Source organism: Mchenga conophoros, linkage group LG3 (assembly GCF_057382185.1).
Source record: "Mchenga conophoros isolate Kocher_MC1m ecotype Shallow Benthic linkage group LG3, M_conophoros_male_GT1.1, whole genome shotgun sequence".
In the NCBI taxonomy this organism is placed as follows: domain Eukaryota; kingdom Metazoa; phylum Chordata; class Actinopteri; order Cichliformes; family Cichlidae; genus Mchenga; species Mchenga conophoros.
This window is the reverse complement of record NC_140528.1, coordinates 83,441,336-83,512,363: the sequence shown is the minus strand read 5'-3', so window position 1 is coordinate 83,512,363 and position 71,028 is coordinate 83,441,336. Positions and strand designations below refer to the sequence as shown.

At 41.7% G+C, this 71,028-nt stretch overlaps 4 protein-coding genes, 1 long non-coding RNA gene and 1 pseudogene across 7 annotated transcripts; 2 read left to right on the top strand and 4 right to left on the bottom strand.

The window, feature by feature from the left end:
- Positions 1-2,696: 2,696 nt before the first annotated feature.
- alox12 (arachidonate 12-lipoxygenase) lies at positions 2,697-17,968 on the top strand. 2 transcript variants are annotated; one of them, XM_085267549.1, is made up of 15 exons: positions 2,697-2,835; positions 7,147-7,293; positions 7,444-7,645; positions 8,843-8,924; positions 9,043-9,165; positions 9,253-9,359; positions 10,260-10,432; positions 10,585-10,728; positions 11,574-11,777; positions 11,952-12,038; positions 12,117-12,286; positions 13,678-13,799; positions 15,643-15,743; positions 15,896-16,066; positions 16,656-17,968. In XM_085267549.1, exons 2-15 carry the CDS (start codon positions 7,147-7,149, stop codon positions 16,833-16,835), a joined length of 2,013 nt encoding a protein of 670 aa, XP_085123675.1. In that variant the 5' UTR covers positions 2,697-2,835; the 3' UTR covers positions 16,836-17,968. The 2 variants fall into 2 exon arrangements, with proteins under 2 accessions (XP_085123675.1, XP_085123673.1); XM_085267547.1 differs by lacking the exon at positions 2,697-2,835 and adding an exon at positions 3,291-3,432.
- A 201-nt stretch (positions 17,969-18,169) lies between these two features.
- On the bottom strand, positions 18,170-23,391 carry LOC146581156 (ribonuclease kappa-A-like). The gene is made up of 4 exons (XM_085267550.1): positions 23,063-23,391; positions 22,399-22,481; positions 19,743-19,869; positions 18,170-18,534 (listed from the first exon to the last, which is right to left on the bottom strand). The coding sequence occupies exons 1-4, from the start codon at positions 23,135-23,137 to the stop codon at positions 18,517-18,519; spliced, it is 303 nt and encodes a 100-aa protein (XP_085123676.1). The 5' UTR covers positions 23,138-23,391; the 3' UTR covers positions 18,170-18,516.
- A 1,804-nt stretch (positions 23,392-25,195) lies between these two features.
- Positions 25,196-31,021, top strand: LOC146581155 (BPTF-associated chromatin complex component 1-like). Of its 2 annotated transcripts, none has more exons than XM_085267545.1 (5): positions 25,196-25,586; positions 26,260-26,354; positions 28,673-28,899; positions 29,062-29,169; positions 29,871-31,021. In XM_085267545.1, exons 1-5 carry the CDS (start codon positions 25,566-25,568, stop codon positions 29,933-29,935), a joined length of 516 nt encoding a protein of 171 aa, XP_085123671.1. In that variant the 5' UTR covers positions 25,196-25,565; the 3' UTR covers positions 29,936-31,021. The 2 variants fall into 2 exon arrangements, with proteins under 2 accessions (XP_085123671.1, XP_085123672.1); XM_085267546.1 differs by having other exon boundaries at positions 25,197-25,586; positions 28,676-28,899.
- Positions 31,022-33,707: 2,686 nt separating this feature from the next.
- On the bottom strand, positions 33,708-38,752 carry LOC146581154 (uncharacterized). Its single transcript, XR_014891701.1, has 3 exons — positions 38,625-38,752; positions 34,069-34,100; positions 33,708-33,822 (listed from the first exon to the last, which is right to left on the bottom strand). It is a non-coding gene; the product is annotated as an uncharacterized LOC146581154 (long non-coding RNA).
- A 10,774-nt stretch (positions 38,753-49,526) lies between these two features.
- Positions 49,527-54,135, bottom strand: LOC146581153 (uncharacterized; annotated as a pseudogene).
- Positions 54,136-61,291: 7,156 nt separating this feature from the next.
- LOC146581152 (proline-, glutamic acid- and leucine-rich protein 1-like) lies at positions 61,292-69,445 on the bottom strand. The gene is made up of 6 exons (XM_085269668.1): positions 69,174-69,445; positions 69,025-69,080; positions 67,899-68,032; positions 67,535-67,627; positions 62,069-62,136; positions 61,292-61,618 (listed from the first exon to the last, which is right to left on the bottom strand). The coding sequence occupies exons 1-5, from the start codon at positions 69,412-69,414 to the stop codon at positions 62,082-62,084; spliced, it is 579 nt and encodes a 192-aa protein (XP_085125794.1). The 5' UTR covers positions 69,415-69,445; the 3' UTR covers positions 61,292-61,618; positions 62,069-62,081.
- Between the last annotated feature and the right edge of the window lie 1,583 nt (positions 69,446-71,028).

The following is a 71,028-nucleotide window of genomic DNA, read 5'->3' as shown; positions in this document are numbered from 1 at the left end:
ACTAAAACTGGAAGATTTAATGGAAAGTTACCATATTGTGTTCATTTCAGTAACTGTGTACAAGTGGTGAAAAAAATAGTTATCAGTTACTTTGATTGCTTCATTGCACATTTTGCTGTCAGTGTTTGTGTCCAGTTGTTCCCTGAAGGGTCAGTGCACATCAGGATCTTTTTGATCGGAGATTATGTATCGGAATTTCAGGAGCAGGATCACGCCTCCAAACATGCTCCTTCCGGCTGTCATCTATATTGGTTCCCCCCAGTTCTGCAAACTGCTCGTTGTTGTTTACGTGCCCCACCCTCCCTCCTTGTTCTCAGTTCTTTAACTTCTTCACTCCTATTTAGTACACGGGGATCTGCCAGGCCCAGGAGCCAGTCCCCTTCGAGGCCTTCCCCAAACCACAGCTCAATTCATGTCCAAGCATCACCTTTACCCACAAAAACGCTGTCAAACCTAAAATGAGGACGTGGGCCCATGTGATGGACCAAGCAGTGAAAGAAACTTAGGCACAGGTTAAAGTCCAAAAAAAATTATTATTTTTTTTTTATTTAACCCAAAAAACATAATTGGTTAAATCATGCAAAAAGAATCAAAATCTTGGGCCCATGAAAGAGGTCAAAATAACAGAACTCTACTCAAAGTTGACAACTCAAACAAACTGACCTAACTTAACGAGACAAAGGGGAAACTTAAATAGTGGCTGATCAGCCCACAAAAACAGGAGAAGGGGTAAAACACACAAAACCTAACTAAGCCAACCAAACATAATGAACTCCAATCCCCCCCACCCCACCCCCGGTCCCAAGTTATGGCATGAACCAATTTGTAGTCGTCCTTTAAAGCTCGCTCCGCCCTTTTCCACCTCTTGGCTCCTTAAACAAGGGACTGGAACAGCTGCAACTAAGGTAACTCAGAAAACAGAAAATTAATCATACATAACAGTGTAAACTAAAATGTGCGCACTTATTTTAGAATGCAGTGTTATGTGGATATGTGAATTAACTCTAAACCAAAACCAGTTATTTATTGTCCTGTCAATAAATTCCTATATTTAAAGAAAGACAAATGTGAATGCAATGTTACTTATAAGCCTCTACACTAACATGTTGGGTATTACCACTGTGTGGCTGTAAGTGCAGCCATCACAGCCCAGCTAGTGAAATTACTGAAAGAGAACGCTGATGATGGACTACTACACAGGAAACCGCTAAGATCTCACAAAAAGAAAAAGAAGTACAACTCATCTTCTGTTTGCAACAATAACCACAGAGGTTCCTCAACACTTCTTAGTCAATGTTCTGTGCATATGTAACACAAACGTAAGTCTTAACTGCACATCACTGTGTCAAAGTCAGCGTTATTTTCAAAACCCATATGTACAGATCACATTTAACATTGCAGGAATCCCCCGGCAGCCTACGTCTATTGCAGCATAACTAAGGGAGGATTCAGGGTCACCTGGTCCAGCCCTAACTATATGCTTTAGCAAAAAGGAAAGTTTGAAGCCTAATCTTGAAAGTAGAGATAGTGTCTGTCTCCTGAATCCAAACTGGAAGCTGGTTCCACAGAAGAGGGGCCTGAAAACTGAAGGCTCTGCCTCCCATTCTACTTTTAAATACTCTAGGAACAACAAGTAGGCCTGCAGAGCGAGAGCGAAGTGCTCTAATAGGGTGATATGGTACTACAAGGTCATTAAGATAAGATGGGGCCTGATTATTTAAGACCTTGTATGTGAGGAGCAGGATTTTGAATTCTGGATTTAACAGGAAGCCAATGAAGGGAAGCCAAAACAGGAGAAATATGCTCTCTCTTTCTAGTCCCTGTCAGGACTCTTGCTGCAGCATTTTGGATTAGCTGAAGGCTTTTCAGGGAGTTTTTTGGACATCCTGATAATAATGAATTACAGTCGTCCAGCCTGGAAGTAATAAATGCATGAACTAGAATATTTCTGATTTTAGAGATGTTGCACAAATGGAAGAAAGCAGTCCTAATATTAGTTTAATATGTGCGTTGAAGGACATATCTTGCAAAAATGACTCCTCACAGCTTTACTGGAGGCCAAGGTAATGCCAGCCAGAGTAAGAATCTGCTTAAATACCATATTTCTATGATTTTTGCTGCTCTGTGTTGGTACAGGGCATTGAAGATGATAACAGTGGGTGGATTATATACTTAAACTTAGTTACAGCGCTTTCAGAAAGACATCTACTTTGATAAAGTCTACTCTCCACTGCTGTGTAATCAATTATTGTAAATGTAAATGTTATCAGGAAATGATCAGACAGGAGGGTTTTCAGGAAACACTGTTAAATGTTCAGTTTCTATGCATATGTTAAAACAAGATCTAGAGTGTGACTAAAGTGGTGGGTGGGTTCTTTTACATTTTGAGAGAAGCCAATTGAGTCTAATAACAGATTAAATGCCATGTTGAGGCTGTCATTTTTAGCATCTACATGGATGTTAAAATCACCCACAATAATTATTTTATCTGAGCTCAGAACTAAATTAGATATAAAGTCTGAGAAATCAGAAACTGTGTGTAAGGCCCAGGTGGACGATAGATGATAACAAGTAAGACTGGTTTCTGAGTTTCACAGCTGGGGTGGACGAGGCTTAGTGTTTCTGAGTCTTTGGTTGATTGATAATTAAATATACTGACCACAGGAGTAGAGAAGTGCTCGTCTCATACAGAAAGGCTGAGAGAGAAAAACGAGTGTAGCGAGAGAGAGAGAGAGAGAGAGAGAGAGTAAAAGGACGTGTCAGAACAGCCGACAGCCACCGGACACTCCACTCCACCAAAGCGACAGTCCACTGTGAACACGGCGCGCGACTAAGGTGGGTCTTTTTCTGTTGTCTTCTCCAAACTCCAGATTATCACAGCTGACTGTCAGAGCCTCCGCTGCCCAGCCTGTGATAGCGGTGTCGTGCAGACACGCTGCCACTGACAAAAGCAACATTAGAAAACAGCAGAAGCTGTTTTGGGGAACAAATTAGTTTTTCAGCTTTCATATAAACCGCCGCAGTAAATGCTCAACATCACACGCGCCTGTTGTCTCGTTAAATATGTGAAAAATAATATTATTGCTGAAGTACCGGAATGTCGTGACTGAGTCAGTACAGCTGAAATTGTTTCGGTCAAGACAACTTACGCAAGTGTTTTACGCAAGAGTGTGTGCGAGATTGTATTATTTTAACACGCAGCAGCAACGGTAGTTCATTCTGAATCACGCCATACATCGTCTGCATGGGTTATGTAATAGGAAAAGTTACAGAATACAAAGTGCGGCATTCAATACAGAGGACAAAGAAAGCGTTGATTTTTCTGCTTGCACTCTTAGAGAATCTATGAATGCTATCGCCTCACCTCAGCCTGGTCAGGTGGGAGGCTGTCCTCGTTTTAAAATCAGACACTCGATCTGTGTGTCAAAACATGTAAGTTGTGTTTTTCATCCAAAACCAAGAGAGTTGTGTTTGTGTTTTTCAAATACAAGATAGTTCAATGCAAGATAAACAGGTCAGGAGTGGTGAAGTATGGCTGTGGTGCTCATGGTCAGAGTCGGGTTTGTATTCAAGTTAATGATGCTAAGATTAATTTACAGAATTTAACCTTTATAGTGACTGTATACTGTTCAGTGTATGAACAGTATTCTGTCTGTACAGGGAATCAACCAAGATTTAATTGTGTATATGCACAGGAAGCAGTAAACCTACACTAATCATACTCTGTTTTCTGTGCAGATGTGGAGGCAAAGTACAAAAGAAACAAAAAGGTTCTCATTTAAAAAACGTTTATGTTGACACAGCAAAGGTTTGGTTAGTTTGCACAAAGATAGCTGATACAAACACTTTGTAGACTTTTACTACTGATTTATCACAGTATACTGCTGTCAGTGTCAGGAGTTGATTATAATGTTAGCAAATATTTCAAAAGCAGAGACGAGCGCAGCGCCTCAGTGTCAGAGATTTGAGGAGCTGGAGCTGGGAGGCGGTGTTACCTGACAGTGACACAGAAAAGCTGCGGTGAGGAAACGCTTGTGTCTGGATTCTAAATGAAGCTGCAGCGTGTTGTTGATTGCATTATCTGTAGATGCATATTGATAGTCAGAGGTGTAACACACACAGTTTGCTTGAAGTTGAGATGTTCAAACTTTTCCTTAAGGAAAAATAAATCACTCATCTCACAAGAGGCTCTTTACCAGTAACGTCTTTTTATTATTGTAGGGTTTGTATGCAGCAACAGACTGAAGTGACTGTTGTTGGGATTTGATAAGATACAAAAAAAAAAGTAACTGTGTTGAAATATATACCACCAAAGGAAATGGTTACTTAATGCCTGTGTCTGTGTGCGGGCGTTCAGCTATCTTAATGAGGATCTTAGTGAGGGAATTTGTGAGGACCAGTTTGTGTGTCACAAAGATAGCTGGACAGGAACACACGCGTGCATGTGTGTGTGAAGATGAAATGTGCTACATTTGCACCATTGCGGTTTGAACATTTGGTTAGGGTTAATATTTAAATAATTAGAAAACATGTTCACTCAGTTTGAGCTGTAGAGTGCGTGATCTTTTTAAGAGTTTGGTTCCTCTTATATATTAATGCATCATATATCATTGCATGCAAAATCGCCAAAAATACCTGATTTCCTGGAGAAACTTGTGGACTTTGTATAAGATGCAAATGTGATCATATATAACATCCGAGAACACTGCTTATTAAAAAAACCCACACAAATCTACTCCAGGGGCCCGTTCTTCGTACCTCGCTAAGTAAGTTAGCTGGATTAGATTGTTGACGATTTCGCGTGATCTTGGATCGTTCGGTTCCCCGAAGCCCATCCGGGACTTGCTGTCATAGCAACAGAGCCGTAAGCGTAAACCTGCTGGGGAGCAGGTTTACTTTATGTAAACAGGATTAGATCGCGGCCACGCAGGTATGCCCGCGTCATTCATACGAAAGCAACAGCGATATTCCACCACTGTTTCACCATAAATAAATAACATCAATGTAACTAAAGACAATGCAGCACCTGATCCATTTATTGATGTCACACAGATACATACAGGTCATTTCCTAAAAAAGGGAAATGTACTATTAACATTCTATTACATGTATGTGATTATTACAGATGTAATTCATATTTCAGAGTAGTAATTGTAAATTACTTCGTGTAATCAAGATGAGAGACCACGGCTATAAAAGCGAAGGTGGATTTGGGAAGCCTGTCGCAGCCATGTCCTGTCTGTATACGCGAGCAACCCATTGCGGAAGGTGCAAGATTGATAAGGAGAGTCCTCAGAATTCAGCGTATATTGCGGGATAGACAGGATCCTTTAGCTCAGCGCGACAGTGTGCTCATAGAGAGATATCGATTTTCCCGTGAGGGTATTATTCACTTAACCAACTTGTTGACGAGGGGGTGCAGGACCACCACCTGTCTTTTTTTTTTGCTCTGCCCTTTTCTTGGTTGCTGTTATAAACAAACAGAGTATTTCAGGGTCTCTTTCCAAGAGACTAAAAGCAATATAAGTGATAAATATTACCATTCTGTAGAATATTCTTATATTTCACTTTTACTTGTTCCCATGTTCTAGTGGGTCCTGTTGTGGCTCTAATGTGACAGAGGATATAATATAACATATTATAATATAATATAATGTAATATAATATTGGATAATATAGTGTAATATAATAAATCTACCCTACCGCCTACTGGTGTTGGCCAGAGGGGCCGATGGCGCGATATGGCAGCCTCGCTTCTGTCAGTCTGCCCCAGGGCAGCTGTGGCTACAACTGTAGCTGCCTCCACCAGTGTGTGAATGTGAGAGTGACTGAATAGTGGCATTGTAAAGCGCTTTGGGTGCCTTGAAAAGCGCTATATCAATCCACTCCATTATTATTGTTATTATTAGATTACTTACGAGTTTAATTTGTCAGCAACTTTCTGCCAGCCCTCTCTCCTTGCTTTTGCAGCCTTTGCAGTGTTCCCTTGCGTTCTGATTAAACTCTGAAACTCCTGAAATCCCTCACTCAAGAGTTCTTGCTCTGCTGCCGAAAAATACCGAGCCGAGCGCGCTCCGTCGACATTTTCGCCGACCAATCAGAGGGTTGCCGATCACTGTTTCTACTATCGATGCGTAGCCCCTTTTACGACACCCAGTGATGTCACATTACTGCGTCCAGCTGTACTAATCGTCAACAGCAGGTGTGTTCGGGGAACCGGATTAGCGCGCTCACGGTTAGCGCGATGGTTTGGTCTTGGATGTTTCATTTGATCTTGGATGTAGTAAGCGACGTACGAAGCACAGGGCCCAGCTCTACGATTATATCCACAGCTTGGATAAAAACATAGTCAGTCACCATGGTGACTCAATGCTTAGTACTGTTGCCTCTCAGCAAGTGTGAACCCAGGACACTCTTGCAAAAGAGTTTTGGTTTGGGTAATGCTACTTATTGCAAATGGACTGATTCTTGTATAGCGCTTTTCTACTCTCCCAGAGTACTCAAAGCACTCTATACAACACGCCACATTCACCCAGTCCACAAGCACTACCTCTATACTGAGTGCTTTCTAACTACACTCACACACATTCATACTCCAGTGGATGCATCAGAGAGCAACTTGGGGTTAGTATCTTGCCCAAGGATACTTGGCATGCAGACTGGAAGAGCCTGGGATCGAACCTCCAACCTTCCAGCTCTACCTCCTGAGCTACAGCCACCCCACAAATGACACATGCTAATGTTGGGTGATGAGGTCCCAACAGGAGCTGTCACAGAAATGGCAGCTGGGCTAAAGGATAAATACAAATAGCTGAAACATGCATGAAGCTTCTGTTTGTCTGCAGGCAGATTTAAAGCAAAGAATCAGAGACTCAGCTCTGCAGCTCCGACTTTCCAATTATGACAAGAAAGCCTAAAACTTGAAGAGTCGAAAAAAGGGCTAAAAAACAAAAGCCTTGTGACTTTGAACTTAGACCTTCCTATTGCTACACCCTTCATTTTCCCTCTGAAGCACGGTGCTGTGACATCTTCCACTAACCATGGTGACGTCACTGAGCCAAGACAGCTGCAAGTTTGTTTTTCCTGTGTATTCAGGTGCACGCATGTTGCTAGCTGAACACTTATGTATGACTCATGTCTTCTTAGATGGAAGTCTACACTGTTACAGTAGCAACTGGTACTTCAGAGTATTCAGGCACCAACAACTACATTTATCTGACGCTTGTGGGGGAGAACGGGGAGAGCGAGCGCACTCAACTCGACAACCCTGGACTGGATTTCTGTCGAGGAGCAGTAAGTGTAGTTTGGGTTAGATCAGCTCAGGACATTTTAAGTAGTTTTTAGGACAACTTGACAGAATAACATGAACTAGCTTTTCAGCGTCAGTCTGAGATAGAAAGTACCTCATTTTTTTGTATTTCTCTTCCTCTATTCTTCCATCAGGTTGACCAGTACAAGGTGACGAGTCCTTCACCTTTAGGCTCGGTGCTACTGGTCCGACTAGAGAAACAAAGATACTGGGTGGAAGACAACTGGTTTTGTCAATATGTCACTGTAGAGCCTCCAGATGGAGGTAAAGTGCTGACTTTCCCTTGTTACCGATGGTTTGTAGGCGATGTCAAGATGGAGATACGAGAAGGAACAGGTAGGAAAGAGTCTCATTCCTTCATTGCCTTCAATGCCTACATGTGTAAAAGGCCTGAGGTCATTTGAGCAAAGATGCAAATTTCCCTTTAAAGCCATGCAGGTTCTATTTTAGTACAAGACTGATTCCTGTGTGGCATTTTATAAACCATGCATCAATCGCCCATTGACACACATGCATACTCCGATGGATGCATCTGAGAGTAACTTGGTTCAGTATGTTGTCCAAGGATAGTTTGGGCTGGAGCAGACAGGAGGAGCTGCAGAACAAACCAGCAGCAGATTAGTAGATGATACCGAACCCTAAGTTGCACCTGATAAATCCATCAGTGTGTGAATGTTAGGTTAAAAGTCCCAGTCAGTTTACCACATTAAGCAGTTGGTGGTGAGATTAAAAGGCTATCTAAGGCTACTCGTCCACCCATGCATGAGCACACTGGGGATGTGTAGCTGTTGCTGTACTACCTTCGAGTCCAGGGGTGTCCAACTCCAGGCCTCGAGGGCCGGTGTCCTGCAGGTTTTAGATCTCACCCTGGGTCAACACACCTGAATCAAATGATTACTTCATTATCAGGCCTCTGGAGAACTTCAAGACATGTTGAGGAGGTCATTTAGCCTTTAAATCAGCTGTGTTGGATCAAGGACACATCTACAACCTGCAGGACACCGGCCCTCGAGGCCTGGAGTCCGACACCTGTGCTCTAAACCCAAGCTAGAACCTGCCCCTATGCTCAGCAAAAACTACAGAGCAGCAGCTGCTGTAATAATGATGACCAGTGATTCAGGTTTTTAGCTGGAGCACATCATCTTTGTTGACAAGTTGCCATCACCGCCTAAGAAATGTACAGCTGAGACATAAATATAGACACAGTATCAGATAATATAATCAAGATAAGACCACAAGGTGTAAATGAGGCCTGTGTCTTTCATGCAAAAACGGTGAAACACTGGGCTGCTGTGCCTGCTTTCCATTTGCATCATATTTGTTTACAGGTTCCGCTTAGACTTTCGTTATGTAAGTGTCAGACCATACAAGAAGATATATTTCCGGTGTTACATATAAGCAGAACTCCTTCAGTTATCTCATGTGTGACCCTTTTTCTTAGTGCTTGATTTCATCGGTATCGCTGCCCTACTCTATAATGTGATGGTATAACTTCCAAGTGTCTGCTGTTGTACTTCCCTGTCTCTCCTGTAGCAAAGACGCTGACAGGTGACTCTGCACTGCAGCTGCTGGAACACAGGAGAACAGAGCTGCAGGAGCGACAGAAGACTTACAGGTAGGGACTCACATTTATGGTGTATGAAACCCTTTAAACTGTACAAACTACAAGCCACATTTGACCAAATACATTCTGTAACAACACAGATTTGAAGCATTGAATATTTTTGTGTTAGATGGGTAACGTGGGCTCCAGGGATTCCCAGATGTGTTGATGCTGAAACAGAAGCAGACTTACCCCAAGACGCCCGCTTTGACAACGAGAAGCGGAGTGACTTTGAACATTCATTACATTACGCGTAGGTGGTACACACACACTCTATGATTCAACACATTTGTAACAAATTTGATTTTAAAACAACAAACGCCTCATTTCCTCTCCTCAGTTTGCTGGAGTTATCTCTGAAGAAACTGACCATCTGGTTTGGGAAATCCTGGGATGACCTTGAAGATTTCAAACGTATCTTCTGGAAGTTGAAAAGTCCCATAGCGGGTGAGTAAAAAAGCATAGCATAAAACAGCTTTAATAGTAGTTTCATGCAAATTCAAAATGCTACCTAAAAAATGATCTTTTAAAAGTGGTAATCACCACGGTGGCATCAGTAGGCAGCTGGATCAGATCTCCTGAGGGATCACGCTGATGTTCCTTGGCAGCAGATCCAAAAGAGTCTCTCTTGTGTTTAAACAAAAAACAGGAAAGAGAAAAAAATCCAAGTGGACCAATCACACCTTCACAGATAAACCAGCTGACCAATTTGCTTTAACGAGGTGGTTTGTCTGATTGGTTAACAGTTAAGCCACATCTTCTGACCTTTTAATCTGTAGTGGTTCAGTCCAGAATCTATTTGGACCAATTAGCCATTACCGCCTTGTTAAATGTGAAATGGTCAGCTGGTTTATCTGTGAAGGTGTGACTGGTTTCCTGTTGCCCACTTTTATTTAAACACAAACTGTTTGACGTTCCCTTACCTGATGAAGGCCACAAGCCGTCACTTGATAAAGTTGTTCCCTGATACTTAGTGTTGCTGGAGTCTCCACGTCATCAGATCTTTGTCTTCTCCATGCACCTTGGGAGTGGGTGAAGTTGTGCCAGAGAAGTTTGTTGCTATCAACTTTCCCATCGTTACCAGTTCTGCCACTTTCACCTCCCTCTTTAGATTATTGCAGACAGTGAGGGCAGCCTATTTAAAAGCCTTTTCTCCTTGTTCTATTCTGACTTTCTAATTGTTGTAAAATTTGAAGATGGTCCATAAAAGCATGTGGGTAATATTCACTTCAGATCAAGCACATTATCTCTCTCTGAACTTGATCTCTGCGGCGGTACGTTCTGTTCCAAAGGCCTTTGAACAGCGACAGACACCTGATGCTCTGTGTGTCTGTGTGTATACAACAGAGTATTGTATGAAGCACTGGAAGGAGGACTGGTTCTTTGGCTACCAGTGTCTAAATGGTTCCAACCCCAGGATGATCCAGAGGTGCAAAAAGCTGCCGGAGAACCTCCCTGTTACCGCAGATATGGTGCAGCGCTCTATGGCTGGCAGGACCAACTTGAACAAAGAACTGAAGGTTGAGAAAAAGCACTACTTTGGTTTTTACAATAAAATAAAAGGAACGGCACAAATGTAGACGCTGTTATTGTCTCACTGCTGGTGTTTATTTCATGGTCTCTGTTGCATGCTTGCCATCATATCTTAAATTTCCTTTACACTCTTGTCCAGGCAGGAAACATATACTTGTTAGACTATGCCATCATGGATGGGATTCCCAGTAACACAATCAAGGGACACCCTCAGTACATCGCTGCTCCTATCTGTCTCCTGTATCAACACCCAGATGAAGGACTTATACCTATTGCTATACAGGTATGTTGTTTACATGCTTACACAGAAGCACAGGGACAAATTTCATTAACTGGTACTTTATCAGCAGCACAGTGGGGTGATTAGCACTGCTGACCCACCACAAAAAGGTCCTGAGCTTGACTTTGTACTTGACTTCCTGTTATAACTCTCAAGCACCTTACAGCAGATAATGAGTAAGCTCACTAAATTAGCCTATCCCAGCTGTCTTAGGGCGAGAGGCGGGGTACACCCTGACAGGTCTGTGTGATATCAGGCTGTTGTGGTGCTTTGAACATGTATTTTTGGGGGTAAAAAAATAATGTTGGGTCTATTTGTTCTCCCCATGCTTGTGGCCTTGTGATAAAAATAATAAAACACACTATATATAATAATATACAGCAGAGTCTTATTATAAGCTGGGAGCATGCTTGTGCTGTAAGGTGTCTGGTTGTGTAGTAACCAGTGGATATGTACTTTTATATATAATATACTACAACATATATATTTATAACGGCATGTCTAGTCTATTTCTTATGTGCGTTTGAGACCTGGGGGTAGAACTGGTTATGACCTGTGTATATTTGGGAGCAGGTAGAAAGTCCTCTCTTCCTCGCCGGCTCCATGTCTGTCATTACGTCACACACCGGTTTGCTCTGTCGCACAAAATCACCGCCAATGATTCAGTTCTTTCTAAACGACAGAATCAGGTATTGAAGCAGCGACGGTGAAGCTTCGGTCATGTGACTCTGTTCAGACAAACCAAGCCTTGATACGGTGCTCTGAAGCCATGTGTTGGCTATACAAGCTAAGCGACAGCCCGTTCTACCTCTTGGGCCACAGCTCAATAGTCTCTTTCACCTTCTCAGCTTGAACAGACTCCAGGCCGGGACACGCCCATATTCCTGCCCAGCGATCCCCCTCTGGCCTGGCTGCTGGCTAAGATGTGGGTGCGTCACTCTGAGTTCCAGGTATTCCAGCTCCTGTCTCACCTACTTAGGACTCACCTGGTGGTAGAAGTGTTTTGTGTGGCCACTTTGAGACAGCTGCCTGCTGTACACCCCATTTACAAGGTAAATATTAATATAAGTCGTATTATTCAGCACTTTCACTGTTGGTCATAGTTGTTATCTGATATGAATTGGTTTAAAAGCAAAGAGATGAAGCCTTCATTTGTAATTTCCTTTCTGCAACATAAATCCAGTAGAATCTAAATTTCCAAAATGTTCTCTTTTTTGCTGATGCAGCTTCTGGCCCCTCATCTACGCTACACTCTAGAGATCAACTGTAGGGGGCGCACTCAGCTCATCTCTGCAAATGGCATCTTCAAACGAGTATGCCACAGCACGCTTGGCTTTAGTATTACTGAGCTCTTCAATATTCAGATCTAATATTCCTGAAATGTTGTGTAGGTTGTGTCTACAGGTGGTGATGGCCTGTTAATTTTGGCCCAGAGGGAGTACAAGGTGTTGACCTACCGCTCCATTCAGCCGCTGTATGATTTCTGTGACAGAGGAGTGTCTCAGCTCCCCAACTATTTCTACAAAGACCACAGTCTGATGCTGTGGGAGGCCATACACAGGTACAATAGCAAGCTTGTGGTGTGCTAGCTTGCTGCAACCACTGGGTGTGATTTATTCGGCGGTGCAGTGGGTAGAACTGGTGGCTTAGAGAGTACGCATGTTGTCCTTGTTCCTGCGTAGTTCTACAAGGTACCGATGATCTGTGGAACCAGCACCTGAGTGCAGGAAGTGTGGATCAACTCTGTGTTTAAAAAGTCCACTCTCTGATCCTATGAGGATTACCCAGGAGGCGGTGCAGAGCTCGGATAGAGCTGATGGCCAGTTCTAACTGCCTCTATTCTCCAGATGTCTGCACTGCTTACTCTGATTCAAAACTGGCCCAGCCTTGCAGGCCTGCGGTGGCAGCTCTAGATCAGTGCTCTTGGATTACGACTGGGTTTAATTCAGTGGTTTGGAAAACTAAGCCCCCAGTCTGTTACTTTAAAAGGCTGGCGTAACCTGTACGAGCTGTTTCTAATCTATTAGTACTCAGCTTTTTACCTTTACTGCTTCACTGGAAAACAGTGGAATTCCTTGGAAGTCCGAATTCTCTTAAATTTATAATCTAACACGGCAAAAATGAGCAGAGAAAAAACCAAATTGTAAGTCCATAGTTCAGGCAGCAGTTGATCCCTCTGGCACCTTTGCTGGAATATCCAACTGGGAATTCTTAGATCCAATCTTCTGAACTGCTTATCTCACAGAAGACAAAGGGAAGAGCCTATCATCTCTTCTGCATAAAACTTACATGACACCAGGTCCTCATCTCTCCCCAACATCACAACAACAGTTTTAACAATGGCTTTATATTGTAAGTATAAGAAAACAGAGAAAACCAAACAATCATATGACCTATGAGGACACAGTTTGGTGACAGTGGGGAAAACTCCCTTTCAACAGGAAGAAACATCCAGCAGAAGCAAATCAATAATTAAATACAAAGAGGTGTATAAACACGTAACATATACACCTGAGATGAGCTCTGACGTCACAGTGACATCCAATCATAACTGATGACATTTAATCACCTGATGCCTAGCCATGCCTTCTCATCCTGTAAACTTCAACACGATTTAAAACATAGTTTAAACCCTAAAATCACTTCATCACAATGTTGTACTTTAACATGATTTATGAATAATTTCATCACAATGAGTAAACTTTCCTTCATGTTTCATTGATCTAATGCTGTGTGTGTGTGTGTGTGTGTGTGTGTGTGTGTGTGTGTGTGTGTGTGTGTGTGTGTGTGTGTGTGTGTCCCAGTGATCAGGGGAAATCAAAGATAATACCAGCAAAAACTACTAAAGCCTGATATTTTTACATGTTTTGAGTATCATTCTGAATGTCCATACTATTTATTTTAAACAGTGTATTCTTATAAATAACTAGAAAGTTTTTACCTTTGCTCCAGTTTTGTCTCCAGTATGGTAAACCTGTACTACCAGTCAGACCATGATGTGCAAGAAGACCTGGAGCTTCAGGCCTGGATCAGAGACATCACGGAGGAAGGCTTCACAGAGATCCCCAACTTTGGTCAGTTATTAATGTAATCACCTGGACATGTATAGTAAGTTATTCATTTATTGATTGCTTAAAATGTCATTAGGTGTGAAGGTAAGTTTTTCTCGAGATACTACGCTCTCACTGCTGGTCTAAAAGATTTATTACATTTTTCATAAAGTGTTAAAATGTTTAAAGACAAAAGTAGATTTAAAAAATAAAAAGTTCATCTTAAGTTCTCCAAGGAGCATATGGGAGCAGGATGCAACCCATAACAGCAAAGCTCGGTGGTTAGAGGATCTGAGGGCAGACCACAGCAACCTCTCTGAACAGGATCCAGTAACCACCAGTGGAAGACATCCAAGAAAGTCTCCAGTATGAAGAGCTGGACTGCACCCGCCTACTGGCTGAAGAAGCTGACTGCACTCCATGAGGGCCTGGCAGCACAAATGAACCAGCTGTTGATGAGAGACATCTGGAGTGTCTAACCGAAGGCCTGACAGCCCAGATATATCTACATAGATCTATCTAATCTCGATATCTAATATACATCTATATCATATAGAAATATATTATATATAGATATTATCTTTATTTATATAATATATATAGAGAGATAAAGATAGTATCCATATATGTTATATATAGATAATATGACGATGTGACACAAGACCTGAGAGATGCATCTGGCCCTTCAGTTGATCCATCTACTGCTCTAAACTGGTCTCAGTGGAAGGGACGCCATGCAATACATGTTTGCACATGACAGTAAACCATTGGACCTGTTAGGTGCACAGCTCTGCTAAACCAGACAGACTATCATGAGAAAATGTTGTTACTACTCAGCGACGAAAATACTTATGAGCTCCTGAAACGAGACCCAGGAAGAGGCTACAGGAAGAAGCTGATAGACTGTCTGAAGCAGTTAGAACAGGACAAAGCTATTGAGCGGACCTCATACCACAGGATGTACCCAGGGGAGTCTACACCAAGGCTGTATGGTTTACTGACGATACATAAACAGGGTGCACCTTTATGACCGATTGTCTGCACGATCAACTCAGTCAGCTCGAGTTTCTGGCTTCGATCCTCAACCCGCTGGTGGGCAGCTCTGAACACCACATCCAGAACACCCTGGATTGTGTTGAGAAGGTGAGAGATTGCAGCCATTCCCCAACTCTCTGTGAATGGTATTCATGGCATTGATCAGTGATCTTTGATCAATGGTCATGAGAATCTGCATAATTATGATAAAGGAACTGACCTCCCAGCCCATTGTTCCTTCAGTGGGCTGGTTTCAGTCATTATGCAAATGTGCTGTTTATAAGGTTGAAACCTGCAGTCAGCTGAGACTGAAGGAGTCACCTGGTGATGACGAAACGTTTCTCCCACTGAAGACGTCCAGATGAACAGAATCAACTTTTGGACATTGGACCTGTTCCCCATTCTCCTACCAAAATATAAGTAAATGAGGGGCGTTCAAGACTTCGCACAGCACCATTTGTGTTAACTGTTGTTGACGAGTGTTGATGGCTAACAATCAGTCTGGATCTGGTCTCAAACTCTCTTTCACTTGATCATTTATCTGTAACTATATGCAGTTAAGTTCAAAACATGAATGTACTGCAATGTAGAATTCACAAGTTGGTTTGTTAATTGAATTTAAAAACAAATGACCAGGTGAAATTTAACTCACATATATTTGCACAAGATTATAAAAACAAAGCGATTGCCAGAACGAGGCAGCAATTGTGTCACATCCTTCCTTTCATAGTTTCAGACTACAGACACATCTCCTCCAGTTAGCAGAAGTTCTCGGCAGGATATCCTGTAAGTGTGTATCCTGTGTATCCACTTAATGGTTCATGTGTTCCAGGTTTGCCCAGTAAACTCAGCAGCAGAGAGGAACTCTGCACACTGCTGGCAGTGGCTATCTTCACAAGCACAGCCCAGCATGCTGCAACTAACAACGGACAGGTGCTGAACACACACACAAGACAGTCGACACTGTTACACAAGATGCACTGAGGTGCAGAAACTGACACTGTTGGTTTGTTGGGGCGACTTATTTAAGAAAAGATGATACCACAGGGGTACAGCAAACGTTTCTCTACTCTGATTCCTTTTAGTTTGACTGGTGTGCCTGGGTTCCCAACACCCCCTGCACCATGAGACAACCGCCACCAACAGACAAAGATGCTGTTACCATGGATATGATTATGGCCACGCTTCCCGATGTCAGCCAGTCCTGTGTACAGATGGCCATCACATGGCATCTGGGACGAGCACAGCCAGATGCAGTGAGTCCAAGTTGCTCACCATACTGTGTCCCATACAGTTTATAAGTGATATATACACGTAATATACAGCGATAACAGCGATAGATCGGTTAAAAATATGAATATTCAAAAGTTTTACACAGAAATAAAAATGTCAGCAATATTTGTTAAATAACTAATATAAATAGATGAAATAACACTAATGTCACTGTATCTACTGATACGTGTATATCATGGTTACTCAAGCCATCTGTTCTTTGCTAATGGTTTATGTTTATAAACATAATGCAAATATTTGACACTCATATACGTTTTCGTTAACTGCAGGAATTTCAAAGACAACATGTCACCTCAGTTCGTCTTAAATAAAGAAAATGGCATTTCTATTGCATGGGTTGATTTTTTTTACCTTGCAGCACCACAGAATATTTATTTTTACTTATTCTTTGGGGATTTTCTTGCCTTTCATTAAGATGGAGGAGACAGCGAGACATGCAGGGAAGCATTAAGTCTTGCAACACGTATAAATGATATTTTGTAATGAAAAATGGAATTGATCCTTTTTCCTCAGCTACTTGCAGTTCACATTGTTTCTGTCTTTTCTGCTCAGATTCCTTTGGGCCGATACACAGAGGACCACTTCACCGAGGCCAAAGCCCTGGAGGTGATCGACAGGTTCAGGATGGAGTTGAAGGAGATCGAGAAACACATTCTGACTGAGAATGAAGGACTGGAGCTGCAGTACCTTTTTCTCCTGCCCAGTCGCATAGAAAACAGCATCACCATATAGAAATACTCCCAGACTGCTGAGTGAATCTTTGCAGTGCAGGGACTCCAGCGACACTCAAAGAAGGGAACAACTTTATTGACTGACCGGCGTGTTTCGGCGTGTGGCCTTCATCAGGGTCATAGTAACACATAGAAGTGTGCTTAAAGAAAAGGCAGGAAATTAACCAATCACATCTTCATAGATAAACCAGCTGACATATAACAGGTTGGTATTGGTTAACTGGTTAGGTCACGCACAAGTAAATACTGGACTAGATCATTATCTTAAATCTTAAACTTTGGAAATTTGTCCTTGTGTTATATGAGGTTGTTTTCTGTTCTTTAAATATGAACCAAAAATGAATCAAAACAATAGACGATGCAGGAGATGATCAGGAGGGAAAAACGTTTCTTTACACAGACTATAAAAATATTTTGTAAATGGAGCGGTTCTATTGTAGCACTTTTCTACTCTCCCACAGCAGCCAGTGCTTTATACAGCACACACGTTCAAATGAGCACTTTTTTATGCTTAAGTGTTTTCTATCTAATATTAACTCACTCGTACTCTGATGGATGCATCTTGGGTTCGTATCTTGCCCAAGCATATTTCAAACCACCAACCCTCCGATCAGCCGATGCCTCGCTCCACCTCCAGCCGCAGGATTTCCTGGAAGCTCTTTATTTGCATCTCAACCACTAACAGTTGGAACTGATGTGTCATGTGCAGAGTGGGCGAGCAAGTGAAATGAAGTGTCTGACATGTCAGTTCCCAGCTGCTTGAGATCTGGTGACTGGTCAGATTAGAGATAAACCTGCATGAGTCATGTTTGGAGAGATGAGTCATTGTTTGTGTTCACATTAATTATATGAGTTTATTACTGTGGCACAGATATTTCCTTCTGTAAGATAAGATAAGATAGAACTTTATTAATCCCTCGGGTGGGTTCCTCTGGGAAATTCTGTAGTAGGGTAAGTTAAGTTTACCTCCATTTAATCAATCCTGGGTAATCAGTAAGTAGTACTTTTGACAGAATAACTTCAATGTTTTAACTTTTTTACTTAAAACATATAAATGTATTATGAAGCTTAAAGCAAGACATCCTGATATATCCATGTGCTTACAATGTTGGGAAATAAACAAATGAAGCTACAGCCTTTGTGTGTACTTTGTGGCTTCAGTACAACTGTAAGATTACTGCATGACTCATCAGGTAACAGTAAAGAGTGGGTCACTGTGACGCTCACCACAGGAAGAACACAGTGGATACAGTAAGTCTGCTTACAGCAGACAGCTGGACGTCCTCCGGGGAACCAAAGGTAAACGTAGGCTTTAAAAGGCGCTTTCAGACAAACTACGCTGAGAGAAATGATTTAATTTCATTATCAACATTCCCAACACAGTCACATGGTCACTGATAAGGATTACAAACATACTCTCTGATTTAAGAAGTACACCAAAGTGTTTTACAGCTTTTATTTCAATCTGACTAGTGTAACCAAACAGTTATAACACAGTAATCAGAGGTAGAACTAGTTTAATCTTAGAATTAACACGTCAAATTACTTTTTGTTCTCAAAGTGTCCGACCTCGTCCCCTTTGACAAGGTCCCTGAAATCCTGAGACAGAAGAAAAAACAGGTGAGAATCAACACAGCTGCTGTCAGTGGGCTGCGGGGAGGTTATCCTTCCACCAGGTGGCGCTACTGCACGAGATACTCCTGAAGAACAACACCGAGGAGCAGAAATGAGAAACTGTAGCAAATACAATAAACCATCAGGTTATAAATTAAACAAGAAAGCAAACTATAGTTAATCCTCCTCTTTGACCTTAAATAAACCTCCTATTTGTTTAATTGACATAATACATTCAATAACGTTTAAAACCAGAGAAAGACCATAAACTCATCATGACTCATATCTCTGTGATCAAGGTTGTTTTACTTCTTCAAATGAATTTTGAACTAGTTGTCTTCCATCATCTCCATAAAATCAGAGGACGTACAGCTGGTTACAGATGGTTGAGCTGTTTGGACACAGTAGAAAAGAAAGGTGCAGAAGAAGAATAACTGATAAAGTGAACCTCATGACTGTTGCAAAGAGGACATGCAGGGCTGCAGGAGAAGAACAGACAAACTATGCCTCCATACTCGTCTGCTTATCCAGAGCCAGGTCACGAATGTAGCATCCTAAGCAGAGAAGCTTTGACCTCCCTCTCCCCAGCCACCTCCTCCAGCTTACCCAGGGGAATAAGGATGACTGTGATCCCCAACACACACCCTCTGGACCCCCTTCTTAAAGATGGGAACCAACACCTCGGTCTCTTAATCGATAAGTACCACCCCTGATCTCCATGCAGCATTGCAAAGGTGCGCCAACCAAGACAGGCCTCCAGCATTCAGAGGCTTCATGAACTCGGCCGACCTCATCCTTTGAAGTTTAACTTGCCTGAGTGATGTCACCCCCCCAGTGATGTCACACTCGTCCAAAGACTCTGCATCCTCTATGGAAGGCGTGTCAGCGGGATAAAGAGGTTCTTTCAGTATTTCTCAACTGAAGTCAGCAATTCCCCCTCTGCAGTGTATACTGTGTGGGTAGATCAATGCTTCCCCGTCCTGAGTCATCCGGCAGTTTACCAGAATCACGTCAAGGATGCCCAAAAGTCTTTTTCCATGGGATTGTTTTTTAAAGCTGATGTCTGGGACAGTTACATGGGAAGCATTTATGGATTTTTCATGGACTGACCCATCTCAATCTCCAGTACTACCTCAAAAGAAACTAACTGGATCAAATTGTTCAACTGAACAATGTTGTTTGGCTAAGAGCAAACAGCTTAACAAGATGGAGTCTCTTGTAATCGAGATCCTGTGATTCTCCCAAAATAAATTCAAGTGCATTGCAAGGTAAAAAGTCAGAAGCATTAACTCACCTTCTTCTTATTGAGCTTCATCTGGCAGCAGGAGAACAGTCCACACACTACATACATAGCAGCTGCGATGAAGCAGTTGTAGCCCACCTTCTGGTACACGTCATAGGCCCTGTGAGGTGGATCTAAACTGAGAAAATAGAAACATTGCAAAAGAAAAGTTACACATCTCATGAATGATTCAGTCACTGCAGATACACAGCAGAATGAACAAGTACTGAACACATCACGCATGTTCTATGTAAATATATTTCTAAAGGTGCTATTGAACTACAACACATCCCATTCATACATGCAAAGAAATCAAACCACAGATGTCTTTAAATTATGTGTTATAATGAGAAATGACAAAGGGAAAAGCATATTTAATACTTCGTACAAGGACAGTTTCTAGATGCCTCTTGTATGCAGAAACTAGTCACGTGCATTACTCAGGTGGGATTTTGGTCCATTTTTTCACACAAACAGTCTTGAAATCCTGAAGGTTCCCCTTCTATGAACTCTGACCTTTAGTTATTTCCATATGTTTTCAGTAGGATTCAGGTCAGGTGACTGACTGAGCTAATCTAGCAGCTTCTTCTTTCTCTGAAATCAAATGAGACTTTCCTTGGCTGTGTTTGGGATCCATTGTCTGGTAGATGGCAACAAAGTTTGTGAGTCTAAGGAGCTTGGAAAGAAAAGCGTCTGGACTTCTTTAAGTTGCTTGAAGACGTTTCACCTCTCATCCGAGAAGCTTCTTCAGTTCGAAGGTCACATGGTGGAGAGTCTCAGATTTAAGCTCTGTGGGTGTATCCCCCACAAAGAGGGACAAAAGGACCACCTGATGATCCTCTACCTAATCACATGAGCCAGGGTTTCGGGTGAGCTCACTGTGAAACCTGGCCCCACCCTATCATGTGATTTCCTGAGGTCAGATGGCCCAGGGTGTGAGTGGGCATTTGGCGTCTGGGAAGTATCTCAAAACTGGACTATAGATGGCAGACAGTTGGTGTCGTAAGCCCCGCCTCTGTTCAAAGATGGCCGCTCACAGTGGACATAGATGGCTTCTTTTACTCCTCTTTCAAACCATCTGTCCTCTCTGTCCAAAATGTGAACACTGGCATCCTCAATGCCATTGTTCCCACTTTGGAAGCAACTTGAAGAAGTCCAGACGCTTTTCTTTTCAAGCTCCTTAGACTACGATGACCTGGATGACCGAGAACCTTCACAGACAAAGTTTCTGAGTATTTCTTCTTCAATATTTTGTCTCTGTACATTGTTCGTTCCCTCAGTTTATGAAGTATGTGGAAATGTGTATGTGGGAGCACCTCGTGGCCGGTTTATGGTGGAATGATTTTCTTTCCACATTATTTACTCCAGTGCTCACTGGAATTTACAGTAGTTTAGAAATTCTGTAACCAAGGGCATCAACTGGAAGAAGCAACTAGAGACTGAAGAGGTACAACACAAACACTATGGCAAAGGGGAGCCAGGACATCAAGTTGGGGATACCGTTGTCATTCCCACCCACCAAGCCCCAAGAACAACTTGCGTATTAAAGGCGTTGAGGGCAAGTACAGCTGAAAGAGAGGCTCAGTGGGGAACCCGGACTCTCCAAGACTCTGTGAAGGTTCTCAGTCATCCAGTCCACTACAGGAAGACAACACCTGCCTGTGAGGGTGACGCCTCCGTACCAGATGTGCTGAACAACTTCTACGCACGGTTTGACTCTCAGGACGTGATGATGAGGAAGACTACTCCCCTCACAACGACCAGGCTCTGTGTCTGATGTGAAGTACTGATGTGCACCGTTGTGTCTGCATCATTCTGTTCTGTCTGGTGTTGCACAATTTGGTGGGTTTTTTTGCCAGTTTTGCACACTTGCACTTTATGTAGTTCTGTGTTGATTGTTTGTCAAAGTGAGTTGAGGCAACTGTTTTTGTGATTTGGCGCTATCGAATAAAAACTGAGCTCAACTGAGCTGTGCCTGTAAGGGCTTATTAAACACAGGACAAAAACACAGGACGGTCGTTTAGCCCAAGATTTGCTACCCCTCCCCCAAAAGGTTGATTCTGTTCATCTGGATGTTTTCTCTTAAAACGAGCGTTTATACGGTTGGAAACCTGCAGTCAGCTGATAATGAGGAAGTCACTCTGCTACTCTTTGAGTCCAAACTTCCTGTTTTTCATTCTGGACCAGATTGAACCATTTTACTATTTATATTCCTTTTAAAATGTCCATGTTTAGCTCATTAGCAGCTAAGTGGAGGCCAAACGCTGCATCGTGTTCAAAAACAGGATCTCTTTCCCGTCTACTGGACAGATTTGGTGACCTGTGGTTTATTGCTGAGGCAGATTTCAACTTTCAAGGAAGAATCGTGTTTCTACAAAAGACACAGCAATATCAAATAACATCATTAACCTTTTCTTCATTTACATTTTACGAGGGAAAGAGCGTTTTTCTGCTGTCTGTTTTCATTCCTTCTATTTAAGGCAGAAAATTGAAGCATAATTGGTGACTGTCTCTGCAGGAGCAGGATACCTGCAGCTGACAGGATACTAACCCTAAACAGAATGACCAACATGCAGTGCATCAGTCCAGCTCAAACAGACCAGTATTGAGCCAGAGTGCAGCTGCATAGGCAGAGATCTGGAGTGATGTGTTATAGCACAAGACTTACTCTTTAAATGTGTCTTCATCTGTCAAAGGCACATCTTCAATCAGTACTGCTGAATTTGTTGTAAAGAAGATGCCCAGCAAGGCCTGAGACAGAGAGGGGTATATTAGTCAAGCAGTGGCTCAGAGTAACTTGTAATGTGGTCCCAAATGGAATGAACATAACAGCAGGGTACAGCTCTTTATGATCCAGATATGTTTTTGACACAAATGCAATGCTTCCTAAACATTCACACAAAACAGGACTATTTAATACGCTATTGGATTAAACAGAGTCTTTCTTTACTCTTTAACTGGAGCTTCCTAAGCTGCCCTCTACTAACACTGGGAGGGAGATTCAGAAAAGTCAAACCATAGATCTGCTGTTATAGTTGCTGGTACAACAGGGTGTTTGCCTGACACTGTCTCTGCACCTTCACAGAAACAGCATACATGTCATGCACATCACGTTTTACGTTTAAAAGGGTCAGTCTGGACTCAAAATCTAACTTTATTTCAACCCACGTGGCTCATACACAAGTGTATGTAAGAGTTAAGGCTCCGTTTTCAGACACATTTAAATATATAATGTTAAGAAACTGGAATCACGTGACTGAGTGAACAGTAACTTCGTAACAAGAATTTAAGTGGCGCATAACGACGCAGCAAAGCAAAATCTCCACACTTACCAACATGACAACTCCCCACATGCTCAACACGATCCCACATGCGGCGAGTTTAGGTCCACAGATGAGGCCACGCATGATTCCACTCTGGTGCTCTTACTAGTCCACACAGAGAGCGTCAAACTAATCTCAGACTACGGTAGTTTCTTCGGTCACGTGACTATGACCGAACAGGTTCCGGGATGTTGAAAGTTAGAAATAGAAACAAACCGATCGAGTGAAGTGTTTTATATTAGTGTGCGGTGCGATACATTTGCTCCTAACTTACTGTAATAAAAGCCTGACACGTCCGTCACGTACAAACCAACACAAACCTCTAGTTACAAGTTTTCTGTAACAAGCCGGTAAACGAAATCACGTGACCGCAATGTTCTCAGTCATGTGACCTTCCCTCTCCGCGCGCAGATACCTTTGGAAATACAGTAATTTCCTGATTTCACAACAACATGAACGCACGCCTGTCTACTTTATTCTCTGCGCTTATTTTGTGTGATAGACTTTGAAACGCTCTGCTTTGCAGTAAACGCGTAGTGTATCACTAGAAAGTAAGCACTCATTTAACGCGGTGTCTTCTTGTGCACATGGCAGGCAAGTGATTTGAATGATAATATATATTTAGAAAAAACCACTGTAATGTATCTATGTGTGCCTTTGTAGTGGTACAGTATGGTTATGTATAGGTTTCCACCAGCCTGCACTGTGCAGTGTGTGTGAGATAGATACACCATAACAGTACCTGATGATAAGCTGGATTTAGACCAAATTTATTACAGCTTAAGTACAATTAAACAACAAACTGATGATTAATACAACCTACAGCATATAAATGGAGATGGAGTGTTTAAGGAAAAAGATTCGCAGCATGAAACATTAATCTGGATCAGAACTAAGTAAACTATGCAGCAACCCTACATTTCTTTACTCGTGTGGCTCTTTTTTAAAGAGTTGTGCATAAATAAGCACGTTTCTGTTTTTCAATCTTCCCTTCATTGTGTGAACATATATTTTTGGTAAACAGACTTATGTACTGCTTTTCTAACTCTATCTGATTTTTTCTATTTCTGTTTTACCAGGTTCATTCACCCATTCACAGACAAGCACTTTCTTCTATACACTGGCACACACACTCTCACGGATGTATCGTGACAACCCGACAGACACTTGGACATGCAGACCGAAGCAGCCAGAGATCAAATGATCAACCTTCCACCTGGTAGATCACCCACTCTACCTTCTGAGCCACAGCCATCCGTCATGCTGTACCTCATACTATCCCCTCTGGACTTGTGTGTTGTTGTTTCTACAGTAGCGTCACCAGTGTGTAGTCAGATCTCATTTCTGTAAACAATTAAGGTGTTTTATGGTAAAATATAACAATATAAAAGATAAATACAATATAAATTGTCAATAGACTGCCTAAATGTTAACAATGTAAACCACCATGTGTCACTCAAAGAAGCCCCAAAAAGACCAGATCCCCTGCTCTTTAACTACAGTAACTGATCATGATAAGCACGAATGCGATTATCGGTGTGCTTAGCTTTAGTCTGCACCCATCAAGAAGTTATTGTGAAAGATGTTCTGAGGACATTGTTATTCAGTATTTTTTCTTTCTTTAAAGCCAAGGTAAGAGTATCAGTTTCAACCAGGAACCTTCCTGCTGTGAGGTGACAGTTCTAACCACTGCAGCACCACGAAGCACTGGCCTGAGTGTCAAACTGCTGAAGCGTTTTCCCCGGGACTATACAAAATAGATTCTCAGTGTAGACATCACAGTGTGTATGATTTTAGTTTGAGGATGGACAGACTTATACGGCCATATTTTAAAAGAACGTGCTACAATCTGTGGTTCCAACAGTGTGCCAGCACTTTAACATTATGAAAAGGTTTTTGAACATTCTGTTAAAACGTTTCTTCTTGGTAACCTTTTTTAGGTTTTTTTTCAGTTTTTATCCTCAATATCGTACGGAGCCCCGCAGGGGACATGGAAGAAAAAAAACATTAAGACGGACTTTTGCGAGATCTCGCAAAACAAACTCGCGATCTCGCAAAAGTCCGTCTTAATTTTTTTTTCTCCCATGTCCCCTGCGGGGCTCCGTAATATCATCTACTAATCTGATTCCAATTATATATTTTTCTTGTAAGTATTCACATCCTCAAGTTTACCCCGTTTCGAGTGACCCGGTCACAGTGAGTTCTTAAAAACTGAGATTTACGAGTGCACCCTGAAGCCAGCGCGAGCCATCTGCTGAGCGCGCGCACATCCGTCTGTCGTCAGTGACATGATAGGAAAGAAGTTTGAAGGCAGATAAAACACCTTTTGCAGCAGTATGCAGCGCGGTATGAAAAAGACTGCCTTTTCCAAGCAGTGATACTAAAGACGGCGGGAGAGCTGCTTTCTAGCTGTGGAGCTACATTAGCTACGTGGCTATGCTGTTAGCATCGTAGTAGCTGTAATTGAACTGAAGGACATCATTGAGTGTGTGCTATCACAGAGACCAGCGAAATGACCTCAGCTTCTACTAAAGTAAGTCAGTCTGACACGTGAACATTTAGCATGTATTACATGGTGTGCATACAGTGTTGTTATCCTTACACAAACGTACCAACCCCAGTTTGCACCGAGCTTCCCGCTGCTTCTACACAATGGCCAAAACATGGACTGAACTTTTCCAGGGGATCATCAAACAATATTGCAAAATCTTTAAGTTTTAGGACAAATTATCTAAAAAGCAACAGTGGAAAATCATGGATCATCTATGCCCACGTGTTGCTTTTGGTCCTTCTTTTCCAGTGAGGGGGAATCTGTATACCTCCACCCAGCACCAGTGTAAGCTGGTGCTGTTGTATTACTCTGTGCTGTGACTGCGTGCAGCAGGACACTGCACATAAACAACCTGGATCCCAATGATAAACGTCTATCTGAGCACTCAGCGTGCTTTATATAACTTGCCTCATTCACCCACACGCACTCATAATTTGGGGTTAATATCTTGCCCAAAGATATTTGGCAGGCAAATTGGAGCAGAGAGGGGTTGAACCACCAACCTTCTCTCAGCTGACCTGCTCTACCACCTAAATGTTAATCGCAGCATGTTGCAGTACACATCCCTTTATTACAACGTTCACCCTCTGTGGAACGATACGTAGTCATTTTCCATGGATGCTACTTGTCCACTTAACCACTCTGTGTTGGCCAGGTGGGCGAGATCTTCTCTGCAGCAGGAGCAGCCTTCACCAAACTAGGAGAACTCACCATGCAGCTTCACCCAGTGGCAGAGTCCAGTCCTGCCGGGTAACACTAGTCTCACACACCTTGTATAATTATAATAATTTGTCTAAAATGATATAAAAAGTAATGTTGTTGCATTTCGTATGGACTTGAGCTGTTTTTGTTGTTGGAGCCAAAAACTAAGATGTACTTTATATAAGTTTAATTTCATTATAAACCATTGAGTTAAGTAAATTAATTTTCTGTCTATAACAGAAAATTAATTTCTTAGTGTGCTTTATATAGTAAGGCAGGGTGTCCAACTCAAGGCCTCCAGTGTCCTGCAGGTTTAGACGTGTCCAGCTGATTTAAATGGCTAAATGACCTCCTCAACACATCTTGAAGTTCTCCAGAGGCCTGGAAATGACCTGATCATTTGATTCAGGTGTGCTGACCCAGGGTGAGATCTGAAACCTGCAGGACACCGGCCCTCGAGGCCTGGAGTTACCCACCCCTGTAGTAAGGTAAACGTTTTCACGAGGGGTCTCTAAGGCTACGTTCACACTGCAGGTCTTAATGCTCAATTCAGATTTTTTTTATCAAATCCGATTTTTCATTTATTTACTTTTTTGTCTGCTTGTTCACACTACAAATAAAATGCGACAGCAAACGTGCTCTAGTGTGAACCCTCAAAGTGGCCGCATGTGCAAAAGAAGACGTCACACACAACGCGCTCTGTTTAGACCCAGAGCAAACAGTGTTGTTGGACTGTCCATCCATCCATTCGCTACCGCTTTTCCTTTTCAGGGTCGTGGGGGGCGCTGGAGCCAATCCCAGCTGTCGTAGGGCGAGAGGCGGGGTACACCCTGGACAGGTCGCCAGTCTGTCACAGGGCTAACACACAAGGACAGACAACCATTCATACTCACATTCACACCTAGTGACAATTTGGATTTTCCAATTAACCTATCCCCACAAACTGCATGTCTTTGGACGGTGGGAGGAAGCCGGAGTACCCGGAGAGAACCCACGCAAACACGGGGAGAACATGCAAACTCCACACAGAAAGACCCCGGCCTGATGGTGGAATTGAACTCAGGACCTTCTTGCTGTGCGGCAACAGTGCTAACCACCGTGCCACCGTGCTGCCCTGTTGTTGGACTGATAGCCTTAATATAAAGACCTGTTTCGGACTTTACATTTCCCAATTTTGCTTTAAGTTATAAAGTTATTGTGATATTTACATTTGGCCTAATAATGATCCTTATTGCTGTTTTAGAGGAGCGGTGCTTCAAAGGATAGTTGCAGATTCCTGTCAGAATCTGCAGATTATACAGTACAAATAAAATGTTCACGTTGTCTTCCCAACAGTTTCACTGGATAGCCAGGAAGCGTTCACGATGTCTTCTCCGGCGCTGATAGTTGGCGTCTGTCCTGTGTCAGTGACGTAAAAGACTGATTTAATGCAACATGACCGTTCAAACAGCAGTCGCTTTCTGAAACATCAGATATGTATCGGATTCAGGACCACATACGAAAGTGACCCAGGTCAGATTTGAAAATATCGGATTTGTGTCGTTCACACTGTCCTACCATGATCAGATATGGGTCGCATAGGGTCAAAAAAATCAGATTTGATGTGCTTTCGCCTGCAGTGTGAACGTAGCCTAAGTGGATGGATATTTGATTAAGTAGATTTACTAGATGTCCTTTCTGATGCAAACTCCAAAGGATTTGAGTAGTGTAAACCACTACACTATGGAGTCACTGCTTTATATAGTAAGGTAAAGGCCCAAATAACGAAGGAAAGACTCCAACAATCAGACCAGGCTACCCTTAAGGAGAGGAAACCATCTGCTAGAACAGGATGAGCATTTACGTGAGTCTACAACCCAAAACTTATACATGTGCATAGCATGCATGGCACAATTTCATGTACTGTAAATAATCTATAAACTATACTATAAATAACCTAATTTAAGTTAGGTTTGTGAGTGCATTAACTTGTGGGTCACCATAGCTGCATCTACTAAAAGAAGTTCAGTCTCTGTGACCTCCATCTCAAGGTCAGGGGTTTAAGTTTGCACATTCATAAGATTTTCAGAAAACTCGAGAATAATTCAACGTAGAATTTTTAAATTGAGACCATAGGTGTATCTACTAAAAATCTTGGACACGTCTTATTCATGAGAACAACCTCTGGGGCGTAAAACGTGTAACTTTGTGAGCCGGTTTTAATAATAAACATGAATCAGACACAGTGTGTTACAGTCAGAGTCAGACGAGTTACCAAATAAATGGTCACAGAACGTGTGATTCATCTGTGTCATCACATGTGCAGAGACTACCCAGTGTGGGCCGGAATAGCTTAATCCTTAATTTAGCTCCCATCTCTCCTCCAGCAGTTTGACAAAGAGCACAGTGAAGAGGAAACCATATGAAGATGGAGCTACGCCTGCAACTTCTGACAGTCCAAAGAAGGTCATCAAGAAATCCACTCTTGCTGTTGCCAGAGCATCGCAGGGCCCTCCAGCTGTTATCTCTGTGTCCACAGCTCAGGTTGTCATGGCAGCAGGTCTCCAGGGTCCCCCCTCCAGCCAGCCTCCTCTGAAGAAACAGAAGACTGCAGGTCTCCATCCTCGAGTCCACCAACAGTTTTATTCATTTCATTAAAAAAAACAAAACAACTTTCTTGTAGCTTGTAAATAATAACTTTTTGTAAATTTTAAATACACAAAAATGAACAAATAATACAGAGAAGTGAAGTGAAGTGAGTGCTGTGTGTGTGCAGATGTGACCCTCAGCGCTCTGAATGATTCGGATGTGAACAGCGATCTTGTGGACATCGAGGGACTCGGTGAGCGATCCAACTCCAAAAAACTCAACAATTTTGATCAAGGTAAAGTTCATGAACAGAAAAAAACCACAGATGGATTGTTTTACGCTGAATTACACAAACAAACAGAAGCTGTCAAATATCCCTGGGGCAGGGATAGCTCAGTAGGTAGAGTGGTGGCCCCATGATCGGAAGGTCGGGGGTTCGACTCCACTGAATGGCTACCCTGAGGTACCCCTGAGCAAGGTACCGTCCCTACACACTGGGTTAAATGCAGAGGAACAATTTCCTTATGGGGACTAACACATACACACACATTGAAAAGTTGGGATCAAGTCAAAAGATTAGATAGCTTCTGCTTTAACATCATCGGGTCTGACTTCTGTTGTTCAGCAGAAAAAATTGGGTAGAAAACCCCATCCAGTAAGTCCTGCACCTCACTGGCCTTACCATCAGCAGTTTGGGCAAGTGGCTATCAGCTAAAGTTGAGAGCAGGGAAACTTTGGGTTTTCACATTAAAAAAAGTGACGTTGGGAGCATCTGCACTATCCAAAACATGTAAATGTGTACTAGCACAAAAGGAGGTTATGTAAAAAAGGCAGACGATCTATATAGGATCAGGCCACTGCAAGGTAAAGACGGGACAGTAATTCAATAAACTGGCAAAAACCCACAAGCCTGTATATTTATGGGCCCCATGTAAAGATTTGGACCATTTGATGATCTACAGTAAGTATATGAGACTTTCTTTTCTGTCTCCACAGATACTCTGAACCTGGACTCAAGCCTCATTATGAACCCCAGCGACCTGCCTCTGCTGTCCCGCTGATCCTCCTGTAAACGTCTAGAAGTGATGAAGAAACACTTGAAATAATTTGTAAAAATCAGGACTCGTGTTTGTAAGCAGTGGATGCTGAGCACTAGGATGAACAGCAGTCAGAATGTGTTGGTGATGAAGTTAGTTCTAGGCAAGTTGGCATAATGTGTGACCTTGTGTAATTTTCGTTTCCTTAAACTCTGGTTGGAGAAACATTTAGAATATCCCACTCTATTTATTTAAGTTACATTTCAGCAGAAAACCCTTGGCTTCACTGATAAAAGATAACCTTTGCAAAAGTTCTCCCGCTGCGGACGCAGGACATGTGTTTTTTAAACAAAGTTAAAGCATTTACAGAAACTCATTAAAAAGCTCCTCTATAATTTCCACTTCAGTGCCTCCAAATGCCTTTGTAAGATTCGATTTGTCATGTTGACAGCATAATTGCTGGCATGTGTTACTAATGTCTTTGACGAGCCAGTGTCCTGAGAAATCCACATCTCACTTTTGGCAGATATCCGTGGTTAAAACTTTGACTGTACAGACATGGCAGTAACAACATGATAAAAGGACATCTCAACTAACTTTACCAGGATTTCTCTGTAGAGCTCTGAAACACAACTAGTTTTCCACTAAACAGAATGACACCAGTGAGCTGAGACAATGTGGATGAATTCCAATTGAATATCAGAACCAGACTTTGTTCATCCCAAAGGGACAATTAAGATACAACAGAGCAGCATGACGTCGAAGACAAGGACAGAGCATAAACAGGCAATAAGAGTGAGATAATAAATACACAGAATATACAGTTTTAAAATTAAAGTGACTGAATAAGTGAGTAAAGTGTTGGGAATATAAAAAGAGATATTGCACCTCTCCAGCATCCATATCAAGCTCCTATTATTCCAGATTCGAGTCTGGAAGTTGAAACAATGTAACAAATGATGATTTTAATTGTTATTTTTTCTGTATGTAGAAACTGTCGGTTTTTGTGTATTTTAGCATTTGACAGCATCATGTATGTTTCATGCTGTTTAATCTTTTCTTTATATTCATGTGAGTGGAACATAAAGTTAAGGTGATAGATTTATTTTATCTCGACTTCATGCCTTTCATTTGCTTTGGCAGGAGCGTCACAGACGGGGAATTTTCATCAGTATCATTTTGCATGAAAGTGCTTGAGCTTTGAAGTGCAGCGAAGCATAGCTGCGTAAATGGTAAATGGCCTGTATTTATATAGCGCTTTACTAGTCCCTAAGGACCCCAAAGCGCTTTACATATCCAGTCATCCACCCATTCACACACACATTCACACACTGGTGATGGCAAGCTACATTGTAGCCACAGCCACCCTGGGGCGCACTGACAGAGGCGAGGCTGCCGGACACTGGCGCCACCGGGCCCTCTGACCACCACCAGTAGGCAACAGGTGAAGTGTCTTGCCCAAGGACACAACGACCGAGACTGTCCAAGCCGGGGCTCGAACCGGCAACCTTCCGATTACAAGGCGAACTCCCAACTCTTGAGCCACGATCGCCTGTAAACACGTTGGCTTAAAAGAAACAGATGTTTGGGGGATGATGCAATAGCTGCGAATTTGAATGTGCTTGTGCATCTTTTCCATTCTGTTTAGTTCCCAAAGAAATGTTTTTGTCTAAATAGAAGAAAACATTATTTTAGTTTTCATCTGCCAGCCTCCAAGTGCACCCCAACACATTAAGACACTAAGAAAAGTGATGCTAATTCTCTCCTGAAGAGGGAAAAGTAAATTGCAAAAGGATGATTTAAAGAAATATCCCTTGAGCTAAAAGCTGTGAAGGTGCTGACGGTGGATGTGATTGACGGCATCAAGGACATTTATAGGAACACAGTGACCAGCAGTGTGATATCCTTCATACACCATCTCTGTGTGCTCACATAAGTGGAAATCATGACACATTCATTTGCGTTTTGTAAAGATTCATCAGCGCTGTAGACACTCAAACCTGGCTCAGATTTTATTATTGTGCTTGGAACAAAGCCATCGCGACCTTAAAGAACTTTAGCATGCATGTAGTTTAAGGTGAGACAAGATTTGAACCTTTTCTTTCGGTCTAAAATAAGTTTCAGTAGACATTTTAGTTTTCAAATGCTGACCTTTTATTAATGTGTAACAGTCATAATCGACCCACAGACCGTTATGTTCGTCCACTGGGAAGTTTTAGACACATTAAACTGCAGTGCTGCTTATTTCTAATAAAATAAATGATAATCACAGCAATGTAGTGATGTGTGTCTGACAGAAGCAGCACATAACATACTGGTAATGCAGTGAAAAATACCAGTAATGATGTGCTGCTACGGCCAGATGCACTGAATGTGACCAACACTCACACGTACTCACAAACATGCATTTCTGGAAAAACAAGTAAAGAATAAATCCGAGCACTACAGGTAACGCAGCATATTTTCAGCATGCAGTGATCTGCCTCCCACATACTGATCTGAAATATAAAGACCAGAGATTTCAATGCAAACACCTCTCAGGTTGTTTGTGACAGCAGCTTTGGATGGATCAGTGATCTCTGGAGGGACGAGCACATATTTGAAATGAGTGATTCCACAGACTGGCAGGCTTTGACACGAGTACCTATCGAAAACAAGAAAATCAGCAACAAAATATAAACAAATGCAACATGCAGGCACTCCTGGTCAGTTGTGCGTTTGTTCCGAAGTTTCTTAAACAATTATTCATAAACAGAAATTAGTTTTATATGATGTGGATAAAACACATTGTTCTCTTATTTTAATAAAAACCTTTAGAAAGAGAACTGTGGCTGGAGTCTAATCGCTGATTGTTCCACACAAACACTAACATAAAATCAACATCGTTATGAGTGAAAAACCTAAAAAAAGTTTGTTTTAAATAGAACGTGTCTAAGCTGTCGACCCTAAATAAGGAAATTATCTAAATCATTCGTCCTCATTTTCTAACCTCATTATGTTCTCTATAAGTAGGAAATGCTGTTTTCAACTCACTGGTGCAATTAGTTTGTTGTCAGGAGACAAAAGGATTTCAGCTTGAAACAGAATTAAATGTGAGTTTGTGCTCACTACTGCTGCTCACTATTCATGTCAGTGCAATTCTTTTCACAGATCTCGACAGAAAAATAAACCAGTGATACTCAGATAATGACATGCATCCAGGTGCTATCAGAAAACAGGAAAGCGACTCATGCATTCATTCACCCACATGTGGTTCATAGCTTTAAGACAAGTAACAGAAATTATTGCAATCAAAGTCTAAGCTGGAGGAAAATGGACTAGGAGCAGTGTGATGCTGAGGATCCCAGGGCTCACGGTGGCAGCACATGATGATTTGAAGCGATTCAGCACATCTGCAAAACATGATGTGCTGCTAGAGCGCACCCTGGACACACCGAGTCCATGACTCAGGCTGGTGCATGTCCACGGGGGCGGGAGGGCAAAGACAAAACTGAAATGTATGTGACCTTTCTCTGAAGAAGACGGCCACGTACAATAATGTTGAATTTTTGATTCCGTTCATCTGTACGGTTTTCTTTTAAAAACAGAGAAAATGGAGGAAGTGGAGAAAAAGAGGAAGCAGATGGGGGAGGGGAGGGGGACGACGACATATAGCTCAGATATTTTTGAAGAAAGATAACATTAAAGAATGTTTCACCACAAGTATTTAATGATAAAATAATCCACACATTTTATTTTCTGATGATTTCCACCTGAAACATACTACAAAAAATAAAATAAAATCAAAGATTATTTAAGCAACTGAAATAAAATAAAAAGTATGACTGTACTTACCCCGACTATATCCTTAAAGGCAAACCACAAACAGCACACAGCAGTGGGGAACGTTGAGTCGTAACAAGCTACCTACTCTAATGTAAACAAAGATAGAAAATGAAAAACGACATTTACATGCAGCTTTTAGAAGAAGTCTTTCACCAAAAAGAAACACAATATAAACATCCGCCAGATGTCTGAGTTTTCAAGATACATCAAGTTCAAAAAGCTGAAAGTAAAAAAAGAAAGTGATTTATTAAAATACTTGCATCCCAATTTTAATGAATCTCCACTGAACCAAATGTGTATTTTTATACCAAAAGTGTAAAACAGCATCTTACCTGCAGCCCTGCAGAGGGTCACGCTTTAAACACTGCAATCAGAGCAGATCAGTTAGTGCAATTGTCTAAGAAGTCATGTCTTGTTGATGCAGCCCCTAGGAACTAATCCAGACTCATGCCACACAGTATTATTGAAGGTACAGCAGCTCTGGTCCAGCCCAGAGGTTCTCTTACAATTTTCCCGTCATCTAATTCGTGAATGTTGGCTGCAGTTCAGTATTTCATGTGTCAGAGGAAAGAAGAAAACAAGGCAGGGTTGCTTTTTAAGGATAAGTGAGACTGAAGTAGTCATCTTAACCTGCTTGGATTTTATTTATTTAAATGCATTTCCAACTACAGATATATCGACAGAATATCAGTGATGAAAAATCAGTTTTTGTTTATGGTTTGGTTTATAAAATACCTGCAAACATCCTTCACATGTGATCAACAGTTACTTAAAGGATTTTCTGTTGATTGATATATTTCACTTTACATGTGGATCCTTACATTGGAGCCAGTATTCTGTCATTTTAATGTGAAACTGAGAGTTAGTTGACTGATTCGTCAGTATAAAGAAAAAACAGATTTGAACTGGACAGGGCGGGGCCAGCACTGAACCTGATGCACCACACTTGACAGGATACACTTAAGATTTATACTTCCATAAAACTCGGCTGTAAACAGGAAACATACGCATGCATATCTGTCTGCAAAAAAATCCTCTTAAAGGGCCAAGAAGTTTTTATTTAAAACAAACAGTTTTAAATGTAAAATGTTTGGTGCTGATGCTTAACCTCCAAGGCTGCTCAAATGAAGCCTTATAAAGGCATGTGGCCACAAAGGGTCAGAAAAGGTAACTACAGATAACTACGTCCCAAACATCCACTCTCACTCACAGAAGAATCAAAGTGTGATGGAGGGAATAAAAGGCAAAGTGTTGGAAAGCTCCTGTCTATGGCCTGCTGCTCCTGCAGTCACAGCACCACAGGCCATTTTACATTCTTCAGAGGAAAAAAAAGATTCACTTACCATTTGCTGCTGAGATGTTAACCTGATGATGGAGGAGCTAACTAGCTTAACTACTGACTAAGAACACTGAAAGTAAACTCACACCTTCTTCTGCCTGTTTGTGTGGATACATTGTCACAATCCACAGACCAACAATCAGAACTAGTCCTCAAAAATAACATAAAACAGGAACAACAGAGGCACACACAGACACACAGGATGACTAGATTTGTCAAATAAAAGTAAAAACCAAGGAGAGTCCCAACAGCAGCTCTACACAAACACCCATCAGAGGGATAGAGCTAGCCTACTACAGTGACAGAGAGAGCTGAAAAAAGGCCTGTTTGGGGTTTCTGGTTGCTCCTGCTTCTGTTCGTAGTAAAAGGGGGTGTCCGGGGAGGAAGGGGGTTGGTCAGGTTTTGGTCCCAGTCCCAAAAATACCCCCTCCCCCCCAAAAAAAACAGACAAACAAACAAACACAAACAAACAAACAACCAACAACTTCGTGTCCCCTCATCCTTCCTTGCTGGCCTTTCACCTTTTAGCTATGTGTATGTGCATGTCCCAGTCCTTCTCAGTGCTGCCTCGCTGAGCCCTAGCTACGCACACTGAGACAGTGAGAAGACTCAGTAGGCATAAAAACCTACAGGGCTGCAGCCTTTTTCCCTAGCAGTCACTTTCTACAATACAAATCGACATTTTCGGGGGCAGCGAAAAATCTAAAGAAAATATGTGGACGCTCCCCAGTGTGTGTGTGAGACAGGTGTAAAGCGCGGGGTCTGTCGGAGCTCCCGTTTGCACGTAAAAAATTTATTTGTGCGAGGCAAAGGGGCTGCTGCGCAGCGCGGAGCATTGAGCCTGTACGCCTGGCAAGCTGCTCCACTGTCAGACTGAAAGAAAGCCTGAGAAGACAGGGAGGGAGGAGAGGGAGGAATATAAAATGAAGAATAGTGTGGCTCTGAGAGGAAGCTCTTTATGCATTCACACACAGTTTGAGGAGCCTACTTTATAGGCTAATGTTGCGAAATAAAAAACAGAAACCACAGCAAACACACGAGTGGGGTAAGTACAGTGAGCCACCAGCTTCTCTGTGCTGCGACACACAAAGGAAGCCGAGTACAGAAACACACACATGGACTAGTATTAATGCACAAATGTAATCGCACTGAGAGCTACACTCGGTGTTTGCCTGACTCTATTTTCTCATGTTCTCATATGGCCGTGACATGGCAGTCGACAGGAAGGAGGAAGACTCACACTGCTGAAAGTGCTGCTCTCAAACTACACTGTTTTACAAGGAGGTGGCCCTGCCTACCTCTCTTTCTGTTCTACGCACTTTTACACACACAGAAAAATAAAACATGGGCACATTAAGAAAAAGGCCCGGCGCTAACTTGAAATAAATCCTAGACCAGGCTCTAATGGAGCAGCTCCTCCAGCATTACTCGGTGTAACAGTGGGTGTCACAGTTAAGCTCCAGGGATGCCCCAAATTACAAAGTATGCTCGTTTTCCATTCACATGAAGCAGTCTTACTCTAATCACTTACAGGTGATGATAATGGCTAACACCACACCATCAGTCCAGGAGAAGAATTCAAATTGGCTAAGCCACACGAGGTTTCTTCACGTCTATGTCAGTCGAATTTTAATAGAATAATCCCGAAATGATCTTAATCCATTTCCTAACATTTCTGCAGGCTGAGGCCCTCGATGTGTTTGTGGTAAAGACAAAAAAGAAGAGTTTAAAGATTTGTTTACTCGGTTCTGCTGTGCAAGTCTGGATATGACACATTGGAAAATATTTCCACATCAATTCACATCTTGAAGTTTAAAGTTCTGTTGTTCCTGGAATTATGTTTTTTTTCTTTTACAATTTTTATATTGCATGTGTGAATATTTGACCTGCTGCATAACAGCTGAAGATCTTTATGGATCAGATAAAATATCTGATGCTATAAGGAATGGTGAAAAATATCCACAGCTGCAGTATTAAACTTTATTTAAATTTACCTTATGGATTTAAATCAGTGTAAATATAAAATAATACAGTAAAGAAATTTTAGCTTTTCAATTTGGGCCACTTCACTTTGTGATGGTTCGGACTGAACATATTCAGTGAACACAGCTCTAATGAATATAATAAAAGAATTATAATTATTTCCAGAATTTCTCTAAATGTTGCTGATACATTTTTGAATGTGATGCATTGAATTAATTGTTTCAGTCGACAGGAAACAAAATTCTGTCATTACAGTCTTCTTAAACAAAAAAGATTCAACTTCGGTTTTAAAGGTGTCACTTGTTGCTACTTTAATTTAATACTTTGTATTTTTGATGTTTTATGGATTAAAAGTACTGAGTTGTTGAAACAAAGTAATATTTAGAACAAAGTGATGCCAACTATTCTGCAAAAATATTCTCCTTTTTGTGAGCAGCAGTTTCTGTCAGAATAAGCAAACACTATCTCCTTGGTGAGGCACAGCCATCGTGACCTTTTCTTTATAAGTCACCAAACAAGATTTAATCTAAAAAAAGTGAAGACATTAGAAATGTTACTTCACTCTCAGATGATGGTGTGCAGCACATACACAACCAGGGTCTTACCTAAAAACGTTGAACAGTAAGAGGGAGACTTTTTAATGTCAGGGTCCGTTTCTCGGTCATTCTGGGGGAGAGTCCAGCGGTCTGTGTGGGAGCTCCGCTTTTTACCTCGTTTTTCTATCAGTTTGTAAACGACACGCTTAAAAAGAAAAAAACTTTCCCTATAGTTTGCCTAGAAATCATCTATTTGTCATGTTGCCTAAAGCTTTGTATTAACACATTTATGAAAATTAGTTTCATTGTTCTAAAAACCGACTAATACATAATCAGAGCTGACTGATCTTTGAGTAAAGTCGAAGTCAAAGGCAGCCGCACATATTTCGATAACTGCCCGTATTAAAGTGCGCAGTCCTCGCTGTGATGAGAGGATGACAGGCTGCGCAGGTGAGAAACTGCTGAGTCACTGCGTTTTCCGAGCCTGGACTTTCTCACTGTTTCCTCTGTTTAACGGGGCGTTTTGACTTAAGTATAGTTTATTTATTTGTTTGTTTATTGTGCTTGAAGGCGAGATTAGCGTCGTATTTAGACACAGTGTGCAGCCGAGTGGGCTGGCGTGGTTGCTGGGGAGGAGGCTGTGACTAGGGGAGTGTCCCCTTCCTCTACTTTTCCACTTATCACTTAAACTCTTTTGTAAAGAAATATAAGTTCTGCACTGTTAACAATAAGCTATATTTGAACATTTGCTAAGATACTATATTATGATTGCTTTGTCTCCGTGCAGAAATGGACGCGCACAGTGTCTGACACAGTGCAGTCACGCAGCCTTTTGTTTCAAGCCGCACTTTACTTTGTCTGCTAAGCGTCCCTCGCACAAAGCCTTTACTTACAGCACATCCACGCTTACAAAGCAGCTACCGGCCATAACACGTAAACACTTTTAAGTTACTTACCTACAAATGAAAATAAAAAGATAAAGACTAAATACTTTATTAGTCAAAATTGGGGCGGAAAAAGAAACTCTTACCTTCGGAAGAAAAAGAATATCCAAAGGAGAAATAATGTTAAGATAATCCTGGTTTTACGCTAAAAAGCGAAATAGTGCGTAAATGTATTTGAAGACGGGCTCTCATTCTGTCTCAGTGGAGGATTTGAAAGTGGCGCCAACGGCAGTTGTTCCTCTGCTACCCACGCAGCCGTCACACACACAAAAAATAAATAGAAATTTAAACGTGCAAGTAGCAATATTTCATTCATACCAAAATGTGCCTGCCGACCACCGCAACCCACTCGTGTCCACAGTTTTGAATAATATACATTCTGCGATTTTTATTTATTTTTTATGTTAAATTAAAATAACCGTCAGAGGCTTTTTGAGCCGCGGTGCAAGACGGGAGATTTCTGTTGTGTTTTGAATTTCGAACTGACCGGAGCAGCTGACGTGCTGGCTCAGTGGCTCCCCCTACAGCCACTGTGCGTGCACTCATTCGTCACGACTTGATGATATGAAATTTATTCAGTTGCTCCGAGATTTTGCGGTGTCTTTTCTGTTTTGTTTTTTGATCTTTAACGATCAAAATGACTTTGATTTTGTTGTGGTATTTTCTAAACATGTATGAATAGGGGAGACCGGGGATAGTTGTAACGTTTTTGACATTTCTGTCTGTAAATTGGAGCTCTTTTAAGGTAGTGGATTCGAAATGTAATGCAAAGTATTTACATGTCTCTGCTATTAAATAGTGCAGCTATTTTCTCTGCAGCACAATTACCCATTGCATGGTATGGTCTCAAACACAAAGAGTGAAATGTTACAATTAACCCCATAGTCTGGGTTAGTTGTAACATATCCTGGGGTAAAATGTAACACAATGAAATAAGGGTACTAACAAAACATTAACATGTAATCTTTGTTTATTCAACACATGACTGTACTTAGAGCCATTTATGTAGCTGTGTGTGTGTGACAGAATGCAGAAATCTAACTTTTGAACATATTCCAACCCCCCAAAAAAGACAAATTATGGAATTTTCTGCAAATGAATATTTCATTAATTTTGATTGGTCTTCCTTGAGTTTGGCCTCATTGGCTCAGTGGGCATTATAACCTACAACTCTTGCACCAATTTTGAACATAACAATGAAGCTGAAAAAATGTAGTTGTTCACCAGCATCGCAATTCCATTACTTTTTATCATGGCTTACCTTGGTGTGGTTTGCAAAGTGCTTCAGAAAGATGAGGAAATCTGTTTCTTGCACCCATCCTGATTTATTTCCACTACCAGTACTTCCTACTGGTCCATCTCTGACACAGTGGTCTGCATAATGTATGTGTGGGAACACAAACAGTGGAGGAATTGTGTTGCCAATGGCATTAACCACATATACAAATGTGACCAGTGAACCTCTCTCTGCTGATGTCGTTGCCCCAACTTGTTTAATATAAGTTAAAGTAATAGTGTGGTAAGTTGTAACATCTGCATTATTGTTACAACTGACCCAGACTGTTGCTGTTACAGCTGACCCAGACTCCTATAGCCATGAACTAGCTTACATTACAGCCAACGGCTAAAACATTAGCACTAAAGACCTACACAGAATATATCCCCATAGACATACAAATAACATAATTCAAGTTTGCTGAGTTTAACTGCAAAGCAGATAATGCTAATAGAAATTGAAATAAAGTAGAAAAACTTACTTTTTGGCATACAAATGACTTTTTTTCGTGTTAAATTGTCTGTGTTTGATAAAATGTGCTGATTTTTCACATGTGATAGCAGAACTGCATTGGGCATGCACAGGATGAGTCACATCATTTGAAACTTAGCCCTGATTGGAGAAATTGGAAGTGTTACAACTGACCCACGTTACAACTATCCCCGGTCTCCCCTACTTGTGTGGAGCCCCCCCCCCCCCCCCCCCCCCTCCTGTATCAATGAGGTAGATGGCTTAGAAATGAAGTTTATTATATATTTTTATATATTTATATGGACATAAACTCTACAGTATAACATTCTTCAAAATTCTTTTGAAATGGCACTTCAAAAAAGAAAGAAAACCTTCATTAGGCACCATAAAAGTAAAGCCATTGACTTATGTTTTCATCAGTTTGGGATTCAGTTCAGCTCATATTGCTTCTGCACCTCTTTCCACAACACATTTCAAATAACAGTGGTCCTTCTTAATCAATCTCAGTAGAAAAATGAAAGAAATCATCTGCATTTGTTTACAGTGCATCTGAACAGAAACTCAACATTTCAGTGTGTAGTTAAAACAGCAAACATACCTTCAAATAATAAGGTTACTAAAAATCTATATGCTTTCACATTTCAGTTTCGTCAAGTGCACTGAAGCGACTTTCAAGTCGGCGATTATGGTCCAGGAAAACCAGAGCCGTCAAGTTCCTGCTTGATGTGCTGCTCATAAAAGCTGCTCAGCATCAGCAGAATTAGGATCTGCCTCCTTGCAGCACAAAGCTAGTTTGCTCATCACAGCAACCCACTCCTGTACACCATGCCCAAAGGCATCAAGGTCCACAGTCCCACTCACAGATGCTTGGAGTGCTGCTGGTCCTAGGCTGCTGAAGTAGCTGCTCATCTCCTGAAGGTATTGAAGAGAAGCCAGGGGTGGTGTTGGTGAAGCTGTCAACCATTTATTATGTATTTGGTCAGCTTGACTTTAGATTTCTGCTCCTACTCAACACACTTCTTCACAAAGCTGTTTGTTGGCAGCCAGGTTTATCTGCAAGTCATCAAGGTAATCAAGGACATTTGGAAAACATCCAACATTTGCAACATCACTTTGAATTTGTCTGCAAATTCACCTAGGGAGTTTTTTCACTTTATGAGTCATTCCACGACAAAAATTGGACTTGGATATTTTTACATTTTTACCAAAATGTACTATTTATATGTATATCCCACATCATTAAGGACATATTTAACTATCAGAAAAATGCATTTTCCCATCTCAGGCATTAGTTTTCTTTTATTATTGATCATATTTTCAAGATGTGGTGACTGTAATTCTTCAACCCCGTTATAGACACTTTGGAGGCTCTCTGAATATTATCATAAAATGTATTTCTAAAGAAATCAATATGTTTACATTAATCAGATATCCCCCATACTAATTCAATAATTTTAAATAGAAAAATGACATAAAATCACACATTTTTACTCTCTTAAATCCTGAAATGTAACTAATGAGTGAAAGCAATCTTGTCATTTTTCATCAAAAACAGAAATCAGCAAACATTAAATTATTTCCTCAACATTTTAAGAAAATAATATATGAAAATGTAGGTGTGACGGGGTTGAGACTAGCATAACAGGGTTGAAGAGACAAATACAGCTTTACACATAAACAGTTGTTTACTCTCAAATTCAATGTACAGGACTTTCCATTAGCATTATATCTCACTTTGTAACCACGGGAAGGACACCAGATACAACCTGCAGTAGAATTACGTTTTATTACAGTTTTTTCTGAATGCTTAAACCCTAACTGTGATTCTTATAGCACAACCACTCACTGAGTTTGCAAAACTAAAAGCACAAACACTGCTTTGCACTCAGTTTGCCATTTTGTAACACACACTTTGCAAACCTGTAGCTACAATCCACTGCACAGCACTCTTTTTGCAGAACTGTAAACACAACTCACTGCTTTACACTCAATTTCCAAATGATCAACGCACTCCTAGCAAAACTATACACATTTACGGCCATTATTTACACTATTTTGCCAACTGTCTGGCACACTGTCACATGTGAAAACTTTTTTAGATAATTAGTTCACTTTGCAATCAGCCTATAATACAGGTAAGCTCTGTGTGTGGAGTACAATGGAGGGAGCAGGAAGAGTGAGAACAGATGGGTTTGGCTGTCGAGGGGCGCTTTTTTGAACTGCAGGTCCTTGAAGGGTAATACAGTTTGAAGCTGGAGGATCTCTATCCCCTAACTTTCAGCAGATGTTGAAAGGATAAAGTTGTGGTATATCAGTGGTTAGAAATACCATTATTACTTTAGGATTAGTTTAACACAACGTCAGGGCTAGGGTTGCCAACTCCCTGAAAAATAAATAAGGGACACCTCGTGGCCAGGGCCGGGCAACCTAGTTGTCTTCACCCTTCCCAGTGTGGTAGCTCTTTTTTTGTGTGTGTGAAATTATTTTTTAACCATTTGACTTGAATTTGATTTAAGCAGATGCATATTCTTTGTGATATGACCATATGGGAAACAAATGATCATTTAGCCATTTATTTTTAGCTCAAAATGACAACATTAACACAGTAAAATAGGTCTCTTTCTTAAACAGAAGCCTGTCATGCTTAACTTTTGAGAATAAAAGTAAATCTTTCTTTAAAAGAACTCTGTCCTGCTTAACTTAAAATTATATAAATTAATAGAAAGCAATAGAACGAAAAACATTCTTGTAACAGTGCACATATAGTGCATTTAGTACAATTGGCTTCAGTTGAGGTATTATTTCAGCTTTTCTAATGCTAATCAGCTGCTCCTGTTTGTAAACCCTCTTGTTCCCATGATTACGCATCATAACTCATCATCATTATTCATCTATGTATTACTTTTATGTATTAGTCATCAATTTGTTGTGATCATCTATCCTTGCAGTTGTTTATTACACAAAATAAATGATATTATCACACTTCTGGCCACATAGCGCTGATATTCACCGCACATGCCCATATTAACCTTAACCAGAGGGTTTAAACAACAAACCAGTGTTTACATACCATATCTGTTTCTGCCGTGGCCTGGTGGACAAGAAATTGGTTAAGGGTTCCCCGAGCTTTCACGTCCCTCATGTTCTTCTTGTGCCCACCACTAGAAGCATGCCTATGGAAAAAGTGCGCCGGCACACAGTGCAGTGCGCTTTATATGTGTTATCGTGCACTTTTCCAGCCAGGTGTTTTCCTTTTCCCAGTCCTCCCTGTACTTTTGCAGCCTTTTTTTCTTTCTCAGAGCGAACAAACATTGCTGCTCTAACGCTGGGCTTACACTGTGCGATTTTTGGCCCATTTTGAGATGATTTTTGAGTCGTGCGACCGATTTGGTGATCGGCCCGATTTTGGCCTTCATCGTGCATCGTGTAGTATACGTGGGGTAACGAGAAGCGATTAACACCTCACGACCAGCTCCCGATCATCAATCGCTCGTGAGGGTCTCACCACAGCCGTTCACACTGCTCACGCGCAAACACGTAAACGTCGGTGAAAAAGACGGAGCAGCACGGCTGTGCAGCGTGTGATCTGGACACAAGTGATGGAGGCACTTGTAGAACTTTGGAAAGCTCATCCGAGCCTTTTCGATGTGGCATCACAAAATTATCACGACCACAACAACCGTGAAAATAGTTGGATTTACATGCTGCTCAATCACAGCTGCCTGATCAATGTTTTTCATTAGCAATTTAGCAAAGTTGATGGTGGTGGTGTGTCTGTGTGAGTGAAAGACAGAGAGAGCAAGCGACAGATTTTCTGTTATAACCTTCATTTTATGGAGGCACAGTGTGAGCACTCAGGTCGCATCAGAGCATCGGGCGGTATAGTGTGAGACCTGCATCGTGACCTACCAACTTCTAACCCCTGCGAGTCAATCGTGCAGTTTGAGCAGGAGCTGAATAACGTGACTGAAAAAATCGCACAGTGTCTGCCCAGCTTTAGGTGTACTGTCGTCCGAGACGTGCACCGCAGTGTCGGCGTTTGTTTCCCTGTTGGCCATGCTTGTTGTTGTGGTCATCTGTTGTCTTCCGGTATTTTCTCCGCAAGCGACCTTTCCTCGACCAATGAGATGAGCGGTAATCTGAATTGTCATACTCGAATTGTCATAAGTGTGCTGTCAGCTCATTGGTCACAAAGCAGGAGAGGGGCTGGGAATTATGTTTTCAAACAAAGCGTTAATTCCATTAACATTTATAGACTACTTTTGGTTCTCACTGTATTACGGGACAAAGTGCGTCCCTTATTAGCTCAATACGGGACGTGTACTTTTGTTTCTAAATACGGGACGATTCCGTTTTTTAAGGGACGGTTGGCAACCCTAGTCAGGGCTGTGAGTCACAGTCTGCAGCATAAAGGTCCTTTCACATCAGATGCAGCATGTGCTGCTAATGCTAACTGCTAACTAAAAGCCAAGGATCCAGAATTTGTTGCTGGCTGCTGAGCTCTGTGGGTTTTTGCAGCAGCTCTACCTGATGCACCTGCTCCTTGTCGTTTCTATCTCCGACTTTGTCCTCTACAAGAGTTTCTGGGTTTTTTGCTGGTTCTTCAAATGTTCAATAAAAACATGTATGCTAATTCATAACGAAGGAAAGCTTTGTAAGTATCCCCACTAGTGAAGACTGTCCTTTCCACAACACTGCCCCCCCGCCGGAGGTTCGCAGCGCTGTTGAAAAGGTTCAGGAGGTCCCTGTATTAAGCATGTAAACCTGTGACACAAAAATCACAAAACTCAGACCACCACAGACTGTTTTCCTTCGTGGAGATGAAGGAAAACGCTGGGCTGGCATGTAAAAGGGCATTTATTCCCTTCAAGGACCTGCAGTTCAAAAAAGCACCCCTCCGACAGCCAAACCCACCTGTTCTCTGATTGGATAGTTAAATTTGTGATTGACATGACATTGGCCAATCAGATGAAAGGAAGAAAAATGGGGTCAAAATTCGTACTTGTAACTTGAAACTTGAGTGCAGACTTTCTCACAGATTTTTTGGCTAAGTCCACACACAAATTCTTTTTACACATACAAAAAAACTGATTTACAAGTACAAAATATTTATGACCACAGTTTGAGCCCATAACCTTGTGCCCAGAGAAAGCAAAAGCCAGATGTGTTTTTTATTCATACCATCAGTGACTACAAACACGCACATTACCAACTCCGGAAGACGATCAAAGCAGCCAAACGTGAGTACAGGGACAGGGTGGAGCAACAGTTTGACAACCCTCGGAGTATGTGGCAGGGACTAAACACGATCGCAGACTTTAGAGGGAAAACCAGCACACCGCAGACCACGGCCTCTCTGTGTGAGGATCTTAACTTATTCTACGCTAGATTCGACACAGCGAACACCATGAGACCGGACAGTGTGCGCACCGCGGATGACGTCAGTGCACACACTGTGTCTGAGGAGGATGTGCGGAGGTGCTTCAGGAAGGTGAACGCACGCAAAGCTACTGGTCCGGACGGGATTCCCGGCCGCGTCCTCAAGTCATGCGCGGCTCAGCTGGCTGGAGTGTTCACGCACATCTTCAACCTTTCCCTCTCTCTGTCTGTAGTCCCAGCCTGCTTCAAAATGGCCACCATCGTCCCTGTACCCAAATCCTCCACCATCTCCTCATTGAACGACTGGCGACCTGTAGCCCTGACCCCCATCATGAGCAAATGCTTCGAGAAGCTGGTCAGGGACTTCATCTGCTCTGCACTACCCGACTCACTGGACCCTCTACAGTTCGCATACCGCCACAACAGGTCCACTGATGATGCCATAGCCCTGACACTACATACTGCTCTGTCACACCTGGAGAAGAGAGACACGTATGTGAGAATGCTGTTTGTAGATTACAGCTCAGCATTCAATACCATCGTTCCCTCGAAGCTGGACAGGAAACTGCAGGATCTAGGACTGAGCAGCTCCCTCTGCAGCTGGATCCTTAGCTTCCTGTCTGACAGACGCCAGGTGGTCAGACTGGGCAGCATCACCTCATCCCCCATCACACTGAACACTGGTGCTCCACAGGGGTGTGTACTGAGCCCTCTCCTGTACTCACTCTACACCTACGACTGCACAGCCACTAACAGCTCCAACATCATTGTGAAGTTTGCGGACAACACTACAGTGGTGAGTCTTATCACCAACGGTGATGAGACGGCTTACAGGGAGGAGGTCAGCGCCCTGACCCACTGGTGTCAAGACAACCATCTCACACTCAACGTCGCAAAGACAAAGGAGCTGATAGTGGACTTCCGGAGGTGCAGAGAAGTACACACCCCCATCACCATCAGCGGCGCTGCTGTGGAGAGAGTGAGCAGCTTCCGGTTCCTTGGCGTACATCTGGCTGAGGATCTTACGTGGTCAGTACTAGAGATGGCACGATACCACTTTTTTATGTCCGATACCGATACCGATATCATAAATTTGGATATCTGCCGATACCGATATGAATCCGATATAGTGTTTTTTAATCAACAAAACTGTTTTTTTTAAAATATCTTGCTGAATTTTGTATAAGTTCATACTCAAGTTTAAAACAACAACTACACTAAAGCTATTCTGTTATACCTGTATGCAAAAAAAAATGTTTCATAGTTCAGCAATACTGATCAATCTAATAAACTTAGACCTACACCATCCTCCCTATTCTGGTATTTTAAAGAGTACTTAGCGTAAATATTAAGCAACCTAACTAATAGGGTTCCAACTCCCAGCAACAACAAAAATAAATAAATAAAAAATAGGGAACCACCCCTCACGCGCCACCTCATGATGCTTAATTGACGTAATCAACCTTAATTTGATGCAGTGTGAAAAAAAATGCACAGAAATCAATTATTTTTCAAGAAATATTAAATAGATTCAACATCTTTCTTCAACAAAATTGCAGACTGCACAGATGGTACCTTCCCAAAGGAAAAAGTACTATAGCTTACTAGGGTATATATATTACCGTAGACTTAACAGTTACTATATACAGTAATGGACTTCTATTCCTTTTACATCAAATTAAAACTTTGGGTGTAAGATTCGGATAATTATTTATTAAAAGCTAGACATTTTAAATGAGAATAAAGAAAAGTATGTCTTTGTGCCCCCTTTTCCCTGTTCATGCCCTATCGGCCCCCCTGGCTAAACTTTGCTAGATCCGCCCCTGCACAGTTACAGCCGTCAGCTGCGTAGAAAAAGATCCTTGAGTAGAAAGTAATATTAAATAAATTCTAACAACAGCTGATCAAGCTTAAACGTGCTGCTGTTGTTCAGCCGCTGGTTTCCTCTTTCTGGTGCAAAGTGGGCCAAAAACAAACAAGAGAGACGGACTCGCGACAGAAAAGCCGATCAGCTGATCGTTAAGCAGTTTCATGATTGAAGTAGCAGCCGGAGAGCGAGAGGCAGTCGCTCCATATATCGCTTGTTAAGCTTAACGCAGGCATGCTTTACAAACATTCAGAGATGGACTTACACACTTGCTTTACTTCTCTCGGGGATAACTTTGTCGGAGATGAAATGCCAGGTTGCTAGCGAAGCTCCACATGCTATCCAGACCACCGACAGGTCCCGCATGCCACAGCCGCTCTATCACGTGATGCATACTGCTCCGACGTGCTAACGTTCTGAGGTGAGTTACGGCGTGTTGCAAGTTTTGTGAGGTGCTTTCGTGATATTTAATGGATCGGATTACATTTTTTATTTTTCTCCGATATCCGATCCAGTAATTTAGGTCAGTATCGGACCGATACCGATACGTAATATCGGATCGGTCCATCTCTAGTCAGTACACACAAACAAAACACTGAAGAAGGCGCAGCAGCGCCTCTTCTTTCTCAGGAGACTGAAAAGATTCGGCATGAGCCCCCGCATCCTCAGGACCTTCTATCACTGTGCCATTGAGAGCATCCTCACTGGATGCATCACCACCTGGTATGGCAACAGCACCACCTACAACTCCAGCGAGTAGTGCGGTGCTCTGAACGGATAATTGGAGGTGAGCTTCCCTCCCTCCAAGACATCTATAGGAAGCGGTGCCTGAGGAAAGCGGGGAGGATCATCAAGGACTCCAGTCACCCCAGCCATAAACTGTTCAGACTGCTTCCATCAGGAAGGAGGTTCTGCAGCATCCGGTCCCGTACCAGCAGACTGAGAGACAGCTTTTTCCATCAGGCCATCAGACTGCTGAACACGTCATAGACACCTCACCTTTACTACTGGAACTTTAACATTATGCACTCCATACTGTACAGTAATGCCACTGTTTTGCACATGTCTCAACTCTGTATATTTTTATATATTTTATTTATTGTTTACTCTATTTAATTTGTAAAATATGTGTACACACACACACACACACACACACACACACACACACACGTAGAAAAATATTTAGTATACACATCCAGAAATGCATATACTATTATATATTGTACATATATTTATTAGTTTCAGATGTAGCCATCCTTGTATTTTGCTTGTTTACATTATTGTATTTTGCACAACTCTGTTGCTTGTGAAGCTCGCACACAAGAATTTCACTCACATGTACTGTAAGTACCTGCACATGTGATGTGACAATAAAAGTGATTTGATTTGTTTAGTTGGTGCATTGTGTGCTTATTAATATGATGGCTTGTGTTAACTGTTGGATACGAAAATACCATTTTTACAAAGGTGTGGAGAGTTAAGCAAGGGTTATTCACTTTTACAGGGAAACTACAATGTTTTGCTGATTGGGTGAAGAGTTTTCTTATTTGTGTGTAGAGTTTTGCAAAAATAGCCAATAGTTACAAAAAATGTGCTCAAGCCATCAGAAAAAACTATAATCTAAAGTAAAAACAACCACAACAGCATATTTACAACTAACAAACATTGCAAAGTGAATTGCTCAAATGTAACATAATGTGTGTGTGCTTGCTCGCGCGCGTGCGAGTGTATGTGTGTGTGAGTGTGGGTGTGTGTGTCTAGGCATAAGTGCTGATGAGGTGCTAAAAGTCACCTCATCCTTGCTCCGGTAACAATTAAACTTGTTGAACTGGTTGAACTAATAACAATAATAATCAGTTAACGATTTCAGTGTGTCTGTCTGTATCAGCGCCTGTGTCTGTGTCAGAGTGTTTTTGCATGTGTGTGCCTGCATCAGTGTGTGTGTCTGTATATATGCATGAATGTGCCGTTTGTTTCATGAATTCATCTTGTGAGTCAGTTCCACACCTCTTTCAAGACTTCCACATGGCGCCTTGTCACAGCCTGTGTGGGTGGAATGAGTTCAAACAAATCATCAAACAGGTACCAGAGGATATGATCCTGATGCAGCCAGAAGAATCGGTTTGACCCAACACGATGCATGCATTTGACCTGGACTTGTGTTGTTTGTATGTTTAGAATGATGCCTGGATACAAATCATCGTCATATCTGAGAATACACCATTTACCAATCAGCTCTGGACTTTCCCACTGGATTTCTTTTCCTGGATCCCCCCCACTGCCTGTCTGTGACACAGCCGGTTCTATCTTCTGGCCAAAAATGAAACACTGGGTGTTGAAGCACTTGCCGTTAAACTGCTTCTGTGTTGTGCACATGCAGCTTACATCACAAACCATCAGTTCTCCTGGAGCTACAGTAACGACCTGGTGAATTCTCACGGTTCCAGGAACAGCTGATATCTGCTTCGGCATTTTCTCCATAGCTTCCTCAACATCTTCACTTTTCACAAAGAACAGTTTCACACTTGTGTTTGTTTCAGACAAGGCCCTGAATAACTCTTCTGCATCTGGGATGTCATGGCCCTTTGCTACCATCATGTCAGCTGCTCTTTTTAAGGCTCCCCCGACACCATCTGGTGCTCCTTTTACATGACTAGCCTCGAAAAAATTCCAAGAACCAGCCTTGAATCCTCTTATGTCCAGTTCTGTAGTGAAAAGGTAGAAGTTTCCTCATTGTTTGTATTGCGTACAGGGTCCGCCGCTTAAAAAGTGCAGCACAGACACTTGTGGATGTTGCCCTTGAAGGTAATCTAGCACAGGATTTAGGTGCTGCCATATTGCTGGAGGGCCTTTATGTCTACTGGGGGAGATGGTGCTAAAGCACACAGGCTCTGAGAGCCCACCAACATACAACACACCAGTATGAACGGTGGCCTGCTGATGTGAAGCCCCAAAGTGGACCACCTGAGCTTGAGAACTGTATTTACAGCTGTAGTTTTCTGAGAAGTCAACATGTATCAAAGCCTCCTCCCCTGACATGTTGTTCTTCAGCTCACGGCAGAAGGCATACTGCTGGACTGTGCGCGCTAAGCATTTATCAGAGCCGTGGTTGAATGAACATACGCGCTCCCTCAGACGTGACTACAGACGCGCTGAAAGGAGATGGAAAAAGGACAGATTGTATGTTTCTCTACAGATTTTAAGGACTTTCTGTCCTTCTGCTCACCAAGAAGCTGTAAAAACTGCAAAGACACAGTTTGTCTCAAACTTAGTGTCAATAAACAGTCACAGGCCTCAGGTACTTTTTAACGTTCTTAATCACTTTCTTAGTTTATGTGATAATTCTGGAGTCACTTCTTCACCAAGTATGTGTGATGATTTTTTAGCATTTTTTAATGACAAGATCCTATCAATTAGGATTGATAGGATCTTGTCTCGTTGTCTGCTGCCTCAGATCAGAGTCCTTCTCCTGTGTGCTCAGTTGTCTTAGAGCAGTTTGATCCTGTCTCCCTTAAGGACTTGACCGCGGTAGTTAGTAACCTAAGATCATCACACTGCCCCTCTGATTGTCTCCCCCCGAGCTTGCTTAAAAGCACTTTTAATACTGTTGGGCCTTTTATCCTGAGATTAATTGATACGTCCCTTGCTACAGGCTGCGTCCCATCATGCTTTAAACAAGCTGTAGTTCAGCCTCTTCTTAAAAAACAAAACCTGGACCCAACTGTTCTGTCCAACTACAGGCCTATCTCAAAGCTTCCTTTTCTATCTAAAGTCTTGGAGAAAGTGGTCTACCTACAGTTGCAGGCACACCTTAATTTTAATATGATCTCTGAAAAATTTCAATCTGGTTTTAAATCACTACATAGCACTGAGACGGCACTTTTAAGGATTTTTAACGATATTCTTTTCACTCTGGACTCTGGCAGCCCTGCTGCCCTTTTATTGTTGGACTTGTCAGCAGCTTTTGACACGGTCGACCATGACATCCTGTTATCACGGCTAGAATTTCATGCTGGCCTAAAAGGATCTGCACTACAGTGGTTTCGTTCCTATTTGTCAGAAAGGTTTTTTTATGTCAATATGGCCACCCACAACTCCAAAATAGCCCCTCTTAAATACGGTGTACCTCAAGGCTCTATTTTGGGTCCTGCCCTGTTCGCACTCTATTTGTTGCCATTGGGCTCCATCTTCTCGCGGTACAGCATTTCATTTCATTGTTTTGCTGATGATTTGCAGATTTATCTACCTTTAAAAGCAGGGTCAGACCATCCGCAGCTCTTATTACGCTGCCTGGATGATGTCAAACAGTGGTTATCATTAAATTTTTTAAAGCTAAATGAAAATAAAACTGAGGTTGTCATTTTTGGCAACTTTAATCATATCGACAGCACTCTGGGCACCGTTTCCTCGTATTGTAAAACACATGTAAAAAACCTCGGTGTCTACATTGATGGTTCTTTTAAATTGAATAAGCAGGTGAGTGCAGTAGTTCAGTCCTGTTTTTTTCAGTTAAGACAGCTAGCCAAGGTAAAGCCATACCTTCCGGCTAACGTCTTTGAGCGTGTTATTCACCTTTTTCTTACTTGCAGATTGGACTACTGCAATTCATTGTATTATGGTCTAGATCAGGCCTCCATCCATCGTCTTCAGATGGTTCAAAATGCTGCTGCTCGCCTGCTAACTGGTACCAAACAGAGAGAGCATATAACCCCAGTTTTAGCTTCTTTACACTGGCTTCCTGTCTCCTACAGGATCCAATTTAAACTTTTACTTTTGGTTTTTAAGTCACTTAATGCCCGAGCCCCTCCTTACCTGTCTGAGCTCCTCTCTGCCTATATGCTCCAGGAAAAACCACGAGGTCTAGCTTAAAACTAATGCTGTCCATCCCACGGACTAACCTCAAATCCCGTGGTGATAGATCCTTCTCTGTGGCAGGTCCCAGACTTTGGAATAGTCTCCCCTTAAATATTAGATCTGCACAAACACTTGAGCAATTTAAATCTTTACTAAAGACACATTTCTATGCCCTGGCTTTTAACACACTATGACCCAAGCATTTTGGTCTTATTTGAATTAGTTTAGTTATTGTTTTAATTCTTTTACTGTCCTTTTATTGTTTTTTATTGTTATTATTGTATTACATTGTTGCTTTTTAATACCATTTTTATATTGTTAAGCACTTTCTGCAGCATCGGCTGTTTGAAATGTGCTATATAAATAAGTTTGACCTTGACCTTGCTGCGTGATAATAAAGTGATGCATTTAAATTTCCTTACAAAGCTGCGGAGGAGCTCAGTGAGGTCCTTTTGTGTGCCCTCCACAGACTTCCTGACTGTCACCTTGACAGTTGCCTTTTCTCCCTTTTTGTGTATCTCCTTCTCCTCTATTACCCACTGGGTCAGTGGTGTGTTTGCGGTGCTGTTGTATGCGGTTGTCGTGTGGACAGTTTTGTCCTTGCAATGGATACACTCTCCATACATGCAACTCTTGCTGGATGAGTTGCAGCAAACCTTCTCTATCAGTTCTTCAATGTTGGCAGTCTCAAGCTTCACTGCCAGGAAGCTGAGATTTTCATGCAACTTACACATGCATGTGTCACGTTCAGAGAGTGTTGGATTCACAACCCAAAAGGGGCGAAGATGACAGAAAAGGGAATAGGATATCATCTGGTCTGGGTTTTCCGCCAAAAACCTTCTGTGGATATTTTCCATCGTGTCCATCAGGAACCTCTTCTGCATTTTTAATTTGTCCTTTGTGAGTGTTTGTTTGGTTCCTGTGGTCATTCTACTCGCGTCATTCTTGAGATTGAACGCCTTGATTCTTCTTTTTAAGTCTTCAGTGAACCTGCTGGTCCTGTTTCTTTCAAAATGAAGACTGTCATGATGTCTGAAACTCTTGTTTGAAAATCCGAGGGAGTCACTTGCACAAACTTTTGCAACCTGTAATTTTTTTATAATTCTCCCTGTCGTGACTTCGGCAGTCAGCTGCCTTTCTCTGTTCTTGGTGGCTTTTTTGTATTTATTCCTAATATCTTCAATCAGTGATTCATGGAAAAGTAAGGTTTTTTTTAAATTTGTGGGTTAACGGGGCAATTTGAAGTGAATCGTGTTATTTTCGACTGTGGTGAATCCAAAGATTTCTTTGAACGTTGGCACCTTTTTTGTATTTTTCTTTGCTTTTCCTTTCTTTTTCAAGTTTCTCCTGGAGTTCCACTATTTGCCTCTTGAGCTTATTTTTTTCAGCTCTGTACTTTTTCCGAGCCACCAGACGTTGCCCACAAAGCAAAGCAATTAAAGTTGATTTGTGTGTGGAAAGTTAAAGCCTTTTTCCTCCTGCCCTCCCTGTTTCTAAAAGGACATTTTCACTGTAACACTGTTAACTACCCATTGCCTTAACCTAAGCTGCTCTCCACATTTGTCTTTTCTTACGCTGTTCTCTTTTACTCAGTTCATTAATTGCTTTCTTCTTCCCTGCCTCTTCATTCTTTCTCCATCTCTCAGCTCACTCTGCAGGTTTCTCTCCCTTCTTTCAGGATCAGCTTTAAGGCGTTCCCGATACTTCCTTTGCCTTTCTGCTGCTGTTGTTGGTGCCATCTTACTCGCATTCTTAACATGGAACATAAATCACATTCAGCATGCATGCAGTATAAGAATGTTGATTGAATATAATAATAATTAATTTAAATAATTGGATAACTTAACAACCAAGGTATTAAAATCTCAACCCCGTTACAATCAAAAACATAACAGGGTTGAGATTTTTGCACAAACTGGCCACTGCTCAATGTAGTGAGTACCAGACAGAGAGCACATGGCATGCATGAAATTCAAAATCACCATATATTCATGAACTAAAAAAACCATTTTCATTTTTTCATGTGACGGTGTTGAGTCACTGAGTTTGACGACCACAATATCACAAGATAAATGACTAAAAGAAAAGAAAAGATGGGAGCAACTTGCCTGTCTCTGTGGTGCTGTTGTCCAAAAGACTTCAGTGATGTCACTTCCTGATGTATTTGGAGTTCTGGATCACACCATTGTAAGTGTGGCTCAATTTTAAATACCATCTCTCTTTACTCTTAAATTTAACAAATATGTTTTTTATATTTATCAAACTAAAAAAATTAACATGTTGTCATGGTCCTGGGTGGTTAGACCCAACGTTTTGTGTTTCATTTTGGTGTCCCCTTGTGTTTTGTGTTAATTCTTATGTAACCTGGTGTAATTTCTGTGTCGCTCTGCCCAACAGCGTCTTTCTGCCCTTCATCCCGTGTTTGTATGGTTCCAGGTTTGTTCTTTAGTTGTTCACAGTTTATGTTTTAGTTTTGTTCATTGTCGTTCACTGTAAATAAACTCACTCGCATCACTGCCACTGACTGCAACTTGGGTCCTTCTTTCTTTCTTTTTGTTTTTGCCTGTCCCGTCTTTTGCCATCAGAATTGTTGTCTGAAGGCCAAGAAAGATGCCAAGCAGATTTACTTTACCAAGTGGATCATCATGGCGTCGCCATATTGGTCCATTTGATTGACCTTTATTATAATTATGTATTTATTTTATTTTCAGTTGTTACAGGCGGAACAGACAGAGGGGAGAAGAGATAGTGAGAAAAGGGGGAAGAAAAAACAACAAAAAACCAAACAAACCCAAAGCCCCGCATCTGGCAAGTTGATCATATTATTGCTTTGTAATATGTCCGGATTGTTCCAGGTGAACGTTTGCATGGGATTAATGAAGACTGTTAATTTTAGAAACTCCCACCATGCTGTCAGAGAAGAGCTGATGTTGACGCTTTTGAAGCATTCATATCATTTGATGTTTCAATCAATCAATCAATCAATCTTTATTTATAAAGCACTTTTCATACAGAGAAAATGTAGCACAAAGTGCTTTACATAGTTAAAAGCAGCCCACCCCACCCTCCAACTCACTCCCCACACTCTCAATACACATATATCCCCCCACCCACACACACATACACACACGCGCACACTTAAAGAGTAAAAATTGGGCTGGGCTCGCATGAGCCAAGTGAGGAAACACTATAACAGGGAGCCGTCTGCACCGGGAGCCGGTCACAGACCGCAGCCTCCAGGCTGGGCACACAGCAGGAGGGAGGCAAAGGAGCCCCCCAGTTTGAGCTGATAAGTGTATATATGACATTTCTAGATTATTACATAGTGCTGTTCTACATGTATCCAGGGTTCATCTAAGAAGGTGTGTTCAATTCAATTCAATTCAATTTTATTTATATAGCGCCAAATCACAACAAAAGTCGCCTCAAGGCACTTCATAGATACAGAGAAAAACCCAACAATCATATGACCCCCTATGAGCAAGCACTTTGGCGACAGTGGGAAGGAAAAACTCCCTTTTAACAGGAAGAAACCTCCGGCAGAACCAGGCTCAGGGAGGGGCGGCCATCTGCTGCGACCGGTTGGGGTGAGAGAAGGAAGACAGGATAAAGACATGCTGTGGAAGAGAGACAGAGGTTAATAACAGATATGATTCAATGCAGAGAGGTCTATTAATACATAGTGAGTGAGAAAGGTGACTGGAAAGGAAAAACTCAATGCATCATGGGAATCCCCCGGCAGCCTACATCTATTGCAGCATAACAAAGGGAGGATTCAGGGTCACCTGGTCCAGCCCTAACTATATGCTTTAGAAAAAAGGAAAGTTTTAAGCCTAATCTTGAAAGTAGAGATAGTGTCTGTCTCCCGAATCCAAACTGGAAGCTGGTTCCACAGAAGAGGGGCCTGAAAACTGAAGGCTCTCCCTCCCATTCTACTTTTAAATACTCTAGGAACAACAAGTAGGCCTGCAGAGCGAGAGCGGAGCGCTCTAATAGGGTGATATGGTACTACAAGGTCATTAAGATAAGATGGGGCCTGATTATTTAAGACCTTGTATGTGAGGAGCAGGATTTTGAATTCAATTCTGGATTTAACAGGAAGCCAATGAAGGGAAGCCAAAATAGGAGAAATATGCTCTCTCTTTCTAGTCCCTGTCAGGACTCTTGCTGCAGCATTTTGGATTAGCTGAAGGCTTTTCAGTGAGTTTTTTGGACATCCTGGTAATAATGAATTACAGTAGTCCAGCCTGGAAGTAATAAATGCATGAACTAGTTTTTCAGCGTCACTCTGAGACAGGATATTTCTAATTTTAGAGATGTTGCGCAAATGGAAGAAAGCAGTCTTACATATTTGTTTAATATGTGCGTTGAAGGACATGTCCTGGTCAAAAATGACTCCAAGGTTCCTCACCGCGTTACTGGAGGCCAAGGTAATGCCATCCAGAGTAAGAATCTGATTAGATACCATATTTCTAAGATTTTCAGGGCCGAGTACAATAACCTCAGTTTTATCTGAATTAAGAAGCAGAAAGTTAGCGGCCATCCAGGTCTTTATGTCTTTAAGACATTCCTGCAGTTTAACTAATTGGTGTGTGTTATCTGGCTTCATGGACAGATAGAGCTGGGTGTCATCTGCATAGCAGTGAAAATGTATGCTATGTCTTCTAATGATACTGCCTAAGGGAAGCATGTATAATGTAAACAGAATTGGTCCTAGCACTGAACCCTGTGGAACTCCATAATTAACCTCAGTGTGTGAAGAGGACTCTCCATTTACATGCACGAATTGGAGTCTATTAGATAGATATGATACAAACCACTGCAGCGCAGTACTTGTAATACCTACAGCATGTTCTAATCGCTCTAATAGGATATTATGATCAACAGTATCGAACGCTGCACTGAGGTCTAGCAGGACAAGCACAGAGATGAGTCCACTGTCAGAGGCCATAAGAAGATCATTTGTAACCTTCACTAAAGCTGTTTCTGTGCTGTGCTGAGCTCTGAAACCTGACTGAAACTCTTCAAATAAACCATTCCTCTGCAGATGATCTGTTAGCTGTTTGACAACTACTCTTTCAAGGATTTTTGATATGAAAGGAAGGTTGGAGATTGGCCTATAATTAGCTAAGACTGCTGGGTCTAGAGATGGCTTTTTGAGTAAAGGTTTAACTGTGTTTTAACCATCTAGAGATGAACTGAAGCCTGTTGGCTAAAAAGTAGTGATTAAAGTTTGCCTTGGTCCTTTGTAATGTTTTTAAGCTGATACGCGGGGGTTTATCTTTCCAAAGGAATTTAGAAATATATCAGTTTAGAGATCTGCACCAATCTTGTGATGGCTTACTTGGGATCACTGAAAATAAATAGTTTATTTTTGGCAAGACCATCATTTTTATAACAGCAACCCTTCCCATGAGTGATATGGGAGAGATTTCTAGCCAGATCGCCTTCTACTGTCTTTAAAAGTGGGATGTGGTTTCATTTAGTTAGATCTGCAAGCAAACCATCTGGACCTGGAGTAAAACCATCTGGACCTGGAGTAAAACCATCTGGACCTGGAGTAAAAACATCTGGACCTGGAGTAAAACCATCTGGCCCCTCCTTCACCACAGGACTGCTGCCCCAGCCGTGACACATGACACAGTCTGATTTAATGTTTTACAATTTTTAAAGTGTTTGTTTTTTTATCTGAAGAGTATGTAAACATCTGGTTTCAACTGTATATTTGATGATGTTGGTGTTTGGCTTGATTGTTAGCACAAAGAGGGAGAGAGAGGGAGAGAGAGGAGCAGTGAGGGAGAGAGAGGAGAGCCATCCATTGGATTCGATGCTGGCGTGATCACAGTGTACACGTGGTCCAAGGACTGCTTGGGCGTGTGGGTTTTCTCAGTCACATAAACAAGTAGTGGGAACATTGCAGTTTAGATAACTGTGCCCGGAAATGCCAGGGATTTGGAGCTGTAGGAGCAAAACACATCTGGACTGTGTTACATTATTGTAGCACTTTTCATCTTAACACACGGATACACACCTACACACACAGACAGGGAACATTAAGGCCTTTGGAATGCAAAAAATTTCAACACAATTTAATTTTATTTATACCTCATATAATCCCAACAACAGTCACTTCAGTCTGTTGCTGCATACAGACTCTACAATAATAAAAAGACGTTACTGGTAAAGAGCCTCCTGTGAGATGAGTGATTTATGTTGGCCTTTACATAGGAAGTAAGGAAAAGTATGAACATCTCATCTCATTATTTATTTTTGTATTCTTCTTACTTTATTATTATAGCAGTAGGAATAATAATAAGGGAAGGATTCTGGATCAGTACCATGATGGAAACGTCTGCTCACAGTATATACAGTATTCTGAAGAAGGTCTAAAATGTCACTGTTGTACGTGTGTGTGTTTTATGTATATAGATTTTTAAAAATTACTACTCATGATATAACACAGTCCAGACATGCCTCGTAAAGATGCTTCTATAACATTTTCTGTCATCACTTTATTGTGGATTAGGTGCAAGAGTTTTTAAGTGTGGACAATTAAATATTAGATTAATGCAACAGCAAATTGCGCCTTGTTCTCAGATGGACAGCAAGTGGAGAGCTGTAGCTCAGATGAGGAGATGGAAGGAGGAAGAGAAGCAAAGACTGATTCACAGGCAGAGTCAAGTTTATTTCTCACACTTTTTTGTTGCCTTATGCTGTCATCAATCTTTGCATTTTTTTTATTATCTCGTAGCACTTGTTTAATCAGCTACCATCTCTCCGCTTTAATGTCTGCAGTCTCAGATCAACATAGCCTGGCTCTCCTGCACTATCTGCAGCCTGCAGAGCTCCTTTTATTTGCTCTCTCTCTCTACACTCATTTATTCTCTCAGCCTTTTTGCATGAGACGAGCACTTTTCTGCTTCTGTGGTCAGTATATTTAAAAATAGTGAGACTCACTCCCTCATACCACAGGAAGGATGTTCAACATCATCACACTCTAGATCTTGTTTTAACATATGACATAGAAACTGAACATTTAACAGTGTTTCCTGAAAACCCTCTGCTGTCTGATCATTTCCTGATAACTTTTACATTTACAATAATTGATTACACAGCAGTGGAGAGTAGATCTTTTCACAGTAGATGTCTTTCTGAGAATATAATCCACCCACTGGTATCATCGTCAATGCCCTGTACCAACACAGAGCAGCAAAAATCATAGAAATATGGTATCTAACCAGATTCTTACTCTGGATGGCATTACCTTGGCCTCCAGTAACGCTGTGAGGAACCTTGGAGTCATTTTTGACCAGGACATGTCCTTCAACACACATATTAAACAAATATGTAAGACTGCTTTCTTCCATTTGTGCAACATCTCTAAAGTTAGAAATATCCTGTCTCAGAGTGACGCTGAAAAACTAGTTCATGCATTTATTACTTCCAGGCTGGACTACTGTAATTCATTATTATCAGGATGTCCAAAAAACTCACTGAAAAGCCTTCAGTTAATCCAAAATGCTGCAGCAATTCATGTATATATTGCATATAAGGCCACTGCAGCATTCATTGGCTTCCTGTTAAATCCAGAATTCAAAATCCTGCTCCTCACATACAAGGTCTTAAATAATCAGGCCCCATCTTATCTTAATGACCTTGTAGTACCATATCACCCTATTAGAGCACTTCGCTCTCACACTGCAGGCCTACTTGTTGTATAGAGTCCTGATGTACACTGATCCTTCAGGGAACAACTGGACACAAACACTGACAGCAAAATGTGCAATGAAGCAATCAAAGTAACTGATAACTATTTTTTCTCACCACTTGTACACAGTTACTGAAATGAACACAATATGGTAACTTTCCATTAAATCTTCCAGTTTTAGTAACAGTGTAAGCTGTCGACAAAGCTTTCACAGCTGTTTCCAGTTGCTGAAGGTGATTCTTGGGTATTGAGGGTGTAGTATCTACTGCAGACAATCTAAATAGTTGATATCATGCTGCTAAATATTTGAAGCTGTTGGCAGACGCTGAAAAAGGAGCTGCTGCAGAATATTTTAATCATCTCCAAACAGCTGCGAGGAAAACATCCGTCTGTCTTGTTCTGGGGTTTTTCCTCACACTTTGCTAAGTTCGGCATTGTGAAGTTGCAGTTGTGTCAGTTTGTGATTTCCAAAGAAGACAACAGTTCACTGAGGTAACAGCAGCAGCCTGATCACACATCAGGGACGTCGTTAGGATCTTGAAGCATCAGCCCAGCCCCGAAGTCTTTCACACTTTCAGTTACAGCAATTTTTAGAAATTATTTATTAGAATGTTTTAGTGAAATTAAAATAAAACATCAGACACTGTGTGCTTCCTAAAGGTTGAAGGCAGATGTGTTGGAATAATAAGAATAAGAAACATACTGAAAATGAAAAAAGACAAAGAAATCAGTGAAAACTGGAGTTTTTCAACTTTGTTACTTTTTTTAAAACAGCAGAAGAACAAAGTTGATGTGAACTTTTACGTCTTGCATGTTGATTTTGACCCAGGTGTTATCCACATATCTGTGCCTGTGGCTTAGTGCTCTCACTATGAAGGAGCCAAGAGCCCTACTTCCACTCCCTGGTTCAGTTTCCTGACAGTCTCCACTGCTGCAGCTGTACACAAGTGAGACCGCATCAAAGGAGGCTGCGGTTTCAATAACTGATTCATCCCTGGAGTATGGAGCTTTTTGAGGCTTGAATGAATTCTTAGTCAATGTTATGTGGCCAAGTAAACAAACCAGATTCCTCAGGAAATTATCGGGTGAAAGGTCTAAACTGAAGAGTGAGAGAAAAAGCAGCCAAAGGAAAAAGATTAAAAAAAGAAAAGAAAAGTTTGACTCCTTGGAAAATGGAAAGAAACGAGGCGAGGCTCACTACTTTTACACTGTATTTGAACTTTTCATCAAACTGCATTAAACAAAGAAACTAATTATTATTGAAATAACAATATCTAAGCAGTCATCAAGGGTCACTACTGGTTTGCCTTCTACAGGCTAATATTTACATCAAGCTTTCTCTTTATTCCTATTGGACGTCTGTCACGTCCTCTTTAGTTTTGTTCTTTATTTTTTCTGTTGCGTTTTGAGAGTCTGCCACTGCTGTCGAGTCACCTGCTTGAACAGCTTCGAGCGGTTCGTCCTCACAGCTGGGCAGCTGGTTATCGCTCGCGCTGGCGTCCTCTGCAGGCTCAGCTGCTGATTCCTGCTGATACAGACAGAAAGCTTCAGTTTCCTTGTAATACTCTCTTTATTTATCATATATAGGAGAAAAACACATTTCTAACAGAGACTGTGTAGTAATACTTCATGTGCATTTGTACAAATATATGACTGAGCTGCTGAGATAATCTGGAGCTCAGACTGTGACGATCACATTAGAAAATCAGGCTTTTTGTGAGAAATTCATGTATATTTTGTATATAAGGCCACTGCAGCATAATCAGGGTCACCTGATCCAGCCCCAGCTGTTTACTTTATGAAGGGAAAGTTTGAAGCCTGATCTTACCAGTAGAGGGCGTCTGTCTTTCTACTCTGACCTACTTTCTCAACAGGACACTGCTGAAAGCAACAACTTTGTTTCCATGAAGCGTGTCATGGATATCAGTGGCCTTGATTACACTGATAAACCTTTTTATTCTTCATGCTGCACCACCTGCTGTTGCTCTTCATGACATCATTTCCTGTCTCCATTTTTTCCCTCTTTCCTTAAATCTGCTGGTCCTGTGAAAGGCAAAAAACACTGCTCAGCAGACCATTTAACACTTTATTTCACATTTATATAGCCCGACTATTTCACATTATTTCTAGAAGGGAGATGCGTCCTGCATGACACACTGCCGCGGATCTCAAAATGGTGGTGTAACAGTTTTATTACAGAAGCTCTCTCATTCTAGTCTAAACAACAGTGTCTCAGTAACTTTCCACTAGAGATGGTCCCCTCTTATCTACTTTTTCTCAGGCAAGTGTGATCAAAATTGTTAAACACACAAATAAAGTCACAAAAATGATCCCAGGAAAAACTGTGTCATGTTAAACATGAAATTCCCCCTTTTTTGACACACTTCCATGTGTCAATTCATCGGAACTAGTAAATTAAAAGAAAACATTCGTAACATCATCTTTCACAAAACATCAGAAATTCTCCTCTCGAGTGTCGTTGCTCCAGCTCTGCTACCCTGTGTTAAATCAATTTAGTTATCATCCTAAACCTGTTGAACTCCTGGCTCCGCCCAGAGCCTGCATCCGCAGAACTGCCTGCAAACAAAACCCGTGTGTTAACATGAACTTCACATTTGCAACTCTGTTTTTCCCCCACTGTCCTTCCCTCACTGATCACAGCAGGGGATTTATGTCCTGATTCAGCCATGAGTCCAGCTCAGCTGATTCATCACTGAGCCCCACCGTCACTGGCATCTGATAGTGCAGCACTGCATCTTCTTTTCTTAGTGTCACTGTTTTTCAATCTGTTAAATAGAGTCCTTTAACATGAAATAGACCTTGTCCACAACAAGTCAATACAGCTGTGATTGTGGCCAATTATGAATCAGTTACCAGTAAATGATAAAATAATAGTTTTATTTTCTGCATGCTTCAGTCAATCACTCACCCAGAGGAAAATTCCTTCTCCTCATTTGTCTGTCATCCTTCCATGCCCTGGTAACTGGCCCATCCAGAGCTGTATCATTTTGAAATGTACATACAACAAGCCAGACCACACCTTGGTCACACCAACCCTTTTTCCACCCTGAGGATGTCCAACTGACGATAGCGCCATTTTTGCCGAAGATGACACCGAGGCGACTCACTTCCACATCGTACGGCCTCAAGATTAACGCCGAGAAGACCAAAGTCCTGACCACCAACAGCTCACCAGCGATCGTCCACCTCGACGGTGTGCAGATCAAACAAGTCCAACAATTTAAATATCTGGGGTCCCTCGTCGAGGAGAAGAAAGTGGCATCATCAGTGGAGATACGCTCCAGAAGTGGGCAGGCGGCGGCAGCGTTCACTTCCCTGCGCTGGTGCGTTTGGAAGAAGAACAACATCTCATTGGCGACAAAGATCCGCCTTTACCGAACCCTGATCATTCTACTTTAAATGCGTTGCCTTAGATGCGTTCTCTGCGTTTCCCTTCGCAACTGTCATTCGAATGACACCATCCTCACCAGCTGCGGCAGCCAACCGACGATCGGCGACCTAATCCAGCGCCGCCGACTCCGTTGGTTTGGCCACATTTGTTGAATGGACCAGAGCCGCTACCCCATGGCCTACTCTGGTTGACCCGCCCCACCGATTGGAGGGTGCATCGAAATGCACCAAAAAAGACATGGATGAAACAAATCCAGGATGATTTGAAGGCCCTTCGACTTGACCTCGAGCAGGCAAGAACCTTCGCCTTAGATCGAAAAGCATGGAAGATAATCGTTGGTCAAGCAAGAGAACCTGCGGCACCTACAGCAGCAGGCCCGGCCCTAACCAATCTGGCGCCCTAGGCAAGATTTTAGGTGGCGCCCCCCTACATCGGCAGTGTAGTGTATGTACTCACAAGAAACCGAATAGCTTTGTCTTTGACCTTTTTTTTTTTACTTAAAGAAAGCAAATTCACAATCAGAATAATTAACAAGATAAAAAAAGATATGAATAAATAAATGAATACAAAAAATAAAAAATGAATATATGAAATACAATAAATTTTACATACATAAACACAATAAAACGTGTCAACAAGTTGGATAAAATAAATTAAAAATACAATATAAATAAGGCAACAGGAAGACCGCTTGATGCTGCTGCATCATGGCTGGGTTGTGCTGCTGATGCTGCATCACTGGTGGGTTGTGCTGCTGAAGTGGAGGCAGCAGCGGTAGATGTGGTAGATGGCCCAGGGGTGGGATTTAGAAACTTCAACAGTGCATCTGAAGAGAGGAGTATGTGACACCACTGAGTATTAAAGTCTAATAATAAAAACATATGATTCCAGGAATAAAATGAAATGATATAATATAAATGAGAAACCAAAGAGATATATGTATGATGTTAACTCTTATGCAAATTAGATTAGATTCAATTTATTGTCATCATTACAGTGAAATGCTGAATAGCAGAATGCAAAGTAAAAGTATAATATCATATGAGAATGTTATGTTATGATTATCTTTGACCGAATCACAGCAGTGCTCATATTAAAAAACAGCATTCCCTCTCATGTGATATTGCTTAATTAACATTAATGATGTGCACTTTAACAACTAGGCTTACAACTATAATATATACAGGGGTGGAAAAGTGACTATTACCTGCAGGGTAAACGTTAGCTAACCAGAAGGCAATAACAATGTAAACAAAAAACACCTGCTTAAAAGATGAATACAAATGAGGAATGGTGGGAAAGGTGGGAGTACTGTAATTACCTAACGTTACATTATTATTTTCCATAACAATTTAGCCCCCTCCACAATATTAACTGACGTTAAAACAGTTAACTAGCTATTTATTGATTAGCAATTAGCGAATCATGTAACATTAGCTTAATCCTAAAAATTTAGGTTACTATCACATTCAGACAAATAATTTCATGTAGGCTAACGTTACCTACCTCTGTCTTTTTCTCGTTTCTCCTCCTCTTCTTCTCTCTTTTTTCTTCCCTGGGCACCTGACAGTTTTGGCCTTTTTGACATCTTGTGTTGATTTTTTGATGTGGTGACGTCCAAAAGGAACCATGATACGGGAAGGGAGGGGGCGCACCATGCGGGGAGGGGGGGCATAATGTTGTAACAAATAATGTTTCTAGCGTAATGTTGTAACAAATAATGTTTCTATTAAATAAGCTTTACTTTGCATTTTAATTAACGTGGGATTATTTTTTGTATTTAGAAATAATAGTACCAACTTTTTTTTTTTTTTCAACATTTATGGCACTGGCGTGGCGCCCCCTGATGGACGGCGCCCTTAGCATTTGCCTATACGGCCTATGCCACGGGCCGGCCCTGTACAGCAGCGTACTGGTTGCGCGGCCAACCACCGCCGCTGGTCGCCCACTAAAGGACAAGAAGAAGAAGAGAAGTGGATGTCCAACGCCATCCTAGTCTGAACTGTCAAATGTGCCATTTCATGACTGGGTTTGCGTCTTTTCTCTGCAGGGTGTCACAGGTGTTGCATTCCCTCACAGTTTTCCGCATCTCTTCCATGTGTGGGTGCAACGTACAGGCCTTCCATGTTCTTCTGAGTCTGTTTCTGCTCTCATGTGAAGGACCATGTGGTTGTTTTAACGATAGTTGACCAGGTTTTGTTAGGGCAACTTGATCTCTCGCCACATACTTTCCAGCGTCCACTATTCTGTGTTGTTTATTTCTCCATCTCACTGATCTTGTAGGCTCCTGCCTTTTGTTTTAATGTCATCGTCTGTCAAATGATGGTAATGACTCCCCTGTTAGAGCATTCATTTGTCAGGTCTGATGAGTCTGTATAGATGTGTTACTCCTTCCTCCTCCTGAAAGTTGTATTGCCTTTGGTGAGAGTCAGAATTTAATCTAAGGCAGATTGTGTGCTCTAATTCACCATCTGGATGTTTGTTGGCTCAGTTTGTAGATCTGATGTCCGTCACTGCCCTGCACAGTGTTAATGCAGAGTTATCAAGGTCAGCATTCTTTTGCTCGGCCTCACTTTTCATCCGGGTTTAATGGGCGTCACGTCACTGGGAATTTCCCCCGTGTTGTGAAACTGGCCTTTGGTTTAGCACCCTCCGTCTCCGTCTGTGTGAGATCGCTTTCCTGCAGCACCGTTGACATTTTCAGGTTATTGTTGTGGGTCCAGCTGCCGGGCCCTGTGTCAGCCTTCTCTCCTCCCTTGTTATTTTTTAAAAAAAGAATATAACCAACTCATACCTCACCAAGTTCACAGGACAACGGAAATGCATAATTTAAATATTACCAAAATAGAATTTTCTTCATACAGTAATCACTTGTGTTGCTCAATCAGCAGAAAACATCTCATAATCCTAACCACTAAATTTATTGTTTCATCACTGGTTGGTCATTCCAGTCTCTTGCTTTGTGAAAGTTAAGCTGTTGTCCTGCAGCCCGGAGAGGTTGTTTGTCAGCAGTGGATAAACTCAGCATTTAGTGTGTGTTAAGTTTCCCTGCTTTAATATTGCTGAAAAGAATTGACGTGTTCATAAGCGCAAGCTGATTTTATTGCATGTGTGGGTTAGTAGGCAGTTCAATGTCTGCGTATGCCGTGGAGCTGTGGATTCAAATTTCTCTACAAAAAGCATTTGATGTCTCTCTGTTTGAGTGTGTGTGTATGTCCTGTCTTTTTATTGCGATAGTCTGGACACTTTCTCAACCTCCACAAGTCCATCAGCCGTACCTTTCAACTCAATTTTAATGCACTTTAGTCTTCAGGGAGAGATTGACCGTCCTCGAAGCTTCTACGTGGAGGTGGAGATGTGAAATTTTCAGCCAAACGTGGCCTCTTTGTGGTTCCAATTATGTTAATCTATCATTTTACTCTGGCCGATGTGCTTGTGGAGGACCAGGTCCGTGGTCACCTGTATTAAAAGATTTATTTAATATCATTTCATCCCTAATTATTTGACACTCTGCTTCTCTAATTTTAAACACATTTCCCCTTGTTGCTAATTTAAATAATCCTGTGCCTTCTTTCCCAATTCCTCCTGTTCTGCTGTAGTTTTTTACCCCTGTTGTTTTGCTCTCTGTTTTAGACACTTTCCCCTGCAGTCACACAGACTGCTTCTCCCAGCTCCTCCACCTCACTCAGCTCCTCCCCTCTGAGTCGGGCTGCCTGCCCCTCCTTCTTCTGTCAGTCTGCTTCACTCTGCTCTGGGAGACACTTCTCCCTCACACTCAACACACCATACAGAGCACGTGTCTCGCTCTGCAAAACCCAAACACACGGTTTTAGATGCAAATTCAGCTTTGTCAACCCCAAATTTAAACCCAAACAGTCTAGAGGGACTATAGCCTGCGAACATAACCCAGGATCTAGATTATCAACCGAACGAACGCGGCCCCATTGCCATAAAGACTATCGAACGAATTATACACACAAGCTAAAAACACTGTATACTCGGGAATCCCACTTGGGCCCACACGCATACCTGTCGGTGCGCCCGTTACTGAGGATTGACACAGCACAGGTCAGAGGTGGGGGCCAACAGGGTGAGGGGACCAGGACCAGGGCCAGCAATAACCTTCAAATTCATACAAGTGAAACAGCTCCTTCAGTCCAACACGAAGCTAAAGTGAACTTTTGCATCTACAGAACATAGACCAGTTCGGGGCCCACAGTGGTGCTGGTGCTAGGGTGGTGTCAGACTGGGTCCAGTCTGAATAAAGCACTGTGTGGACATTCCTTCAGTCAACAGTGGAACATTTAAACTCAACCTGAACAAAAAGCAGGAGGAGCACCGTAACACTATTGAAACACTAATGTGTGGCTCATCGCTAACATGAAGATCGTACCTGTACAGTTCTCGTCGAGTCAGAGCACTGCTGTACTGCCCACTCGCGCTCCCTGCAGATTCACATGCATTGCTGCTGCAAGACTGCTGCTGCTGCAGGCGCACACACAGTGGCAGAACCACCTCATGGAGCCGCTTGAAGGAATCGACAGGACACAACAGTGTAATCGTTCGTTATTAAAAACAATAAAATGAAGAGTCTCTCCTGCAATACACCAAAAATGCTAAATGATGGAAAAAACAAACAAAAGCATTTTACTTTACAGCTGCAGATCATCACAAGATGGGAAACGTGTCTTACTACATCATAACTTGTAATCAGTATCCCATTTTAACCCTACGCCACAACCTGACGTGGACCTGCTGAGACATGTAACTACACGTCGACGCTAACCACACCACTTACAGTTACAGCCGAGTAATATTACACTGAAACTGATGCAATTGGATAATAATGGTCCACAAACTGAAGCTAATGATGTGGGAACTGCAGGGTAACAAGAATGCAATAATGTGCTAATTCCTATGTTATTACTACTCTATTACCTGCGCTAGGTTCTGTGTAATAAGCAGGAAAACGGCCTGTTTCTATTTAATAACACATTAATAACCATGTTAATCTTTTAAAACAAACTGCTAGTCAAGTAAAATGATCATGCATAATGTTAATAATTAGTTTAAAACAATAACACACATGAATCCATTAGACTGTACACTGAAAAATTCAGTTTTAAAAGAAGAACAAGGTTTAAACAGATGATGTTCGGCAGCACTTTGAGCAACAATTTCACAGATATGGGCGTTCTCTATTTAAAAAAGTAAACATGCATCACTATAATTTGTGTATAAAGTTACATAATTTCTTTTCTGGCTACAAGAACATATTAGAACATGTTGGGCTATTTCATGTGGATCATTAGAAATGCACTGTGGGTGGAGGAAATCGTTGCTTAAAGAACTGCAAACATCACGTCTGCTTAAACACGGATCTTCTTCCAAAGCGGGCGGCTCGGTGCCACTCGCTGCAGCAGAGGCTGATCTGTGGATGGTTGGAGACGCCTGTAGAAAGTGTCTCCCTCTGCTGGGCACTCTTTTGTAGCGCTTATGTTACTTTAAATCACATTTACCTTGTGAATGTCGTCCTTCAGTAGCGTCCCACTGGTCTGTATGATCTGTCTCAGTGCTACAAGGATGACAAAGGTCAGTCTGGTATCAGAATATCATACGTAGTATACCAGTAAACTCCCAATAACATTAAACTTGGTTTGCATCTCACCCCTGACAGCTGCAAGGCAGGTATCTTGATTGGCTAGATGGTCTCCTTTCCTCTGCAGCGATGGCCCGACTGTATCTGCCATCACCAAATGCTTCGTCCTACGAGGGCCGGGCTTTCCTCCAGGAACAACATCAGCCGATAGTCCTGCCCGGAGCTGGAAACAGGACACCCCACGCACAGGAGCAGGAACAGAAGAAAGCTCAGCACATCCCAACAAACCACTGGTTCCTTTTAGTTTCATAAAGGTCAGAGCTTAAAGTAAATTTTTTAGATTTAGTGCTCATGACTAATCTCTTAGTTGAAAAAAAGAATTGACTTATACACGAGTCTCAGATATCAAGTTAGATTTGATATAATCCAGAAGTGAATTCAAAATCCTGCTCCTCACATGCAAGGTCTTAAATAATCAGGCCCCATCTTATCTTAATGACCTTGTAGTACCATATCACCCTATTAGAGCACTTCACTCTCGCTCTGCAGGCCTACTTGTTGTTCCTAGAGTATTTAAAAGTAGAATGGGAGGCAGAGCCTTCAGTTTTCAGGCCAAAATAAAGTGAAGAAAGCTCCTTCCCACATGGATCCAACCTTTTATTCGGTCATTACAAAATATTTGTGAGTCCAAGTTACAGTTCAGTCTCAGAACTTCACTGGTTTCATCCATTTCTGCAGAAAATATCAACATAATATCCTTATTTTATTGACATAAAAACCTTTATGATTGTTGGAGATAGACTGAGGTTCATGTCTGACCCACTTAATCAAAATACTTTTCTTGCCAGCATTTGTGTGAATGACTTCTTTGTGTTGTATTAAAGAGTCAGGAACATTTCAAAGCAAACAAAGTAGTGGATCTGCTGGCACTGTTTACTCATTATCAGAATCAGAAAGACTTTATTTATACCCAAGGGGCAATTAAGATGCAACAGAGCAGCAGGACATTGAAGATAAGGACAGGGCATAAACAGGCAATGAGAGTGATTGTTTTACTGATGTTTGCACAAACTGTTCTTCAGAAAGTCAGAATGATTCCCACAAACAATGGAGCCTTCTTCCAACTGTAGTCTAACATTTAGGACAGTTTGGTTTTATCCTTACTGTAAATATATGGTGAAATATAAAGATTATGCAGTATGTTATATTGTAACTCTTTATATCTATTACATATTGAGATTCTGAAGGGCAGCAGCAACATTTTGTCCCAAACATCATTCAAGTTTATCCAAGTTCAAACTACATATGTCAGAATAAAACTTTGTCACAAAGTGTTTGTGCTTTCTGTGGTTCAGAGAAAAACCTTTCCAGCAGACTGTTTCTGGTGGAAATGTCCTCATGAGCCAGCTTTCAGAAGAACATTATTTGTAGGTATTTATAGAAATCATTACTTGAAAGGTGATGTTGAGACTTCAGGGTGTTTTAAAGCTTCCGTTATCAAAAAGATTATATATTCTTTTTATGCCTGCTCTTTGCCAACTTGTAAAGTTTGATCCTACACTTTGCAATGACAGTTCTGGGTCATCTAATGTTACAAGAATATTAACTGAGCTACTTTCAGACATTGTCCTTAGTTTGCCCCATGCTCATAACACATTTTTATTCAGGAAACTGCCTTTAACAGGAGGTGGTGTTTCCCTATGAAATTTATTGAGGGAAAGGGTTTTCACAGCACTGCATCCACCTCTCACCCAGGAGGAGAGAGTTCAGGCCTGAATAACCAACATGTCTAAATTTGGTAGGCCCCACCCACTCTTAACCTTTGGCAGTTGTAGAGTCACTAGACTAAAAGGTTCATTGACTAAAAGGAAGAGCAGTGTTCTTATTTTCATGGCTATTAGTGTAATGTTTGCACCAGCAGTTT

Excerpts from the sequence above, each read along its gene's own strand:
- LOC146581156 (XM_085267550.1), bottom strand. The coding sequence starts at position 23,137 with ATGCGTGGCCTCATCTGTGGACCTAAACTCGCCGCATGTGGGATCGTG. Across the intron at positions 22,482-23,062 it reads TGTGGGGAGTTGTCATGTTG|GCCTTGCTGGGCATCTTCTT; the intron begins GTAAGTGTGGAG and ends TCTCTGTCTCAG. Across the intron at positions 19,870-22,398 it reads GATGAAGACACATTTAAAGA|TTTAGATCCACCTCACAGGG; the intron begins GTAAGTCTTGTG and ends CTATTTTCTCAG.
- alox12 (XM_085267547.1), top strand. The coding sequence starts at position 3,346 with ATGAATGCTATCGCCTCACCTCAGCCTGGTCAGGTGGGAGGCTGTCCT. Across the intron at positions 3,433-7,146 it reads CGATCTGTGTGTCAAAACAT|ATGGAAGTCTACACTGTTAC; the intron begins GTAAGTTGTGTT and ends ATGTCTTCTTAG. Across the intron at positions 7,646-8,842 it reads GGAGATACGAGAAGGAACAG|CAAAGACGCTGACAGGTGAC; the intron begins GTAGGAAAGAGT and ends TCTCTCCTGTAG.
- LOC146581152 (XM_085269668.1), bottom strand. The coding sequence starts at position 69,414 with ATGAAACTAAAAGGAACCAGTGGTTTGTTGGGATGTGCTGAGCTTTCT. Across the intron at positions 69,081-69,173 it reads CTGCCTTGCAGCTGTCAGGG|CACTGAGACAGATCATACAG; the intron begins GTGAGATGCAAA and ends TCATCCTTGTAG. Across the intron at positions 67,628-67,898 it reads ACTCGACGAGAACTGTACAG|GTTATTGCTGGCCCTGGTCC; the intron begins GTACGATCTTCA and ends ATGAATTTGAAG.
- LOC146581155 (XM_085267545.1), top strand. The coding sequence starts at position 25,566 with ATGACCTCAGCTTCTACTAAA. Across the intron at positions 25,587-26,259 it reads TGACCTCAGCTTCTACTAAA|GTGGGCGAGATCTTCTCTGC; the intron begins GTAAGTCAGTCT and ends TGTGTTGGCCAG. Across the intron at positions 28,900-29,061 it reads GAAGAAACAGAAGACTGCAG|ATGTGACCCTCAGCGCTCTG; the intron begins GTCTCCATCCTC and ends GTGTGTGTGCAG.